Source organism: Sciurus carolinensis, chromosome 1 (genome assembly GCF_902686445.1).
Source record: "Sciurus carolinensis chromosome 1, mSciCar1.2, whole genome shotgun sequence".
Classification (NCBI taxonomy): Eukaryota; Metazoa; Chordata; class Mammalia; order Rodentia; family Sciuridae; genus Sciurus; species Sciurus carolinensis.
The window spans coordinates 38,327,134-38,388,081 of record NC_062213.1 but is presented as its reverse complement, the minus strand read 5'-3'; the positions used below and the strand labels follow the sequence as shown (position 1 = coordinate 38,388,081).

Genomic DNA, 60,948 nt, shown 5'->3' with positions numbered 1-60,948 from the left:
TTTAGCCTTTTACAGAAATGTCAAGATAGTCAACATATTCACACAGATTATTTTCATGAAGTATTAACTATGTTCCAGGAAAAAACAAACCATCTGTGCATTTTACAGAGGCTACAAGAATAGAAAGTACTTGATAAACTACTAGCTTGAATTTAAATGGCTCCAGTTTCATAATCTAATGGTTCTCTTAAAATAGTCAAGATCTTTTTACTTAAGATGCATATTTATATAATGATCTTTCTCCACAACTTAATCATAGATCTACTTATCAAACTCAGTGAATTCACTTTAAAAAAATGAAATTATGTTAAGAAATCATCTTCTTTTAGGAGGCAATTCCAGGAAATGAAATGAAGAAAGGAGAGTTTCCAAATATTGTTTTTTGAAAAGTTCAGCAAACTGAAATTGAGCTAAGGTGAGATGGCATATCATCTCAATGGCTTGCAATATTTGTAAATATCATCATATAACGTGAATACTGCTGTTATAGAAACACGTGCATACAATAAAAGGCAGTAACATTAGTATTTACATTTATTTCACATATGCAGTTTACACACTCATTGAACAAAACTGGAATGCAAACAAATATACAAATACCATTAATAAGCATTATCAAATAAAATAAATGGCACTAGTGTTATAAGCATATTAATGGACCTGGTGAGGAAAAGTGATGGAAGAAGACTGCAGCCCATGACATTTTTCCTTTTTATCAAAAGAAAATGCTCAGTAGCACCATAATGGTAATACTTAAAAGAACACATAAGATGGAACTTTGTAACTGCTATCATTGAGGTTAACCTGCTTTATTTAAGTGAATTATACAAGAAGTTAACAGTACAGGCAGTATTCTGGCCAACTTCTGCTTATGTCAGTTGAACATCTTCCATAAACAAAAGGAAATAAAGCTAACCATACACAGACCTTTTGTACTTGGTACAAGCTCTGCACCAGTGCTTTGTTGTCATCATTGGAAAAGATACATGTGTTAAAAACTGAGGTTATGTGAAGTTATTCACTAAAGCCTGAGTGTGTCTTTGGTAGGCTAATACTTATTCAGCATTGTTATTAATCACATTCATGTTTATCTATTTCCTGTATTTTTCTATATAATCCAAGGTGACTAAAGAGGACAGTATGGAAAACAACACAGTAAAATCCTCAAATAACTAGGTCCTTAAAACCCAGTCTATCCCAAAGGCACCAAGAATCAATGGGGTGCAAGTTGCCCCTTAGTAAAAGGGGACATTTTTGTGATACTTATAACCTAATGGGATTTTATTTTGCAGTCGTGTATTTGTTGTCAGTACACTTAATTACCTACCTTTACATTTTTCTTCTAAAATGGCATCAACAATAAGAGATATAGAGTACCAGGTGTTTCTATTTCAAAGTTGTGCAAAAACTGCCACAATCTTGCTCAAAGTGTCTAAGTATCCAAATGGTTGCAAATGGGCTGCATTAAGCTTTATATATTCACATTGCATATGAAGAAAAAAATGAAATTCAAGCCCAGTTATGAACAGAAATGTTACAAAGAGTATCATATATCCAGAATAACCTGCCAAGTTCTTTTGAACAGTATCCCTTAGTGGTTTCAATAAAATATCACTAACCACTGATCCCTAAGCCTCAAGTTTACTTCATAAGAAAGCTGTAGAACTGCATTAGTATTTTATATTGATTATAAATTAAGCCAAATTTCTATCTAAATACACAGGTATGTGCATCAAGCGATGTTTTGTGACAAGCACACAAAACATGCTTTGCTCTTAAGATTTATTATTCTTATAGTAATGCACTTTTAAAGCCTTCATTTCATAGTTTGGTAATTAAAATTCACATGAAACACAATGCTTTGCTGAACACAGAAAATATTATCTGCATTATGATTATGAAACCTAGATTTTGCTAGTAACTTGCAACTTAAAAGTAGTCACATATAGTTCAACCAGCTCCCAACAAGGTTGTTCAGTGGTAACAGTTTTGCAGCATTTATGGGCCTAAATTTCAGTCTGAATTGCAACTTTTAATTCCATTGTCTGATGTGAGTGGTTGTTATTTGTTTCTTTTAGTGCATCACCAAAATATAAATCAACATTAGGTTTTATTCCATTGTTACCATGTTCTTCAGCAGTCTGATTCAGTTGTGGAACTTCTGAACATGAAGCAGTTTTGGTAAGCAGAGAAATGCTACACTGATGTGGAGAATTCTCCAAGCGGTCATTTTCTACCTCAGGAAGAATGTTAACAGTAGCAAATCGGGCATGATAATCACTGGAACCATGACTACAGGAAGTTTTCATGCTTTCTAGATCAGAACAACTAAATTCAGAAAAATGACTAGAGTGCGAATCTGCTACAGATGGCATACTGTCACTGAGGGATGGAGCCTCAAATTCACTTGAGTTCGTGCTCTGTTGTTCTAACAACTGTGCGTCCATGTCCTCTCTGGTCTCATTTATCTTCATGTTACCCTTTTTTCTCAATTTCCCACTTTTTGATTTTTTTCCTGCAGTTGCTTCTTTGGACCACTTGGTGGCACAGGATTTACCTTCAGGCAAGCCACTGGATGAACCACCTGCATGGCTTCGGGTGCCGCTGCCATCATCCACACTACTGCTTCCACTGTTGTGCCTGAATTTGGATGGTTTTGATTCAATATCTACTTGTACCTCCATACTGTTGCCTTCCCTGAAGCATAAAAGTATCAAATATAAACAATTTTTAGTTTCCTTTTTATATTTACTCAGATAGCAAAGGGGAGGGGTTTTGTATGAAAAATCCAAAGACTATATATAAAAGCTGTCAGAATATATTAATAAAAGACATATTCTACTAAAATAGAACTAGCTGAAATAAGAGGTCTATCTTTATAATGCTTCAATTTTTAAAATAGTAGATATATTGTGCTGTTCTAGGTATTATGCTACTGCCCCCCTTTTAAGAATAACTTTCCTGAAATACAATTTACACATCACAAAATTCACCCACTCACCACCACTGAACTTATCATCCCAAAAAGAAGCCCTGTGCCCATTAGCAGTCAGTTCCCATTCTTCCCTCCTTCTAGCTCCTGGCAGCCTCAAATCTACTTTCTCTCTGTGTGAATTTGCCTTCTCTGGACATCTCACCACTTTCTTTTTCCAGAGAATATAATAGTTTGTCCTTGTTCTTTACTGACTTTTTTGCCCAATGATAAGGATAAATAAATTAATTTTAAATACTTCTGATTTTATAACAAGTTTTTCCTTACTTGTCCAATGGGATGTAGGAATTCAGAATGGATCCTGCCATTGCTTTGGTGCTGGCATTATCACTAACTGTTCCCAAGCTGACTGTACCAGATTCTCCACTTAGACTGTACCGTTCTTTCTGCACATCTGCTTGTACTTCCAACCTTAAAGAGGAGAGTATCGGATAAAAAACAAAAATTGTAATTCAGGACTACTATAATATGTATCATTAAATAATTCAATTGAGAACCATCATGAAAATGTGTGCTGTGGCACACGCCTATAATTCCAGTTACTCCAAAGGCTGTGGCAGGAGGATCGCAAGTTCAAGTCCAGCCTGGGCAACTTAGTGAGACCCTGTCTTAAAATACAAAAAGTAAAAAAGGTTGGGGATGTAGCTCAGTGCCCTGGGGTTCAATCCTTGGTCCAAAAATAACAACAACAAAAAACCTTCATAATGAGAAGCTATTGTATAAACCATTATTTTTTTAGTTTCTTCTTATTTGATTATCCACCTTCTATTGCAGCAGCACACTAAACAGTACCAGATCTCCAAACGGAAAATGAAAAATTAGCTGTATGCCAAGTAAGGTTGTAAGAGAAAAACACAGAAAGGATACAATAGATTTTAACTTAAGTATGCTCCATTATTTTCACTCAGATTGTGGCACTTCTGACATGTTTCAGTATGAAAGTTAGAATACATTATTAACCATTAATCATGACAGATCAGTGGATTAAAAATATCCTATAATGAAGATGATTCTACACATAATACCTGAAATCATTTATCTATTTACTTATTTTTGCAGTGCTGGGGATTGAACCCAGGGTTTCATGCATGCTAGCCTGAGCTTCATCCCCAGCCTGTATCTGACTTTTAAAGTAACAGATAATAACACATACTGCTACATCTTGAGTTTTTGTTCAAATGCAAACTTCCTAAAAAAAAGATAAATATGACTGATTTATTTTTTAATTCATATATTTTATTCTATATTTAAAAAAAAAAAAGCCAGGTGCAGTGACACATGCCTGTAATCCCAGTGGTTCAGGAGGCTGAGGCAGGAGGACTGCAAGTTCAAAGCCAGCCTCAGCAAAAGTTAGGCCCTAAGCAATGCAGAGAGACCCTGTTTCTAAATAAAATATTAAAATAGGATTGGGGATGTGGCTCAATGGTCAAGTGCCCCTGAATTCAATCCCTGGTATCATCAAACAAACAAATAAAAAACTCACAAACAAACAAAGCTAATAAAAAGAAGTAAAGAATACTGAATAGGGTTGGGGATATAGCTCAGTTGGTAGAGTGCTTGCACAAGGCCCTGGGTTCAATCCCCAGCACTGCAAAAAAAAAAAAAAAAAAAGAAGAAGAATACTGAATATGGTTGTTGGTGAGAGGTGACTATTAACACCTTGGGACCCAGGCAGACCACCTGGCCCCAGTTCATGTATCCCTGGATATCCTGACTCCACCTGTTTGTTCCCCAAACCTCAGGCAAAGTCTCATTTCTGAACATCCAGTTGTTGTTACCCCCAGAAGAAAGGTGTAAGCTAAGCCTACACCTTTTCTCCAGTGTATAATTCAGCAATTCCAGACTTAATTTGTAATATAACATCTGACCAGTGCACTGAAAAATTGGCTGAATGCTATTTCTTATATTTAATTTTATACTCACATCATGGTTATATTGTGATAGAAAATTCAAATACAGCAAAAATCCCTTTTCTGTGTACAACTTATATTTAACGTCACTCTTAGGAGAATCACTATGCTGTGTTCAAATTTCTCCTCATATACTTAATGGCTCGTACTTAACAAAAGGCAGAAACAAATCAAAACAGTTATTTCTTACCGGTTAAAACAGTTGACCATGGCACTTCCTGACAGACTTCCGGTTATACTAGCTCCAGCTAGTGCCATGGTGCTAGCTGTTTCACTCAGGTTGTCTCGAATGGCTCCAATTCGATCCATGTGGCTTCCACTTGCACTCAAACTGCCAGTCAGACCACCGACACTTCCCTCCCCTATGCTAGGGTTGTGTCTTGCTTCTGCCACTGATGTTGTGTCTAAATGCAAATAATTTAAATAAATATGATTATTAATTTTCCCCTTCTTGACTTTCTCCATGATTTCAAATTACATGAAGTTTAAAACAATACACAGGAATAGAAAAGATGTCTCCAGTCATGGACATGTAATCATGGGGTAAGAATAAAGGGAAACATCACAGAAAGTATAGCTGGCTCAGGGACTAGCCCTCATTTTTAAATGGTCACTAATTTTTTCAAGAAATGCAAAAGATTTAGAAATTCTACAATGAACTAATTATTAACAAAATTAGCTGACTTTGGAGTAAAATGATGGGAAATTTTTCATTAAGGCCGACATCTGGAGAGTTTAAAGAATGGGTCAAAAGTTGATTTCTATTTATAGGTCACAGTTCTAATTGCAAGCTACTATCAGATCTGATAACAAAATATTCTAATCTCACAGCACTTTTACAAGTTTTTTATCCAAGAGTTCACTTATTCAGAGGATCTGAGTTCTTATAACACATCTAATCGTATGGAGATGAAAGTTATGAGAAAAAGAGGTAAAGGAAGTGAGAGTGATTGAGAAGTGCCTGTCTATACAAGCCTGGGCACCATTTTATATAATGTGATGAGAAGATCTCTTTGATATGGGAACACTCATAGAGACTCAAAATAAGTGAAGTGACTCATGAAATTATCTACAGGAGGAGTAACACAGGCAGAGGGAACTATAAGTTTAAAGGCCAGAAGCAGGAGCACGCCTGGAACCCTCGAAAGTCAAGGATAGATTAAATGAAACAGGAGAGTGACAAGAGATGAGTTCAGAAACAAAGTCAGGGCAGATCATATGGGGTCGTATGGGCCAAGATAAGGGCTCCCTCACCCCAACAGAGTTAGAAGTTAGTGGGCAAGTTTTGAGCATAACAAAGGAATGATATGAGTCATGACCATGGCTGCACTGTGGGATAGTGAGGGGAAGCTGAGAAGCTGACCACAGAGAAAGACAGGTTAACAGCTTGAACTAATGCAACAGCAGAGTAACAAGTGGTTAGATTATTGCTAAACACTGAAAGAAACATCCTAATTTGCTGATAAATCAGATGTAAAGTAGGAAGGGGTTAAGAGGGAATCATCATAAGTAAATGTTTTTGAACCAAGCAACAGGAAGAATAGAGAAGCTACTTAATGTGATGAGGATGACAGAAGGAAGAACTGGTTTTCAAAGCAAAGAGTTTGGTTATAGACGAATGGAGCTTGAAATTCTTGCTTAACATCCAAGTGCAGAGTAAAGAAGAGAGTTAGATAAACAAGTCTGAAGTTCAGGGGAGAGTTCTAGCCTAGGATTTTTCCAATAATTTAATAGATGACATTACCTAGGGAGTGAGCATAGATAAATAAGCTAAGTCTTAGAACTGGGCCCTAAGAAACTCAAACATTTAGAGGTTAGGAGAGGAAAATGAACCACCAGAGATGATGGATAAGGAGGCACTGGACATTATTTTTCACCTATTTGCCTAATTATTTCCCTAAGACAAATTTATATAACAAAAATAGCTGGAATATAGAACATATGCTTTAAAAAATTCATTAATTTATATTCCTATTGATAGTCTACAGGCCTTTTTATTCATCTTGCCACTAACTATAATTCATATTTCTTTGAATAACACTGGGCTAAAGATATTTTTGACATACTGACATCTTTTAACTGCATTTCTCTTCATATCCTTTTCTTAATGATTAGTAGTGTATTAGGCAAAACATAAGATGAAAAGTTAAGATTTTTAAGGCATTATATTCCTGCTAGAAGTTAGGCATCCAGAACTATGCCACCTTCTTCCATCCATACCCATTTCACAAATGTACTTCTGGATGAACCCTATTAGGCTTCATACAAGGAAGACAAATCTGACTTGCATGTTATCTATGGCTCCCCCTACTTAAAACTATTAATAAGCACATTTTCTTCCTTTGTTTCAAGGACTTACCTACAGCTGTGTTAGTTCCACCAACATTTATATCATTTTCATCATCAAATTCAATCCTGACTCCTTTTCCATTGCCTGTTGAGACTCCACAACCTCCACTTCGGCAGAGAGAAATTGGAACAACGCCATAGACATAAGCTAACATAATGGGAACACCAATACCTAAAGAAGAATTAAATTAGACATCAGAAACCAAAAAGAAATCATGTAAGCATGAGGTTTAGAGAAAATCTTTTCAAGAGAAAGTTCACAGGAGAAAAATGCTAGGATTCTGAAGGTTTGGGTGGAACACTTGCCAAACATGGATTTAACCAGCTCTTAAAGGATACAAGCAAATTCAAAGCTACCATTCTTTCAGGTGACACATAAGAACCAAGTCTCTGATCTGTATTGTGTGAAAGGGGCTACCAGTCACTAATACTTCATCAACTACCCTGAGTCTATAATACTTTTATAACTAGTACAGTTACTGAATGAGAGACTTTCTGTTGGCTCAACTTAAATAGTCTTTAAAGATGAATTTAAAAAGTACCCCTCCTATCTTTAACTATAATACTTTGTTTTAAAATCCCTTTCATAAAACTACACAAAGTATTAGGTAGATAGTATTTTAAAGGATTTTCTTACCTACAGTCACAGCAGCTACTACTGGAGATACGATTACAGACAATGTTACACCACCTGCTATGGCTAGATTCCGTTTGTGCTTTGAAACATCCTTGCCTTCGTAACGATTGTGAATCTTGAATTAAAAATAAAAATGGGGTTGGAGAATTAAAGAGAAAAACACATTATGTGTGTGTGTGTGTGTGTGTGTGTATGTATATATGTATATATATAACACACACATATTTATATATACATATACATATTTATGTATATGTATACACATATATTTATGTTTATATACATATCTATACATATATACATATACATATATATCCTAATTCAAGGTAAAGCTATTGTTCTTAAGCCATATGCTCACAAATAATTTACTCTGTATTAATAATGTGCTAAAATAAGAAGAAAGTGATTTGATAGATTTTGTGTTTATTTTTAAAAGTCTTGAGTAAAAAGTAGCCTTTACAGTTTTATTCAAGAGTGGCAAAATAATATATTAAGGAAAGAAAAAATTAAGAATATTATTTCCATCATGGTTGAGTTGGATTTAACTAAAAAATATTTCTAGGAAATTTAGTATTCCAAATATTTCTTTCTAAATAAGATTCCCTAAGTGGTAAAAATCAGTCCCTAGGGGAGAATTTCTACTCTTTTTTAAAAAGTTGACCTTAAAATATAGTTCATTATTAAATATCACTAAGAATTATGTTATTCTCAGATCCCTTTTTAAAAGAAGAAAAGTATCAACAGATGACTAAAAATCGCGCACTCATTCACAAAGTAGGAGTAGAGTCAGGTGTGATGGTGCAGGCCTGTAATCCCAGCAGCTTGGGAGACTGAAGCAGGAGGATCGCAAGTTCAAAATCAGTCCTCAACAACAGCAAGACCCTAAGCAACTCAGTGAGACCCAGTCTCTAAATAAAATACAAAAAAGGGCTGGAGATATGGCTCAGTGGTCTGAATTCAATCCCTGGTACCCCCCTACCCCAAGACAAGTAGGAGTTGTGTTAAAGGAGAATAAATAATGGCAACCAGCAGACGGGAGTTGGATCTACTTATTAGCATCTTTGTATGGTATCAGTGTTAATAAACAGAACTTAATAATTACCAGGAAAAGTGGTTTGTGAGGTATTATATAAACTTAGGGCAATAGCTCAATATCTTTGTTCTTAGGGTTTGTAAGAGCTAAAGATAAAGCACATTTCCCTACACTGTTTCAAGACATGTTCAAAACAGTCTCAAAAGTAAACAGGTGGTCTCTAACATGAAATACTTAGCCTATAAACAATATTATAGATAAGGTGTAACAACTTGTGGTTATCTGGAAGACTATGAAGCATAATGAATCTTGTGAGACAGATTTAACACTGAAAAGACTAGGAAGGAGAGGTCAGGGAAACATGTGTGAGACCAGGATCATTTCTACTTCCTAGGGAGAATCCCATTTCCCAGAACTGATGCTATGTTCCTGGGGAATGAACCTCAGCACCTCTCTATAGAGGCCACAAGATGGCAGACCTTCCTAAGGTCCTTTTCATTATCCTTCAGTATGGCAGTTAATTTTTGCTCCTCTCTACTCTGATTCCTGGGAAACTTAGCACTGAAGTAGAGCAAAGTCAAAGCTACAAAAGGATAGAGTAGAGTTGCAAAGGCAGATTGCAAAGAGAAAAGAGTCTTCAAGAAAATTCTGTATCCTGAAGCAATAATGTTCAATTACAGTACTCATATCATCCCACTATTTCTGAATCAAATTCATTTTTTCTGGTTGCAAATTTTTTGCCACACATTCTATTTATATATATATATATATATATATATATATATATATATATATATATATATATATGTATGTATAAAATGAAGGCCCAGCTTTTGGGCACTTTATCAACTTAACAGGTTTTCAGGTTTTCTTGGGCTGGTTTGGATCTCTAAACACCACAGAACATTACTATCATGAAAAACTAATTCATTAAGTTGCAACCCTTTCAGTACATGTTTGAGAACAAGAATCTTATAACAGCACCCAAGACTTGAAAAATACAGTAAATATTCCCCCCTCTATAAACTATTTGTAGGTATGTGCAGTGTTAGCAGTCTCTCTTTCCATTCTTCTAAATATCTAAAAAAAGTTTTATTTTCAGAAAAATCTTGCTTTGAATACCACATGAAGAATTATTATACTCAGGTTCTATTCTGGGGAAATTTTTAAGTTTAGGTTTATCTACTTGAGCCCTTCTGGAATAAACATCTGGCTTGTAAACATCTGTCATCAGTCCCAAAACTAAAATTTTGTTTTGTTTTTGGGGTGGTGGTCATCTAACCCAGGTCCTTCTGCATGCTAGGCAAAGCACTCTACCACTGAGCATATATATACCCTCAGTCCCCAAAACTAACTTGGTCCCAGAAATGAGAAGCATAATGAAGGAGATAGTTTTTGACTCAACATAAGAATTCTCTAACAATTAATAGCCATTTGACAACAGAATGGGCTGGTGGTTTCCTTATCACTGAAGAGCCTAAATGGCTATAGTGAAACTTCCCAGAAATCTTACATAAAGAATTAATCTGGATTCAAATCCCAGGTCTATTTCTTTCTGTGCAACTAATGATAAACTACATGAACTCTTAAAAATCTCAATATTCTATCACATAAGAGACTAAAATATTAAGGTTATTACAGAGTTAGAATGAGTTAAAGTACATAAAACATCTTTCACACAGACTCAACAACTGTTTGTTTCCTTTTTTAAAATTACTATCCTTACCCTATGTACATGTATGATTACTCGAATAGTATGAATCTACATTGTGTACAACCATAGAAACGAAATGATGTACCCCATTTGTGTACAATAAATCAAAATGCAGTCTGCAAAAAATTAAAAGCTAAATAAAAAAATTACTATCCTTTTAAAGGAAATGTGTACATATATATATATACAATGGAATATTAGACATAAAAAAGAATAAAATTATGGCATTTTCTGGTAAATGGATGGAACTGGAGACTATCAAACTAAGTGAAAAAACCTAGACTAAAAAAGTCAAAGGGTGAATGTTTCTTCTGATATGAGAAGCTAAAATAAAGAAAGATCAGTGGACTAGATCAGTGGACTAAATGAAGGGGACTGAAGGGAAGGTAGGAAGGATAGGATAAGGAAAGAACAATGGAATGAATCTGACCTAAATTTCCTATGTACATATATGAATATACCACAGTGAATATCACCATCATGTATATCCACAAAACACTAATTTTTAAAAATCTATAACAGCAAAAAGATCAGTAAAGTATAGAGAAAGGAACAAGGGGAGGGATGAAGGGAAAAGGGGAAGTACTGGGGACTAAATTAGAGCAACTAATAATCCATGTTTTCATAATTATGTCAAAATGAATCCTAAAGTTATGTATAACTAAAAAGAACCAATAAAAAGAAAAAATGTACATTGCTATCTTTTGTTTTGCCTGGGAACAGGGTTGAGATTAGATAATTTCTATAGTTATTTTTCAAGTCTGAGGTTCTATTAATTAAAGACAGCAGCAGACTTCTTAGCATTTCATAAATTATCCCATTAATTCTTCAAAAAAGAATTATTTGCTTAACTAATGAGGCATAACTCAATAATCACAGGCCAGTGGTAGTAATTAATAGTGTGTTTAGACTTCCACAAGATCATTATAATCTACAGAACAATGTATTTATTAATAGCAGTAATACACGGGGAGAAACTTTGAACTGAAATAGAAAAGAGTAAACAACTGGCTAATTATCCTTTGCCTGACAGCATTCATTATTTAGCTATTACTTTTATTAAAAAATCTCATAGACTTGATTTTATAAGGACACACTCATAAGAAAAATATCAGCTATGTACCCTTAAATACTTTATACTCAAAGTTAGTTTTACAATGTAAATGTATTAGTTTTCAGAATCAGAGAATTTTAAAGCAAGACTGCTTTTTATGCATATGTATTATCTTGACAAACACTGAAACTATTATTTTTTGAAAAACAGTAACTGTTTTACAAAGAAGAAACTAAAAACAACCTTTATCTTAAAAAAAAAAAAAAAAAAAAAAAAAGCAAAACAAATTTGTCAATACTAAAGATCCACCTAAAGATTTAGAATAACCTAACACAGTAAGGAGGAAGGGTGCATTTACCTTACGGCCCACATATACAGGAATTCCAATAATCATTGCTGGGATAGCAATACCAGCTATTAAAGCAATTCCTACAGGAGCACCAACAAGGGTTCCCAGCTGCCACAAGATTTTCTTCTTTCTACTCCAGGGTTTTTTCCCCCAAAAAGTACATCCTGATGGACTAGTGGGAAAAATTACAATGTAAATAACTACCGCAAAATATCACAACAAATTACTATTAACACATAAAAGCAATGACTACATCAGAAAACTTCTCATACTTATTTTCCCCCTTTCTTTTTCTTATCTCAGTTCATTTAAAAGCAAAAAAAAAAAAAAAAAAAATTTAAGGTAAGATTCACTATAAAATATATTAGTAGGATATTGAAAACAAAAAAATAAAAGAAAGTTCCACTTCCTATTTTGGACTACTTATTAATTCCAAACAGCTATCATAAACTGGGCATGGTGGCACATGCTCATAATTCACACTATTCAGGGAGCTGAGATAGGAGGGTCGCTTGAGCTCAGGAATTCTTGACTAGCCTGGACAAAATAGTGAGATTCCCCACCAGCCTGTTTCAAAACAAACAAACAAACCCATAAATAACTAGCATAATATTTGGTACCTTTTAAATTTATGGACCTAGAAGAAACCCACCCCTTAAATATCTTAAAAATTTCATGTTTAAAAATGTTTAGGATGTTTTCCAAAACATTTTTGTCTTATAATGTAAATCATATATACAAACAGATTCCTCTAAAAGCTTACCTTAGATAATGTAAATCAGAGATTTCTTTCATACACAACCAACAAAACTCACAACCACAGACAGCACACGTCATATGATTGCAGCTCCCATCATTCATCTTTATTATATAAGCAGCACAACGTGGACATGGCTTTATATCATCAGCTATTAGGAACACAGAGATACCTGTTAAGTATATAAAACTGGTCTAAAAATAATTTCTAGTACATTATCAATTGTAGGTCTGCCAAACAAAAACAAAAACAAAAACAAAAAACTCAGCATGTACAGTTTGTTAACTGATGGCTTAATGCTATCTGCAAAGCATTCTTTTTTCCCTTTTGAGAGGGAATAAAACTTTCATTAAAATTTCAAGTTGTAAACATTTTTCAAACATAGTAGTAAAACAATAAGAACAAAAAAAAACTGAGAATAAAAAGAGAAAGGAGAATCAAGGACAGCAATAGACAAACTGCAAACTACACTATGTAGTTTGTCTTGTCTAGATACCATAGCTGTCTTCTGAGTGGCACTTCTTGTTCTAGAACTTTTTAAAACATCTCCATTTAATTCAAATGTAGAGAGTCTGCATGCTATGCCTGTAGTGAATAAATGCTAATAGGAAGTGACAACTGGGTATTAATTTGAAGGCACTATATCCAAAGTTCACTTATAATAACATCAACTTCAAATACTATAAAAATAAAAATATGGATATCTTTAGAAAAGCAGGGTTTTCCCTTGTACTACATATAACAGAGAGATGGATCATGCAAAGAATCAGTAACCAAAATAAAAGGGAAGAGGTAAGAGATAAAGTTTATATGGTTATAAACACTATAAACATGGGAAAGTATCAGTACAAAAGAAACCAATGCTAATCATGCTCATAACTTTTTTAAGTTGTCTCTGTCCTTTTTACTCATTTATTCCTTCACTTATTCAAATGTTGATGTATGCTCCTTGTATAGGAATATGATTACAATTTATAATGGTAGCAAGTTAAAATCAAGTGGTATACAACTTCAGGAACCAATGACAGAATAAGAGTAATCTTAAATGATACTACTATTTTGACCTCTTGCAGCTATTAAATAGCAACCTAAGATTATTTTACTGTTACTATTAGCCAACTACATTTTCTAAATATGTATAACATATATACATATTAAATATATGTAAATGTGCACAGTTTAGAAAAAATATTTACTTATAGGGATAACCACTGAATTTAAGTATTTGTTCCAATTTCTTACATTTTAAATATTAAGCTATATTCAATTTTCCTTTCTACAAATTTTATGGTCAAATTTTACCTGTGCGTTATCAGAGAATTCAAGGTTCCTTAGGGCTTCTTGTAGGGCAAAACTGTTTTTTAACTTAAGAACTGGTCAATGTTCATAATTAGTGTTTTAATGATTCAAGCAATTTTGAGCAAACTGATAACTCTATGCAGCCAGACCAAGGCAACTGATAATTACTAGAATATAAAAATTAAAAATATCCATAAGTCATGATTTAAATGATCCAAAGAACAAAAAGCCTACATTAAGAATTTATAAACACTGGGCCATAAAAGAAAAAAGTTGGCTTTTATACCTGATTCAACATTTAGTATATCAAAGAAAAGAAAGGCTAATCTTATCTCCTTAAGCAGTATATTAATTTATAGGCTTCCTCATACCACAGAATACTCAATAGTAGATATCTCAATTAGAGGTGGGAATAAAGAGACTCAAATTTTGGCTGCAATTCATGCAATCTTTGGAACAAACTGAAAGATATCAAAGGTAACAGCCCTTTATTCTTACAGTTCCAAAACAACAAAAAACAGGCTTTTAATATGCTAAAGTTAGAGAATTAACATCATAAAGTTATGTGTTCTTATTATATCTGTACCAACATTTTCATTTTCTATGTATGTATTTATTAAAAGCTGTTTTGTCTGCTTTCTTTCCTCAAACCAAAAAATTAGAAAAAGAATTTACTGTTTACATTAAATAATGATATATGTCTTTCAAAACAGTCTCACAACACAAAAATCCTAAATGAAATTGTTTTACTGATTAGATGGGTCAAGTGAGTTTCCATTCCTCAAGCATTAAGCTACAGTTGAATATTAGAAAACGTTTCCCATATCTTTTTGTTTTATATTTTCTATTGTAGATGGAAAAAATACCTTGTATTATTTATTTATTTATTTTTATATGGTGCTGAGGATCAAACCCAGGGCCTCACACATATTAGGCAAGTGCTCTACCACTGAGCCACAACCCCAGCCCCTCCCATACCTTTTTAAAGAGTTTGGCAAGACTTTCATTTTTTTGACCACTATATTTATATTTACTATTATAATATAGGTCACTGTCCTATTAAGAAAAAACATTACAGAACACTGTGTTCTCAAATATTATCAGAAATTCTCTCTAGAATGGTAGTAGTATGTGATAGAGGTGGGAGTGGGAGCTAATTAAATATTATATTTTTATAAAGAGGAAAGTAAAATAGCAAAAATAAAAATTTAGTAGTTCATTGAAAATACAACTCCAAGCATATAAACCCCCAATAGCTATAAGGAAAAGTCTCAGACTTTTCATGACCAACTTCATCTCTCACAGTTTAAGGACAAATATAAACATTATAAATTATTGAACGAACCTTATGATTAAGTACATATTTATCTTCAGTGATTGATTGGAAATAACCAACTCATTATTATAACAATCGCAAATTTTTCACTGTATCATGATAGTGAAACAAAGAATACCATGATATCTAGGATAACAGTAATTAATAAAACTAGCTTAGATAGTAATTCCCTTTCCTTTTTCTCTTTCCACAGGTCGATGAGAAGCCAAGTTGGGTTTTTTTTTTTTTTTAATAGATTACATCAAAAGAAATAATCACAAACCCATTTTTTGAGAGCTCTGATTTTTAAAGTATTGTAGGATATGAAAAAATGCATGTATTTAATTTTTCAGAACTATGAGATAATTTTAAATGAACGTGGAATAAATTTCCAATGAAGTTTATTTTTTTAAATGATCATATCGAGAGGCAATATTTACTCCAACAATGCTACTATTGGCTCAAATCATTTGGGAAGTTTTTCTTTTAGAACTGCCTTCACAGCTATTTTATATACTTCACATATATTAAAAAAATCTTTCTCATTATCAGAATCACATTTTTCTTTGGACAAACCTAAACCAGCATATATGATTCAACTCTGTATGATATCATTATATTAGTCTTAGCTCTGAAGGAACTTTTGATTATTCCTAGATATCATATTGTCAAATCAAACTGATATTAAATTGGCAAAATCTAAAAAGTTTATGCCAGTAAGACATTCTGAGATAGCACTGCTGAAATAACCTCTCTTCTGATTACTCTGAGGAAGACCAATACTTGTTTGTATAACTAATTCATAATTTTTAAAAAATATAATGAAAGTCATCTGCACACTATTTTTTATGTAATGATGGCCCAAATCTTTAGAAGGTGACTATGGTTTCTGTTTCCCTATCTCATATACTCAAAGTCAGGGAATGTTTCAACACTGTAAACTTTAACAGATGAGGTAACTTGCTCAAGGTCAAAGAGAAAGGAGAATATGAGATTTGAATCCAGGTAGTCTGATTCTAGACTCCATTCACTCTTTTTCTACAATGTTAGTTGTCTTGTGACAAATAAATAAATATTCAATCCTGCTTAGAGGAGAGGGATATTATTTCCAAGTGAACAGGACAATGGCAACTACTTTCTCTTTAGGGGAGAGTTTAAGGTATATTCAGGCCCCAATTGTTTCTGGACCCAATTTGTAGGTATCTATAAATTATTACTAATGACTTTGAGTCCCACCCTAAATCTTTAGGAAACAAGTCAGTAAGAAAATAAGAATGAAAATCCATGTATGTTAAATAAAGTGTTAAATGTTCAATGTTCCATTTTAAAGTTTAAATGAAACCTTTTTTTCTAGTAGCAAAAGTACACAGCAATCTTGATAGACTACTGGTAGGAATATACCTTGTTTTCTTAATAAATTTCTGTATTTTCCATGTTTTTCCTCTATTACAACTAATTAGAAAAATATTTTTCTAAAAAGGATTGAAATTCCAATAAGCAATGAAAGTTTTGTCAATATGAAATATTAAAATTTTTGAATATTTACTCCAAGAACATTAAGATCATCAGGGTTTTTTCGTTGTTGTTAATGTTGTTTAAATTTCTGAGATTTATGAGACATACATTGCTCACGTGAAGATCCTCAGGTAGCTTTAAAATTCCTGGCCAAAGACACCTTAATATTCTTAATATCCTCACTAGGAATGATTTTTGTATCTTTATTCCTGAGACTGGAAGAGACATCTGTTAACTTAAAATGCATTTCAAAAAATATTTAAACAGAACGGATTCTAAGAAAAAACACTTTTAAATCTTTAATCTTGTGATATTTACACAATTAAAAACAATCTAAAGGTGACATGTTCAAAACTGTTATTTTTTTGGAAATACAAAATAATCATGAGACTTGCTTTTTTTTTTTTTAACAATAAAATCTTTTTTATCTCAGAATCATTTTCTTCCATTGGAAAGAAGGAGTGCTTTTGGGACAGAAATGAACTTAAAACCTAAAACACTTAAAAAGTGAAGGGAGAATAAGTTTAACAGTTAAATAATTATTTTTCATTAAAATAAGTGTTCTGTATGTGTCAAATATCTTATTAAATCAAACATAAATACCTGCTGCTCCAGACTCTTGACTGTAACTAATGGATGAAGAACGAATAGTTCTCAGACGTAAACTCTGGGCTCTCTCCTGTCTAGCAGCATCACAGGTCTGGTTGGGATGCCAAATCTGTTTACAGTGGTAGCAAAATTCTGTTCCACAGCCTTCTCGTCCACAAGTTAATTTTGGACAGCTGGCACATCCAAATGCTATCACAGCATAACTTGAAAAAATAAGAAAGACAATTTAAAATATGACACAAAACAAAAACTATCCAACTAAAATGTTATTCCTGAAAAACATTTCCTATTTAAGCATTAACAAACAGCCATAACTCTAACATTATCTCACCAATATAAAAATGAAAGAAAAAGGTTGAATAGGTCACAAATGAAGATATACAGTTTAAAAACATTTTAAAGTTTAATTTTTAAATTTTAAACTTTTAACTGTTATGTAGAATATCAAGCTATATTTAGCCTAAATCCCAATTCTATAAAATTTGTATTAAATCAGTATTGTACATTCACAAAACAGACTTAGAAATTCATCAAAATATTTGACAGTGGTTCCTGGTATTGAGGTTTTAATTTTCTTATTTATATATTTCTGATTTTCTACAATTACTTGTTACTTTTAAAATCAGAAAAGTTAAAAGAAAATGATTATTTTAAAATGTAGTGAGTATGAAAGAACTATACCTGTTAGTGGTATTCTGTGCCAATTTATAAATTGTTATCTTGTAATTTACGCATAAAGTCTCACATTTTTCTTTCTACACTATGGTAAAAAATCAGTTGTTGGTACCAATCCCCTTCCAAAAAGTACACACACCAGAATTTCTCAATGAAGTAGTTTGTGTTTTGCTTCAGAGAAAAGGAAAAACTGAGAACAGTAAGTAGATTTGTGTATAGCACTAACACCTATTCCCTGAGTAAATATGTTTGGCACTTTAAAATCTTTTGACTTAAATTCTGGGCATTTATCCCAGAATAATGATTTTGTATGTGAATTATCCATAGTAGCTGTATTCATAGTAGTTAAAAACTAGAGAGTTCAGATGTCCTTCAACAAGTAAATGGTGCATACATGTACACCATGGACCACTACTTAATAATAGAGAAATTGACAGATATAGATAACAACTTAGATGATCTTTGGGGAACTATGCTGACTGAAAAGAGTCAATTTTTAAAGTTACAAACCATATGCTTCTATTTATACATTTTTGAAATGACAAAATTTTAGAAATGGAAAATTGATTACTGACTGCCAGGGAAAACGGAGAAAGTGGGAGGGAGGTGGATGTTATTATGAAAGAGCAATGAGGGATCCTTGTGGTGGAACTGCAGTACACTTTGTGGTGACAGATGCACAAATCTACACGTGTATATAATTAAATACACATACACACAAATAAATCTAAGTAAAATTGGGGAAACTGAGTAAAATGAGATAAATCTTCCAATAAAATCTTCCAATAAAAAGACTGTACACTTAATTTTCTATTAATTATGAATCTATAGTATCTATGATGTAAAGTAAAACTTTTATATAAAAATAATAAATTGAATGGAAAAAAAATGGCATTTTTTTTTTTTCTAACCCTCTTGTCTAACCTACTTTTTAAGAAAGGAAGAAGGGAGGGAAGAGAGACAGAATGGGGAGATCTATGTTAATGCAGGGGACAAAGCCAAAATCAACTATTTTTTTTAAGTCAGTCACAAGTTACAAAGCCAGAAGAGAGAAGTAGGCTAGCTGGTACAAATTTAACTTCTAGTACTTATTACCTGTGTAATTTTAATGTCTTATGTTAGGAATATATAATCAAATTGGTTCACTCAACAATTTTTTGTAGAGTACAAGGTTAACCTGTAGTTACAAAGAAAAAATACTTTTTTTCTCCCTTGAGAGGCTGGTTCACAGACATTTAAATTAATTCCATTCTAACATAGTAAATGTTTTGTATATTCAAAGCTCTCCAGCAAAGAAAGAAGTACTCACATAAGATGACAAAGATAACATAGCTGCTAGCAGAGTTTTAGTCAACTGAAACAGGTAATGATAGAAACTACAAAACACATTTTTTTTTTTTTTGCTATCTGCCTAGACAACATACCAATGAGGCCTCCTAAAACAGAAGGTAATTGGGTATTTTTATCCAACACAGCTTCTATGCTTCCTCCCCTCTTACATTTCCCTCATCCTAGCCATTGGCCACATTTTTTTCTTTGAATCTGTGAGAACTGGTATGTTCTACAAGCAAGCCAGAAAGCTTCGCTCTAGTTAAATCACAGCACTCAGCTCTGGCCTTCTAAGCCCCTTCTCAAGAGGGGTTGTTAGAAATACTGTCCTTTAAACAAGTTTAACCTTCGCTGGCCCTCAAAAAAGTAGAAATATTAGGCCAGAAACCTCAAGAGATATTAAATAGAATCCAGGTCAGTGCTCTTTCAACTCTGAGGCAAAGACAGTATTTCCTGAAGTGTGTTAAACAACATGTTTAAATAAAATTAATGTCAGATACAGAAAATAGCCATACTGATAAATATCAAATGCAAAAAGGGAAAATTCATAATTTCACATCTGCCATTTCTAAAAACCAAAAAATAAAAAAAAAAACCTTTTGAAATGTGTTTTATAATGAAGGGTTAAATGCCACATTATATACCTGTGGTCCTGGTACTTTGGTTAAGCATTTCTATAAATGACTGCCAAATATTCAGATATTTACCTGTATTCCTTACACTAGATTTAAATAATAAATGGAGTTATAATTTTAAAAAGCCCCTCTGTGGATTCCAAAGGTTTTAATATGCTCCAAGAGGGCAGAGATTTTTGTCTTTTGCTCATTAATAAATCTTCAGTACCTGGCATGCTGGTCCAGTAAAAATTTGACTGACCCATTTTAAAAAATAAGAACCGAGTCCTGAATGTGTAGCTCAGTGGTAGAGTCCTTGCCTAGCAAGCGCAAGGATCTGAGTTCAATCCCTGGCACTGCAAAACAAAAACAAAACAAAACAAACAAACAAAAAAAACCCCCAAACACTTAGGAAATAAAGGTAAGGAATAATAAATAAAAGCTATGAAAATCTTAGTGTGTGCTAGGAATTTTACTACTAATAGCTTTAAAGATAACCTCATTCCTTATAACATGACAGGATAGGGATTCAAAATCAGGTTTGTATATGCTCAGGATAAATAAAACTAATTTTTAATCAGGGTTCGTGTACATTTTATATTTTCAAAGTACACATTCAAGTTTATGTTACTGGGTAAGGTTTTCCATATAACACCAACATAAAACCTGTAACACATAATTGTGTGCTAGAGAACCAGCATAAACCAAAATATATATAAAAGTTAATCTCTGTGACATGTATTCTTTGTTCTTTGTGGATAAAGTTACTGACAACCAACAACCCAAAATTATTGTATAGTCAAATTAATGAAGGATAATTATTCATTAAATGTACAGTGGTTGTTTTCATAACTTGTTTCTATTATTTATATTTTATACTCAACATTTAAGTTACCTTCTCCAAATATTTACAATACTAAGCCATTTTACTTTTTAATAATGTCTCAATGAGAAAAAATGTTTAAAAACATCCAAAAGTATGGATTTCTGAAAAAATTTTAAATGTTGCTAAAAAATTATCATATGAAATAGTTATGGTTTTTGTCATTTAAAATTATGAAATGTAGGCATATGGGTTAGACACAATTTGAAAACTGACTATCCAAAAAGCTGTTTAAAAGGGGTTTGATTCAGATAAGAGTCTTCAAATTATAAGGCTCACATTTCAGCCTTATAAATAACCTGGAAATTTCAAATAACCTGGAAATTCCAGGTTTTCATAAACTCTTATTATAATGTACTATGGTAAGCAAATGATATGCTAAACCTCACTGTTGATGGCTTTTACTATTCTTGAAGAGCATATGGCTATTTTCTTCTAGTTCTGACAACTAAACATAATAAACACATTATATAAGTAGGGGCTATTTTCAACAATAATCAAATACATAAACAAACTTTTATTTTAAACGTTGGGAAAATGGATTTGTAATTCAAAAACTTGAGGCAAATGAAGCATTAAATAAAGCCTTTAAGTAGCAGATCTTGAGACTAGGAAATATTTACATATATCAACATGAATGCATCATTCTGTGGCACAAAGTACTTTTCAAAAGGGTTATTTATTGATGATCACAAGCAACCCTAGTCCTTTCGTCTGTTATTCTAAATAGTGGGAAAATTTTCAGTTTTGCATACTACTAGATCCTGTTCTCTACCATCTTACCCTTTTCTTCCAAAATGCTCTTATATGAAAATAAAACACAGAGAGAACATAATAAGATAGGATTCCTGCCTTTAGTACCTACCATTGTGCCTACTGTGGTATATGTTGAAAATATTTGTTGAATGAATGAATTCTCTGACACGTAAAGACTGTTCTTTTGAGTAACAGTCAGCAAATTCTTTTATCCCCACAGAAAAAAATGAAGTAACTCAAGAAAAGTCAAACAATATCTTCTTACCCACAGTCTGGAGCTGGACACCACCTACAATCAGGATCTGCAACAAGCCACCGTCTAAGCATAAATTCTTCATATTTTTCCATCAAGACATCATCACTTAATATCAAACGAATGTCATGGGGATTAAACCGTTCAGTACATTCTGGGCAACTGATATTAACTCTACTTTCAGAGATTTCTATCCTTAGGTATTGTCGTAAGCAATCCACACAAGATCTATGATGACAAGTCATTATATCAGGAAATCTGTCTTTAGAATGCCGCAAAAGGCACAAAGGGCACTCTATAAAGTCTCCAATTTGTTTGCTGATAGAAGTTAATCCATTGTCAGAAGAGGTATTTGTAGAGAAAATGGAGTTCTTATCAGTACACATTTCAGAATGTATACTTTCAATACTTGCAATTCCATCCACCCCGCCATTTAGCTCCCTTGATTTACGTTTGTTATCCTTTTTCCTTCGAAACAGAGAGCCAATTGAAATTCTTCTTTTTTTGGGTGCCTTTTTGACAGAAGGCAAGCTCACAGATGAAGCAGAAGACTGAAGATCTCGATCTGAACCCATTTGCCGGTGTAAACTCATGTCTAAAATGCTCATTAGAATTGTGTCAGGGTCAGTGTTTATACACAGCCCTTCATTATATTTACAGATAAAACCTACTTCTTGTTCTTGCATTCAGACTAAGTCATGATGTAAGAAAATCCTACTTGGTTCCTTCACAGAATTCTTGAAGAAGTTTGATTTACTGAAGACTGTTATCATAGATGTCCTGAAAAGCAAACAAAAACCAAGATCACTTTATTGTATTTTTAGTCTGCATGCTTTTGTAAACACAAATTCAAAGAAATTTCACACAAGTATGTTCTTTAACCGTTAGTTTGAAACATAAGGCCAACTTATTAAAATAGTCTACAGGAGAATATAAAATTAATGCTGAAATAGCTAGGAGGACATTCTTTAATTTTAAAAGATTCTCTACAAGTTGAACTGATGTGATCATTCTTAAAATCTTACATAAACTTCTGATCCTTGTCACACTGAATTTAATGACTCTTCACTGCCTTTTTGAGTTTTTGCTTTTAATTGACGATAAATGTATGCAAATACAAATGGCCAATAACAGCTTACACAGTTCTGAAGAAAAATACTATGGGGGGAGGGGCTCTTACAGTGCCAGAAAAAAAATGACTTATTATAAAGTTACAGTAATTACCACAGTGTGCTATGTCACAAAGATAGATACAAACCAATAAAACAGAACACAGTCTTAAAAGTCCCATATATCTGACACTTGATTTATGACAAAGGTGACTGATACTGCTGAGCACTAAAAATGGTCTTTAAACAAAAAAAAGGTACTATATCTATACATTATTCAACTGAGAAAGAAAAAAAAAAAAAACGACCTATGGTTTACCCCATGTGTAAACATCAATTCCAGATGGTTCACAGATCTAAATGTGAAAAGTAAAACTAAGAAGCTTCTAGAAGACAAGAGAATATTTCAATGAAAGATTTCTTTAAAAGTATAGAAGTGCTAACCATAAAAGAAAAGACTGACAAACTGGATGACAATAAAATCAAGAGACATTATTAAGGGTGTGAGAAGACATATGTTACATATAACTAATAAACAAACAGTAAAGAACATATACAAATCAATAAAAGACAATCCAACAGAAAAGGGAGCAGAGGACTTAACAGGCACTTCACAAAAGAATATGAAAAAATGCTCAATACCATTAATTATCAAGGAATAAAACATTAAAGCTACATTGAGAGCCCACTACACACCCAGACTAGTATTTCCAAGTATGGACAAGGATCTGGAAGAATAGGAACTTTCTTCCAGGAGGTGTAAATGGTACACCTACTTTGGAAAACTGTTTGGCTATATCCACCAAATCTGAATACATAATGTATTACCCAGCAATCAAAAGGTATACATAACAAGGTTCACAGCAGTATTAATTATCATAGTCAAAATACTAGAAATAATCCACATTCCATCAACAGAATAGATAAATAAGTTGTGATATATTCACACTCTACCATAAAGCAATGAAAATTCTGCTACACATAAAACAAGAAAGACTCCCACCCAAAAGAATATGTGCTATACCTTCATACACTGCTGTTGGAAATGCAAATTGGTGCAACCATTATGGAAAGCAGTATGAAGATTCCTCAGAAAACTTGGAATGGAACCACCATTTGATCCAGCTATTCCAGTCTACCCAAAGGACTTAATATCAGCATATTATAGTAATGTAGCCACATCAATGTTTATAGTAGCTCAACTCACAATAGCTAAACTATGGAACCAGCCCAGGTGCCCTTCAACAGATGAATGTATTAAAAAAAATGTGGTATATATACACAGTGGAATATTACTCAGTCTTACAAAAGAATGAAATTATGGCATTTGCCAGTAAATGGATGGAGCTGGAGAATATCATGCTAAGTGAAATAAGCCAATCCCAAAAACCCAAAGGCCAAATGTTTTCTCTAATATGCGGATGCCAATTCACAATAAGGGGGGGGGGGGTAGGGAAGAACAGTTACTTTAGGTGGAGGGGAGTGAAGGGAGGGGAGGACATATGGGGGTAGAATGAATCAGACTTTATTACCCTATGTACATATATAACTATATAACCAGTGAGATTCCATATCATGTACAACCAGAAGAATGAGAAATTGTACTCCATCTATGAATGATGTATCAAAGTGCATTCCACTGTCATGTATAACTAATTAAAACAAAAGAGAAGAATATGTGCTGTAAAATTCTATTTATATCAAGTTCAAAACAATTAATCTATATAAGGATACTTTTTTTGGAGGGCAAGTCCACAGGATTTTGTTTTTATGGGAAAGAGTAAGTAATAATGTCTCTTTAGTATTAATGGTACTTCATCAGAGTGTATAGCCAAATTACTGAGGAACATTTTCAAAATACAAAAGCTCTGGACCTCATTTACGGAAATTCTGATTGTATAGCTTTAGAGAAGAACTTTTTGTTGTTGTTTGCAAGACTCATTTATTTTTTAGTTATAGGTAATTTATATCATTTTAAACTATGCAGAAGACAGTGAGTAAATGTTTAAAATTGTACTCCCCATGGTAATCACTGTTAAGAGTTTCCAAACTTCTCCAGAAATTGTATATGTGTATATAACCCTGTATAGTTTTATTTTTTCTACAAATGGACTCATACTATTCATAGTATTTTGCAATTATCATCATTAGTTCAGCATTCTATGTAAGTCTTTTCATATTACATTTAAACTGTGGTTAACTCATTTAAATCTTGCTGAACACTTGAAAGTTATAGGTTTTTTGTTGTTGTTTTAATTTGGTTTGACTTTTTACTTCTATCAACTAGGCTGCAGTGGATTTCTTTGCACAATATACATCCTTATATCATCTGAAAGATGTTTTTTATACATAGGACTGCTAGGTTAAAGATATTTCAATTTTAAAATTTAATAAATAACGTCTAACTGGTTCCTCCAAGCAGAATATGAGATGCTTCTCTCCTTGTTTTACATTACTTCAGGCACTAATAAGGTATCCTTGGCCTACTGATATGGAGACACAGGAGACTTTAATGACTACCCTCTGTAGAAATAACCCAAGGAAGTATCTGTAAGTATATAACTGAAGAGAACTGGGAATACCTCAATTGCAAGAACTTTTGGCCAAATTTCACAATTGAAATCTAACCTAGCATGTGCTCAACACTGAAGTTATCACAATTAACAAAATACACATACTTTCTATCCTCATTTTTAAGATCTAGAGAAGGAACATGACCTGGAATCCACATTATAAGTTTCTCTCTATATATAATTAAATTTGTCTCTATTACTGTATCCCTCAAAAAAGGTGAACTTTCACCAAATTTAGAGGGAGGCTGTCGGACATTATGACAAATAATAGGTTAATTCAGAATGTTCCTCAAAAGAAAAGAAGCCATCTTGCAAGCCATCTGAATAAGATAACAAGAGGCCTACATAACAGCATTCTGAAGATATAGTCAATATTTTATCCTATCGCCCCAGAAATGGAGGCATAACCATTGCTCCTCCTTCTCCTCCTCAAATTTACAATTTGCAAGTGTTAAAAATATATCTTTTTTCATTATTCTCAATTTACAGATGGAAAAACAGACTTAGAAAACATTGGTAGTCTTACTTTACTGCCATACTTCTTAGGCATATACAGATACATTTTTAAGTCCAATTAATTTAATAGACACATATGAGGTCTATTGTATTAAATATGGAATAAATTGTATATAAAACCCTATATGTAAACATAACAGAATAGTTCACACATTTCAGAATAGGAACAAATGATGAGAGGCATTAAATATACCTAATAATATCACAGGATATATCCTCAACTCCTAATAATTCCCAATTCAGCAAATCTTTATATGAATTTACTATTACTATCACAAGGATCTGTCAAGCTAAAATGCACTGAAAACATGAAGAAAAGCAGTGAAGAGGGAAAGGTAAATTTAGGTTGGCCTCTGCAGTAGGTAATTTTATGTATCAACATGACTGAGCAAAGAGATACCCAAAGAGAGCTGATAAAACATTATTTCTGCATATGTCTGAGGGTGTTTCTAGAACAGATCGGCAGATGAACAATTTTAATGAGTAAAGTAAATCACACTTACTAATGTGGGTACTGTTCAATCCACTATAGGCCCAAACAGGAAAAAAAAAAAGAGAGAGAGAGGTTGCTCTCTACTTAGGCCAGGACAACCATCTCTCTCCAACCCTTGCACTTGGTTACTTCTGCTTCTTAGGCCTATGAACTCAGACCAGGACTTCTACCATTGGGTCCTCTGGTTTACAAGTCTTTGGGTTTGGACTGGGTTTACACAGGCTTTCCTGGGCCTCCAGGTTGAAGACAGCAGATCATGTGAAACAACCCTTCATAAAATATATATGAATATATATTCATATATATATATCTAATATATATATAAATATATATATATAAAATATATATATAAAAAATATATTATATATATATATAAATATATATATATAAATCTCTAGTTGATTTATTTCTCTGGAGAATCCTGACTAATGTAGCCTCCATGATGTTATTATTACAGCTATTTAGTGGGAACCCTCTTCCACAGAACAAAAGTATGGCTCTCTAATTAAAGATGTTAGAAGAGTTTGGTTATTAAAATAGAATAGTAAAAACACAAGTAGATCTCATATTATGTATTTTTCAGTCTAGTATCTAAAATCATAAAACAGGTACCTCTCTAACACCAACATCACAACTCCAGTCACCTAATTTAAGACATCAGGAATGTTTCTCCTTTCCTGTTTTTCCCAGTTTAGAACAATGCCAACAAGAAACCCACTACTCCCTTCTATTGCTGCTAACACTTGTACTCCCCTAAGAAATCTGGCTGGTGAATTAATTTTACCACTAGCAAAGGAACCCTATACCTGACTTTTTAAAATGTACTTTACGACTAAGGAGAGGCACTTGAGATTGGTACTGAAAAGGTCAAAGACCAGAATCCCCCTAAATAACCTCCTCTAGGCCCCAGTGTCCAGTGTCCATATCCTTGTAAAGTCAAGATCTTGATCAATCGATCTCTCTCTCTCTTTTTTTTTAGGTACCGGGGAGTGAACTCATGGGACTCTTCAACTAAGTTACATCCCCATTCCCAGACAGTTTTATTTTTTATTTTGAGACAGGGTCTCATTAAGTTGCTGAGGCTAGTTTCGAACTTGTCACTCTCTTGCCTCAGCCTCCTAGGTAAGGGTGATTATAAGTGTGTACCACCACTACCATGCCTGGCTAAGATCTCTTGATTCTTAATTTTTCCATCTCTTGAGGAATGTGTGAGAAATTAAGAAACTGGAATGGCCCAAAACAAAGGTGTTTCAATCATGTGTAAAAGTGGTGTGGCTTGAAGATCTAGTAAAAGTGCTGAAAGTTTTTATTGACTCATCTTAAAATATATTCTACACCAGGCTATGTTTTTATACTCTGTAAAAATTACAAAAGTTGAATACTCCAGATAAAGCAGCTAACCAATTTTAATACTATTTTAAACGAAAATAAGTCCCAGGTTTTAAATACTCAACTTACAAACACAGGATAGATAAGAACAGTCAGAGGTTCAATCTATACCTACTTTAAGAAAAGTTTATGTACCAGTCAGGGTCCTAGCAAAAATCAAAACTTTCAAAGAGGTAACAAGGATGTACTTACAAGTGCCAGGGAGGGAGCAATTATTGGAGAGGGGCTGGCTGATCAGCATCACCTGAAGAAATAAGTACCCAGAGTTTCTTTCTCCTCTGGGTCCAATATTTGGGCAATATCTCACATTTGCTAAAGCCAACCAGAATCCAAAAGGAAGGATAAATGAAGCAGTTCTTAGAGGTCAACTTCCTGGAGCACAAAGGAGGGCAGAGAAGGGTAAATGAAAAGTACATCTGGGGTAGGGAACAAAAAAAATCTAGTATTGAACACAGAAAGAGAACTTGGGAATCAAGAGACCTGATAGAGCCACTTTAAATGATAATACCCTAGAGAAGGTACATTACCAAGTCTATGATCTCTCCATTACAAAATCACTTCAAATAGATGTTATAAGAATAATGTGAAACTGAAATATGTTAACAGTATCTAACAAAACCTAACACCATACTAAATGTTAGCTGAAGTGAAATGTAAGATAACCTTTGAATTCCTGGTACCTTACACAATGTATAGCTTATAAAGACTAATAAATAATGGCTAAATAAATGATGCCTTTTGGTTGTGATTCTTGCATGATTCTTATTAAACCACACAGCTTTTGACATCCAGATTTTTAAACTGTGAAAATAATCTTTTACCCCAGTGCTACAGGATACACAAAACACATTAAGCATCCTGAATATGCCATTGATAAACACCCCCAACCATAAACACTTTAGTAGCACCTACTAGCCACCTATTTGCCTAAATGACGTATGATTCATTAGAGGGTATTCTGGAAATAAAGAAGGCTGGGTAAAAAGTTAGCAGACAAAAAAAATTAAAATTTCAAGAGAAAATTCTATTATAAGTTCAAATATGTTTTTGTTTCTATTATTCAGCTAAAACTAGCTTTTTTCCTGACACTTCTCAAAAAGGTTAAAATATTGAGAAAATCCAATAATTCTGTACTGATGACCTAAATACTAAATCTAAGAGCAAAGAATACCTATAAATTCTAATTTTCCATTCTTTTTCAGATGTCTGATATCCAGGTATATAGTACCTCTGAAACATGCAAGTGATAAAAGTAGCATGTAACAATATTTACTAGCACTAGTGACGAGAACATTAAGAGGGTTGCTTTATTTTATTTTAGTGAGAAGGGAATAGATGCAGAAAATTTCCAGCATAGTTTCTAAAGAGCACTAATTTGGTCACTTCTGAAGCCTGAAGCTTCAAGTAAAAGAATCAAGAAAGAATAAGACTTTCTATTTAAGATGTCACATTCTATATTATAAAAGCATAACAGTATATACTTATTTTGAGAAGATGGAGAAAATGAGGAATAAAGAAAAATCTTAATTTCAATGGCTATTTATTTGAATGTGAGAATGGGAAATGAAGAGGAAGTTTTTTTGATGGATGAGAAAAATATTTAGTATTTTTCTCTCTACAAGTCACTTAAATTTCATTTTTGGTGAACTGTGTGTTCATATCCTTCCTGTTGGTGGACTTTTCTTATTGGTATATAAGACCCAGTTCTATGCAAATAAACCCTGCTATCATGTATCACATACATCTTTTTTGTTGTTTTTAGTTGCAGATGGACATAATACCTTTATTTTACTTATACCTTTTTTAAATTTATTTATGTGGTACTGAGGATAGAACTCATACAAGGCAAGTGCTCTACCACTGAGCTACAACCCCGGCCTTCACATACATCTTTTTAAAAAATTTAAAATATTTGATCAGCAACTCTTCAATGCAGAAATTTCAAGACATTTTTGCATGCTCGAATTCACATTATCTTTGTCTTTGACTTTTGGTTTCTACGGCTATCTTAGAAAAGCCTTGCTTACTCCAAGATTACATTTTTTTAATCCTCTAAAATCTTCTGGCACTTCTATACAGTTTATATTTTTGCTTAATCTTTAATCAGCTTCAGTTTATTTTAATGTCAGGAATAAATAGAGATCGAGTTTTGATTTCTAAAATGGCTAGTCATTAATGTCAATACCAGTTAATAAATAACAATCCCCCCAAATTATTTGATTATTCATATACCTCTTTGTGTATGAATCTTCTAAGTGATATGAACTTCTAAAATAAGCTTTTGAGACTATCAAACTGTTGTGTTCCAAATTATACTTCAGCCAGTCAGAAAGGTGCTCATTTCCCTGAATTCTCAAAAACATCCTTTATTTTTTAAAATATTTTTAGTTGTAGATGGACACAATACTTTTATTTTATTTATTTATTTTTATGTGGTGCTGAGGATCAAACCCAGTGCCTCACATGTGATAGGTAAGTGCTCTACCACTGAGCTACCCCAGCCCCCAACAACCTTTATTATGTCAATAGTTTTTCCACTGTAGCAAAAAAGAAAGAGAGGTATTTGAATTTATTTGATCACTAAATAAACATCTGTTAACATATACCATCCTCTACTTCTTTTTCTTTAATGGGTTTTTAGTTATATATGATAGTAGAATCCATTTTGACATAATTATAAAAGCATGGAATATAACTTGTTTTAATTCAGTCCCTAGTACATTTCCTTCCCCTTCCTTTCCTTTCCCCAACCCCTGCTCCCTTCCCTCTACTGATCTTTCAGCCATTTACATAGTGATTTTTTACTTCTATGTTTTACCTGTTCATCTTTTTTTTTTTTTTTTTTTACCATTTTTACATTGGAACATTGATGGTTTTAAACCTTCAATATTTACTTTATCCAAAGCCTATCCTTCAATTTTCATACTTTGAAGAGGTATAAATTTTTAATTCATATCTATGAAACTCTTCTGTAAATTATTCTGTTGCTTTATATGCTTATGAAATCCTTTCAGAGGATGAAACCTATTTTTTGAAATATTTCTGTTCTCTTCATTTCTTCTTGTGAATCCATGTTTCTTTTCATTTGTGTCATCTTCCTATAAACTCAAGAACTTCCTTTAGCATTTCTCAGTGTGCAGGTCTCCTAGCAATGAATTCTCTTTACTTTTTAATATGAAATATGAAATATGTCCTTATTTCACTTTTTTTTTTTTAACCAGACACATTTGCTGAATATAGAATTCCATGTAATAGTTTTATCTTTTCGGGACTTTAAATAGGTCATTATACAGTCTTCTGGCTTCTTATTATTTCTGACAAGTCATCTTTCATTGACATTTTGATTACCCTGTAACTCTTCCCTTTGGTTACACTCAGTAATTTCTACCTTTGACTTTGAGCAGTCTGATTAAGATGTACCTACATGTAGTATTTTTTGTATTAATCCTGCTTGGGGTTCACCAAAATTCTTGGATTTGAAGTTCACTCAAATGAATAAGGAAATATAAGGGAGATTACTTCCTTTAATATTTTTTAATCCTATTGTCTTCTCTCTCTCCTCTCCTGGAATTCCAATTATCTATATGTTAGACAATTTAATTTTGTCCCAGTGACCCACTAGGGCTCTGTTCATTTTTTGAAATCTTTTTTTTTCTTCATTCTTTAGTTTAGCAAATTTTTACTGATGTACCTTCAATTTCACCAGCTTTTTCCTCTGCCATTTTCAATGTGCTGTTAAATCAATCCATCCAATGAAATTTTCATTTTAAAAATGTACTTTTCAGTTCTAGACTAATTTTTATATGATTTCTATTTCTCCTTTGAGATTGTCCATATACTCAATCATTATGATCACACTTTCCCCTTTAACTCCTTAAAAATATTAGAGCTACTTTAAAAGTCTGCTAATTCTGCTATTAATGGGGGTGGGGGGGGTGGGGGGCGTCTGTACAGCAAGCTATATGTTCCTCCTATTTCACATGTCTAGTAATTGCTTATTATAAACTGCATATTGTGGATGATATGTTTTAAAGGCTCTACAATCTCTTATCTTCTGAAGAAAGAATTCTACTACACCTGGCAGTTAAGTGACTGGCTCATCAACTTTAAATTATGGAGGTACAGCTTATGCTTTTTCAGAGTGGGTGGGAGAAAGCACAAATGTTTACTAAGCTCCTCTATCTTGGTGGGAATCAAACACCAAATTCTGTCTTCTGTGTAAAGGATAGTAGCTATAATTTCTATTCAGCTTTTTCTGTATCTCAGCTATTATTTTCTTCTGAGATCCTTGAAATCTGCCATGCACAGTTCAGGAGATAACCAGGAATTAAAAGAATGTTTACTCACAACTTTCAGGGCCACTTTACAAAAATTTCCTCCTTTCTAGGATTTATTCACTCAATTCCAGTCACTCCGAAACTCCAGCCCGATATCAAGTCAATAGAACTCTGACTTTCTGCTTGAGTTTCAGGTCCCTTGGGCTACATGGACTTAGACATCTGGCAGTTTACCAAAGATGCAAAATTCTTGAATCTGTATATGATCCTGCCATAGAAAATTTTAGTCTAAGTTTACATTTGTAATCTTCACAATATGACCATTTATCAGACTGCTTCTTAAAAACAATCTTTAAAAAGTTTTCTTGCATTATCCAACATCTGCAATTGTAAGGTGTTCTAAGAATAACTAAATGTGTTTAAAATGTTTTTGTCTTTTTGCTCCAAGTAACCTACCTATATTTCATTCATTTTCTTCTTTCAACAAATGTCTTCAGTGCCTATTATGTACCAGATATTCTTCTAAGAGCTGTGCATACAATATACAATGCTGAACAAAACAGACGAGTCCCCTGTTTTGTGGAACTTTCATTCTAGTTCATTTAAACACTGAGCAGATATTTTAGACTAATCCTCCTTTAAGAGTATAGTAAATGAAAGACTCTGCAAGGATCTAATTTTTTTTTCATTTCCCCTCAACATCTAAATTTTAATAGTGTTTCTTTCTGAAGCATAATTTTTCAACAATAAAAACCTTATTTATATTTGGGCATATGATAGTCCCATAATCTAAACAAATATTTATTAAAACCCATTTTAAAGCTTTCTTCTAATAGACTATAAATACTTTGAACAGCACTGTATCTTTAAGTGATAATGGTTTTCTAACACCCTGACACTCAATTCCATAAAAAGGAATCACTATTTAATTGAACAAAATGATCTAGTATAGAAAATACTTATTTATCTCACTGCCCTAACATCAGGAACCAATATAAGTACATAAAACAGTGGGGAAAGTCTCAAAACTTGATTTACATTTATTAAAGATAAAAGGCATACAAATAAAGGTTAATCAATATTGTGTGTTCAACAGGCAGTTGATTATAAATATGTAAATAATAATATTACAGATTATGTCACTTTCTCTTAAAATAGCAATTATCACTGGGAAAATTTTTAAGTTTATTATGCCTTATAAACAAAATCTCTAAATTAAATGTAACAAAGAGGTAGAACACTTACATGCCCAATGTGAAAGGCAGCGATGGTGCTAGAGATACAATCTAAATGCCTTTCAATTATTGCAATATCTCTTCAGAAACACGAACGTATTATATGCTGATATAAGGAAACCTAGGTACTATGGATCTCTAACCAAGTGTTTTGTGGCTTTAGGTCAGTAACAATCTCTCTGAACCATCTGAAATAGGGAAAACGCTACTGGCAGAGATGATGCTAATATGCTCATGTTTCAGTTTCCTTCTGAGCACAAAAGAGGAGGCCATTTTCCATTCCACTTGTAGCCAAATGTGGCCACATGACTAGTCCTAGCCAAATGCAATTTAAGTGCAATGATCCTTTTCAAGGATGGGGCTGGGAAGTCATTCCTTCAACCATTCTTAAGCTCTATTTTTTCACTCAATGGTGGTTAAAGATAGTAACTCCAGAGGATGACTCCAAGTTGACCTTAACAGATAGCAAAAACATGAGACTTAAGGATATGTGAGTCATCCATATGGTTCTCTGTATGAGAAACAAACTTAACTTTGTTCTGTAAGATTCTGGAGTTGTCTGTTTTGACACAATTACCTACCTTATCACCTTAAAGTTGGAGATAAAATGAGGTTAAAAAAATTTTAGAGTATCTTGGGGAGAGGGTTTAATTTTTATATTTTTTTTTTTATTTTTTGAAGTACTGAGTGTTGAACTCAGGAACTAGGAACATGTTAGGCAAGCTCTATCACCAAGGCTAGTTTTAATACAGAGAATACTCCAGGGTTCACAGTGGATAAGTTTTCTAGATAAAGAAATAATTCTTCTCTTTTTTAAAAAATATCTTCAAATTTTCTCAAGTGTTAACCTTTTTATTTTATTTTGATATAGGATCTCACTAAGTTGCCCAGGCTGGCCTCAACTTGGGATTATCCTTCCTCATTTTCTGCCTCAGCCTCCTGAGTAGCTGGGTTTATAGGCGTGTATCATCATGCCTAATGGGAAAAGTTTTTAAAATGTTATACAAAAACATTGGAGCACATATTCAGAGTAAAGCATGGACTTTGGAGTTAGTATATCTTGGGTTGAATTCATAGTAGCTAGCTGTGTGACACTGGGTTACTAAAACTCATTTGTTTTACCTGTAAAATAGGAATAACAATAATACCTATAGTCCATAATTACTATGAAGATTAAACAACATATAAAGAATTCAGCAAAGGGTATGGTGCATATTAATCACTTAAGTATTAGCTATAACTATTATATATATTATATATTATCTTATTATATATATCTGAAAAGATGGCACAAATCTAAACTATTTACTGGATAAAACTGTTGGAGGATTACTACACAAAATATTAGAAATAAAATTAAAAAATGGTTGGCTCTGAAATGGTTTTTCTAATGTAATCAGTACAGTTATACATTGTAAGTTTGAAATACAGTATTACAGGGAATTGATTTCTTGTAAATAAAGTTTTCAGTTTTCTTACATTTATATAGCTACAAACCTAACTCTAGTTGTCTTTCTAATATTAAAAATTGAATAAATATTTTCCACTTAACTACTTATAAATAGGATATAGAATAAACAGAAAATTAGTGTTAAGAAAGTATCATTTTCCAGCAATCAGTTTCCACTTTTGAAAAGTGCATGCTTCCCAAGACCCAGATATACTGCCTTGAATTCTATCCTTCATATAGTTTCTATGATCTCCCAGAAACAGAAATTTAAAGTTGAGAATAAACTATTACCATATGCCACAAAACCTCTCAAAAGAGATATTTCTAAAAGAGTTTCACAGGGGGCGATCCAAGATGGCGGCCTAGAGGGAGACTGCACCTCCGGTCGCTCCACAACCCAGGAGTTAAGAAGGGGAGGCATTGAGAGACTCGGACTGAAGTGGAGCCACGGGTGAGTCTGCCCACTGGGTAAAGCTCGGCCCGGGTGGCAGGCCCAGATAGAGGTGGCTTATCGGAGCCGGGCAGGGCAGCTAGAATCATCCACAGGCAGTCCTGCGCACTCCGGCGGTGGGCCCCGCCCACACAGCCAGCTTCTCCAGGTTCTCGGAACGGAACTGGCCCCCTAGTGAGAGCCTGTCTGAACAGAGCACGCTCCGAGTCCCGGAGCCCCTGCAGTGCAGTGTACTCCTGCAAAGAACCAGCGGAGAGCCTCGATCTGCAGTCAGCCTCAGGGATAAGAGCAGAGCAGCCGGAGACCTCTTCAGGCGGCTCTGCCCACTCCGGCTGCGGGCTCTCTTCACGGGGCGATCCAAGATGGCGGCCTAGAGGGAGACTGCACCTCCGGTCGCTCCACAACCCAGGAGTTAAGAAGGGGAGGCATTGAGAGACTCGGACTGAAGTGGAGCCACGGGTGAGTCTGCCCACTGGGTAAAGCTCGGCCCGGGTGGCAGGCCCAGATAGAGGTGGCTTATCGGAGCCGGGCAGGGCAGCTAGAGTCATCCACAGGCAGTCCTGCGCACTCCGGCGGTGGGCCCCGCCCACACAGCCAGCTTCTCCAGGTTCTCGGAATGGAACTGGCCCCCTAGTGAGAGCCTGTCTGAACAGAGCACGCTCCGAGTCCCGGAGCCCCTGCAGTGCAGTGTACTCCTGCAAAGAACCAGCGGAGAGCCTCGATCTGCAGTCAGCCTCAGGGATAAGGGCAGAGCAGCCGGAGACCTCTTCAGGCGGCTCTGCCCACTCCGGCTGCGGGCTCTCTTCACGGGGCGATCCAAGATGGCGGCCTAGAGGGAGACTGCACCTCCGGTCGCTCCACAACCCAGGAGTTAAGAAGGGGAGGCATTGAGAGACTCGGACTGAAGTGGAGCCACGGGTGAGTCTGCCCACTGGGTAAAGCTCGGCCCGGGTGGCAGGCCCAGATAGAGGTGGCTTATCGGAGCCGGGCAGGGCAGCTAGAGTCATCCACAGGCAGTCCTGCGCACTCCGGCGGTGGGCCCCGCCCACACAGCCAGCTTCTCCAGGTTCTCGGAACGGAACTGGCCCCCTAGTGAGAGCCTGTCTGAACAGAGCACGCTCCGAGTCCCGGAGCCCCTGCAGTGCAGTGTACTCCTGCAAAGAACCAGCGGAGAGCCTCGATCTGCAGTCAGCCTCAGGGATAAGGGCAGGGCAGCCGGAGACCTCTTCAGGCGGCTCTGCCCACTCCGGCTGCGGGCTCTCTTCACGGGGCGATCCAAGATGGCGGCCTAGAGGGAGACTGCACCTCCGGTCGCTCCACAACCCAGGAGTTAAGAAGGGGAGGCATTGAGAGACTCGGACTGAAGTGGAGCCACGGGTGAGTCTGCCCACTGGGTAAAGCTCAGCCCGGGTGGCAGGCCCAGATAGAGGTGGCTTAGCAGAGCCGGGCAGGGCAGCTTGAGTCTTCCCAAGGTAGTCTTCCACACTCCGGCAGTGGGCTCTTCCCACACGGCCAGCTACACGGTGCAGGCCCACAGTGAGAGCATTTCCGCACAGAGCCAGTTCCAAAACGTGGAACCAGTAGGGGGCTAGGGGCAGTATTCTTCGAATGAGCTGCTTTATCAGATTCCTCCAAGACATCAGGCTACTGAAGGCTGGGAGGTGATACACTGGAAATCTACTGGGACACTATAAGCCAATAGTGGAAAACTGCAACATCTCAGGGTCCCACTGACAACTGACCATTATGAGAAAACAAGGGAAGAAAATGTCCCAAACAAACCTAGATACTACATCAATAAAACCCAATGACAGCACAGCAGAAGAAATGTCAGAAAGGGAGTTCAGAATGTACGTAATTAAAACGATCAGGGAAGCTAATGAGGAGATGAAAGAGCAAATGCAGGCATTGAAGGAGGAGATGAAAGAGCAAATGCAGGCATTAAATGATCGCACCAATCAACAGTTAAAAGACCAAATACGGGAAGCAAGAGATCATTTCAATAAAGAGTTAGAGATACTGAAAAAAAACCAAACTGAAATCCTTGAAATGAAGGAAACAATAAACCAAGTTAAAAACTCCATAGAAAGCATAACCAATAGGATAGAACACCTGGAAGACAGAACCTCAGACATTGAAGACAAAATATTTAACCTTGAAAACAAAGTGGAACAAACAGAGAAGATGGTAAGAAATCATGAACAGAATCTCCAAGAACTATGGGATATCATGAAAAGGCCAAATTTGAGAATTATTGGGATTGAGGAAGGCTTAGAGAAACAAACCAAAGGAATGAACAATCTATTCAATGAAATAATAACAGAAAATTTCCCAAATCTGAAGAACGAAATGGAAAACCAAGTACAAGAGGCTTATAGAACTCCAAACATACAAAATTACAACAGACCCACACCAAGGCACATTATTATGAAAATACCTAACATACAAAATAAAGACAGAATTTTAAAGGCCGCGAGAGAAAAGAATCAAATTACATTCAGAGGGAAACCAATAAGAATATCAGCAGATTTTTCAATCCAGACCCTAAAAGCTAGAAGGGCCTGGAACAACATATACCAAGCCCTGAAAGAAAATGGATGCCAACCAAGAATCTTATACCCAGCAAAACTTACCTTCAAATTTGACGATGAAATAAGATCCTTCCATGATAAACAAAAGCTAAAGGAATTTACAAAAAGAAAGCCAGCATTACAGAACATTCTCAGCAAAATATTCCATGAGGAAGAGATGAAAAACAACGATGCAAATCAGCAACAGGAGGCGCTAGCCTAAAGGAATAGCCAAATAAAGGAGAAACCAAATCATGTCAAAAACAAATATGAGTCCATTGACTGGGAATACAAATCATATCACAATAATAACCCTGAATGTTAATGGCCTGAATTCATCAATCAAAAGACACAGACTGGCAGATTGGATTAAAAAGAAAAATCCAACAATATGCTGCCTGCAAGAGACACATCTCATAGAAAAAGACACCCATAGACTAAAGGTGAAAGGATGGGGAAAAACATACCATGCACACGGACACAGCAAAAAAGCTGGAGTATCCATCCTCATCTCAGATAATGTGGACTTCAAACCAAAACTAGTCAGAAGGGATAAAGAAGGACATTACATGCTGCTTAAGGGAAGCATAAATCAGCAAGACATAACAATCATAAATATCTATGCCCCGAACATTGGCTCATCCACGTACGTCAAACAAATCCTTCTCAATTCCAGAAATCAAATAGACCACAACACAATAATACTAGGCGATTTTAACACACCTCTCTCATCACTGGATAGATCGTCCAAACAAAAATTGAATAAAGAAACTATAGATCTCAACAACACAATCAGCAATTTAGACTTAACGGACATATATAGAATATACCATCCAACAAAGAATGAATACACTTTCTTCTCAGCAGCACATGGATCCTTCTCTAAAATAGACCATATTTTATGCCACAAAGCTACTGTTAGTAAATACAAGAAGATAGAGATACTACCTTGTACTCTATCAGATCATAATGGATTGAAATTAGAAATAAATGACAGAATAAAAAACAGAAACTTCTCCAATACCTGGAGACTAAATAATACACTATTATATGATGAATGGATAACAGAAGACATCAGGAGGGAAATAAAAAAATTCTTAGAAGTAAACGAGAACAAAGACACATCATATCAAAATCTCTGGGACACTATGAAAGCAGTACTTAGAGGAAGATTTATTTCATGGGGTGCATTCAAAAAAAGAAGTAGAAATCAACAAATAAACGAGTTAACACTACAGCTCAAAGCACTAGAAAAAGAAGAGCAGACCAATACCAAAAGTAGTAGAAGACAGGAAATAGTTAAAATCAGAGCCGAAATCAACGAAATCGAAACAAAAGAAACAATCGGAAAAATTAATAAAATAAATAGTTGGTTCTTTGAAAAAATAAATAAAATTGATAAACCCTTAGCCACACTAACAAAGAGAAAGAGGGAGAAAACTCAAATTACTAAAATTCGGAATGAACAAGGAAACATCACAACAGACACGAGTGAAATACAAAACATAATTAGAAGCTATTTCGAAAATCTATACTCCAACAAAACAGAAAACCTTGAAGACATCAACAAATTTCTAGAGACATATGAACTACCTAAACTGAACGAGGAGGACATACACAACTTAAATAAACCAATTTCAAGCAATGAAATAGAAGAGGTCATCAAAAGCCTACCAACAAAGAAAAGTCCAGGACCAGATGGGTTCTCAGCCGAGTTCTATAAAACCTTTAAAGAAGAGCTCATTCCAATACTCCTCAAACTATTCCATGAGATAGAAGAGGAGGGAACCCTACCAAACTCGTTCTATGAAGCCAATATCACCCTGATACCTAAACCAGACAGAGACACATCAAGGAAAGAAAATTTCAGACCAATATCCTTAATGAACATCGATGCAAAAATTCTCAACAAAATTTTAGCAAATCGCATACAAATATATATTAAAAAGATAGTGCACCACGATCAAGTGGGTTTTATCCCAGGGATGCAAGGTTGGTTCAACATTCGGAAATCAATAAATGTCATTCACCATATCAACAGACTTAAAGTTAAGAATCACATGATTATTTCAATAGATGCAGAAAAAGCATTTGATAAAATACAGCATCCCTTCATGCTCAAAACACTAGAAAAAATTGGGGTAATGGGAACATTCCTAAACATTATAAAGGCCATCTACGCTAAGCCCATGGCTAATATCATTCTAAATGGTGAAAAACTGAAAGCGTTCCCCCTAAAAACTGGAACAAGGCAGGGATGCCCTCTTTCACCGCTTCTATTCAACATCGTCCTTGAGACTCTAGCCAGAGCAATTAGACAAACCAAAGAAATTAAAGGGATACGAATAGGAAAAGAAGAACTCAAACTATCCCTGTTCGCTGATGACATGATTATATATTTAGAGGAACCTGGAAATTCCACCAGAAAACTTTTAGAACTCATAAGTGAATTCAGTAAAGTAGCAGGTTACAAGATCAATGCTCATAAATCCAACGCATTTTATACATAAGTGATGAATCTTCAGAAAGAGAAATTAGGAAAACTACTCCATTCACAATAGCATCGAAAAAAATAAAATACTTGGGAATCAATCTCACAAAAGAGGTGAAAGACCTCTACAATGAGAACTACAGAACACTAAAGAAAGAAATTCAAGAAAACCTTAGAAGATGGAAAGATCTCCCATGTTCCTGGATAGGCAGAATTAATATCGTCAAAATGGCTATACTACCTAAAGTGCTATACAGATTCAATGCAATTCCAATTAAAATCCCAATGATGTACCTCGCAGAAATAGAGCAAGCAATTATGAAATTCATCTGGAAGAATAAAAAACCTAGAATAGCTAAAGCAATCCTCAGTAGCAAGAGCGAAGCAGGGGGTATTGCAATACCAGATCTTCAACTCTACTACAAAGCAATAGTAACAAAAACGGCATGGTATTGGTACCAAAATAGACAGGTAGATCAATGGTACAGAATAGAGGACATGGACACAAACCCAAATAAATACAATTTTCTCATACTAGACAAAGGTTCCAACAATATGCAATGGAGAAAAGATAGCCTCTTCAACAAATGGTGCTGGGAAAACTGGAAAACTATATGCAATAGAATGAAACTAAACCCCTATCTCTCACCCTACACAAAACTCAACTCAAAATGGATCAAGGACCTCGGAATCAGACCAGAGACCCTGCATCTTATAGAAGAAAAAGTAGGTCCAAATCTTCAACTGGTTGGCTCAGGATCAGATTTCCTTAACAGGACTCCCATAGCACAAGAAATAAAAGCAAGAATAAACAACTGGGATAGATTCAAACTAAAAAGCTTTCTCTCAGCAAAGGAAACTATCAGAAATGTGAAGAGAGAGCCTACAGAGTGGGAGAGTATCTTTGCCAACCATACCTCAGATAGAGCGCTAATTTCCAGAATCTATAAAGAACTCAAAAAACTCTACACGAAGAATACAAATAATCCAATCAACAAATGGGCTAAGGAAATGAACAGACACTTCACAGAAGAAGATGTACAAGTAATCACCAGATATATGAAAAAATGTTCAACATCCCTAGTAATAAGGGAAATGCAAATCAAAACTACCCTAAGATTTCATCTCACCCCAATTAGAATGGCGATTATCAAGAATACAAGCAACAATAGGTGTTGGCGAGGATGTGGTGAAAAAGGAACACTCATACATTGCTGGTGGGGTTGCAAATTAGTGCAACCACTCTGGAAAGCAGTGTGGAGATTCCTCAGAAAGCTTGGAATGGAAACACCATTTGACCCAGCTATCCCACTCCTTGGCCTATACCCAAAGGACTTAAAATCAGCATACTACAGAGATACAGCCACATCAATGTTCATTGCTGCTCAATTCACCATAGCCAGATTGTGGAACCAACCTAGATGCCCTTCAGTTGATGAATGGATAAAGAAACTGTGGCATATTTATACAATGGAATATTACTCCGCGATGAAGAATGATAAAATTATGGCATTTGTAGGCAAATGGTCGAAATTGGAGAATATCATGCTAAGTGAGATAAGCCAATCTCAAAAAACTAAAGGACGAATGATCTCGCTGATAAGCGGATGAGGACATATAATGGGGGGTGGGAGGGGCTAGCATTAGGTTTAGGGTTAGGTTTAGAGTTAGGCTAAGGAGAGCAGTAAGAATGAAGGAAAGAAGGACTGTGTAGAGGGAAAAGAGGGGTGGGAGGGGTGGGAGGGGTGGGAGGGGTGGGGGGGGAGGGGAAAAATATAATAAACATCATTACCCTATGTAAACGTAAAAAAAATAAAAAAAAAAAAAAAAAAAAAAAAAAAAAAAAAAAAAAAAAAAAAGAGTTTCACAAACATGCTTCTGCTACATTTACCTATTTAAACCTATTTTTGACTGAGAGAAGAGAATGGTGGATTGTGGTTTTAGTAATACTCATCACTCTATCCATTACAAAACCAAGTTGCTGCAGAAAGGAAAAAGTATTATTCATTCCATTTTCCCAATTAAAAAAGATGAAAAACATTTTGGTTGGCTCATTCCACTTCCTCTTTTGATAAGAGCAGGTAATACACCAATAGGGAAATGATAAGCAAAGCAGAGTGCAAAATGCCAGGTACATTAAAATATCCAAAACCATGTAATTTTTCAAGGGGTTTTTTAAAAAGTTAACTAGCTGTTGAAAAAACTTCAATTAGTTAAAATACACAACTGCTGCAAAAACAGAAAGGAAATGTTAAACCTAGTATGAGATCTTAGTCAAGTCTATTTACTTTGATTTCTATTTCCTTATTTGAAAGGTGAGGATTAAACCAGATGATGTCTAGGTTGCTTAATTCTAAAAGACAACTCTAATATGCAAATATACAGATAATTTTAATACAGAGAATACTCCAGGGTTAACAGTGGATAAGTTTTCTAGATAAAGAAATAATTCTTCTCTTATTTTAAAAGACTTATTACTAATTATTATTATTAGTAGTAGTAGTGGTAATACCACTGGGGATTGAACCAAAGGGAGGTTAACTACTGAGCCAACATCCCCAGCCCTTTTTATTTTTTATTTTGAAACAGGGTCTCACTAAGTTGCTTAGGGCCTCACCAAATGGCTGAGGCTGGTTTTGAACTTGCAATCGTCCTGTCTGAGCTTCCTGAGTTGCTGGGATTACAGGCATGCACCACCACGTATGACTTCACTTCTCAACTTTAGAAGCACTTTCCTCTTTTTCCTAAAGGAAGACCTCCAGTTAGCTAAATGACTGTATGTGTAAAATTTTGTGATATGTGTACATTGGAATTGTTTGGTAGATGTCCTAGAAGGTATTTTTCAAATTTTCTTCAAAGTATAAAGTAATTCTCAGAAGGAATGACATCTCTTGGGAAATAAGAGGCACAATTAAGCAAAATCTGTTTTCCTTTGGATATGCAACATTGATATTAGCCTCTCTAAAAATGTTCTCTGAAATGAGATTAAAAACTCAAAACACAAAGGAAATATTAAATATACAAGAAAAGAAAACAAGTAGGGGAATATTTTCTAAAGAAAACGAAAGTATGTAGGTAAGAATTATACAGTCAACAATCATAAAATCTGTAAGGGTTTTCTTTTAATGAAAATTTGAAAGAAACAAAATCAGTTTAATTATAATTGTAAAACACACCTTTAAATCAGATGTATAAGATACTTAACCACTGACTTCAGGGAGGGAGCAATCTAAAGACCAATTTGATAAAACAACCATCGAAAACTGAGTGGGTTTCTTAAGACTTGGAAATAAGAAGAATGAAAAGGTACAAACCATGGAACTATTTCACATATACTAGTCATGCACAGGTGCATCTTCTCAAACACCCACTCTTCTAAGAAGACAGCACCAACTCTATTTGGCTACAGAACCCATCCTCCTGGTAACACTAGTATTCTAATCTCTACAGCTTATAAGTAAGAAAACTGAAGTCTAGAGCTACTCAGTTCAATATAACACAACCAGCCACATAAGGCTATTTCAATTAAAATTTAATTCTAGTCCCTCAGTTGCACCAGTAACATTTCAAATGCTCTATAGCCATACGTAGCTACTTACTATCATTATGAGCAGCACAATCTAGAACATTTCCTTCATCGCACAAAGTGTCTAGACCAAAAAGGAGCTAGTATGGCAGTCAGTCTCCCTGCTCTTTATCATCTTAGACAAGGTCTTCATTAATCACCGGATATCTGAACTATCCCCACTACCCTGTGTCAAGGCCTGCTTACAAATTTCCATTGATTTCCACAGATAATAAAAATTTCAAACTTCACATGGTATTCAAAGCCCTTCCAACAGAAAAATCTTAGTCTCTCAGTTCTTCCACATAAAACCCTGCACTCTAGCTAACTGACCTATTTATTAAATATCTCAAAAAAAACATACATAGTATCAACTCCATGGCTTTTACTATGCCTTTGCCTCTGCCTCCTTCTCTTCCATCTTTTCTGCTATTTAAAGTCTGACTCCTCTTTCAAGCCCCAACTCCTATCTTATCTCTACAAATCACTGTAGGTCAGTACTTATAAACATTACTAAAAAAAAAAAAAATTCATGTTTTTTTACATAGAATTTATAATTTTATAAACACTTCACCTCAATATTTTAATTTGATTCTTTGCTAGGAGGTGGGAAAAAGGAGAGTGTATGTGTGGTGTTGACTACCATTTTAAACAGGGAAATCAGAGTCTCATTTAGAAAGTGCTATTTAGGGCTGGGATTGTGGCTCAGTGGTAGAGTGCTTGCCTAGCATGTGTGAGGCACTGGGTTTGATTCTCAGCATCCCACACAAATAAGTTCATTGACAACTAAAAAAATATTAAAAAATAAATAAAATAAAATAAAAAGTGATATTTAAGCAAAGGTCCAAAGGAGGTAGAGGAGTTAGCCACATGGAAATTTGGGGAAAGAATGGTCAAGGCAGACGGAATAGATACTGCAAAGGCCCTAAAAGAACAATATGCCTGGTATGCTCAAGGAACAGTCAACAGGTTAGAATGTGACTGAGAGGGAATGAAGAAGGCAAAGAATATATGGGATAGACTGAAAAGTAATAGGGTCGTGTTGTTTGGGTTATAGACCAATGTAAAAACTTTGACTTTTTTCTAAGATAGAGAAACTTAAAATCTAAACTGTTTAAAATCTGAATAGTGTAAAAGGATTATTCTGATGTTAATATTAGGTGGAAGAACAAGGATGACAACATGGAGAACAAACTACAGCAAAAATCTAGAAGAGATGATGGCTCATCAGTAGAGGTGATGAAGATGTTTTGATGCATGTTGTGAAGAAAGTACTGTTAGGATTTCCTGACTGTGGAATGTGAGAGGATCTGAGCCCTATTAAATGAGACTGAAACTGCTATTAACTGAAACGGGGGAGGATGTGAAAAGAACAAGTGTAAGGAAGGAGCCCAGACTAGTTCATTTTCAGGCATTTGAAACTGAGATACCTTTTACACCTAGGTGGAGATGTACACACAAATACCTGTTTGACAAGCCTGGAGCTCAGGAAAAAAATCTAGTCTAGAAATGTATAGATGGTATGTAAGATCATAAGCACGGATGAGATCACCAAGGAAGTAAGTATAGAGAGGGAGGGAATGAGAGCTGTTGGAGTCCAACTGTAAGTTATAAGGGAGAAGAGGAGGACCCAGTAAGAGATGGAAAAGGCAAGAGAGGGATCATTTAGGAATTACACTTTAAAAAGATAAGATCTGTTAGTCTGTCCCTATTAGTGTTTTACTCATTCCCCTCACCTAAATGTCAATTGTATCTTAAAAAGTAAGGAGCAAAGAATGGACAAGCTAGGAAAGTGAGAAAAGAAATGATATAGTGAAAGTCACAATACATCTTATTAAAGGATATGATCTATTTCTTAAACCTGTTGAGACTGGAGAGTATTAACACACTTCCTCTGGTAGTTCTAAGAAAGGATTAGAATTCTAAAGAAAGAACTGTTTAGTCTCTGGTATTCTCTATACATGATTTACTGCAAAGTTTTGACTATATATTAGTTTCCTGTAGCTACTATAACAAACTGCCACAAATTGGGTAGCTGAAAACAACAAGGATTTATTCTCTTGCAGCTCTGGAGGTTAGAGATACAAAATCCAACAGGGTCATATGCCTTTCTGGGGCTAGAGGTGAATCTATTCTTTGCCTCCTTCAGCTTCTGGTGACCATGAACATGGCCACATCACTACAATCTCTCTGTCTCCACAGCCATATTGCCTCCTTTTCTTCTGTATGTTTTTCTCCAAATGATTTCCCCTGCTTTTCACTTATAAGGACATTTATCACTGGATTTTGGGGCTACCTGGATATCTCAGGATGATCTCATCTCAAAATCCTTAATTACAACTGCAAATACCCTTTTCCAAATAAGGTAACATCCACAGGTTCTGGGGATTAGGTCATGAACATATCTTATGGGAAGCTACCTTTCAACTCACCATACTGTGAATCCAGAAATTTTTGCTAGGGACATTGGTAAAGTGTGCTATATTTATGCAATAAGCCAAAAGATATTTCATGTTTCTCCAAAATAAAAACAATGTATATGCTTATCTTCAAATTAAATGATACGACTATAAAGAGACATCTATTTAATCTGGCTCTATAAAAGCAGAAGTCTGTCAACTGCTTGCTGGGGAACAACTACCATCCCTGGTTTGGATAAAAGAATTACTGTCACTGCGTTACACATCATACATTCTGAAATGACAGGCTTTTCTAAATGGTTGCTTTACTTTCTCTAACTATCTAGTTACATTACTTACTAGTCACAATGCCCCCTTTCCAGGACCTTAATTCATGACTTTAAGGATGACTAATCTATGTAAGATTCCCAGTTATTCATATAAACACAAAGTTTAGGCCAGATCAGTTTAGGCCATATTTAAATAGATGAGAGATTAAATTTTGGTGTTCAAACAAACCACTCATCTCTCCTGATTCTATGATTTACAGGAACACCTTTATTGATTTATTCATTGTAACTGAGTCCAAAATGGAGGTAACAGTACACTCCATATGCAGTAGTCTCATAGGGACTTCTTCCTTTTGTTTTTATATCGAGCCTTGCTGAGACAAGTTACTACTAATAAAAAGATCTTTTTTATAGTATTGTTTGAGCAGTTCAGTGTTGCAAATGCAAGATTAATTTATACTAATCCAATGAAATAGATGTGTACAAAGTCATTTTGGGGGAGTTGTAAAACTGAGAACAGAAGACAGGTACCCTGACTTGCAATTCAACTCAATAATTTCAGTATCATGGCATACACAGCTCTGTATTTGTCCTCAAACATCAATAGGTTACAAACAGACTAACAAAAAGACTACCAAAAAGATGAAGAATCTCGTGTGGAAAGGAAGATGTTATATAAAATACTCTTGGAGCTTCACTGTCCAAGACTGTAAAGTCACTCATTAATACAAGTTGAAATGATACTTTGGATGTGTTGGGTTAAATTATGAAAATTAATTTCACCTGTGCTTGTTTATTTCTTTTTAACATGGCCCTGGAAAATCTTAAAATTACACTTGTGGCTCACTTTATATTTCTACTGGACAGCACTGCTACAGAGAAAGCTATGAAATAGATACCTTACATTGTAGATAGTTTATTTAGTCAGCAAATACTTATTCAACACCTATTACATCAGGTTTATGCCAAATGCTGAGACCTTAAGAGTGAACAGAGAATGGTCTCATTATGTCTCCTACATTATCTCATTTGTGATTTTGCGTAAGAGTAATTTATAACACCATTTTGGGGGTGAATGCAAATACTTGATTTAGAAATTACAAATATAAATCCATAGAGTTAAGACTATTAACCACCTATTTTTGTGATACAAGATTTATAGTATTATGCTGCAACATATTTTTCTAGGAGCCTAATACTATCATACTCCCAATAGCCTGTCCTGGTTTCCTTCTCCTTCCCTCTAACTAGTTTGCTCCTTTCTTACACTCATTTTTAGAAAAGTTCCTCTTCAACTAGCTATCCACATTACAACAAGGCTATTTTTACTCTCAGGTGTCTCCAAGAGTGGAACAGAGGCTGAGAATGTTAAGTGTACATAAATGTTAAGCCAACTGCAGTTTTGTGGACCAAAGATTCAGTTCTGAGGGGGTTTATTGTACTTTTATTTATTTATTTTAGGACTTAAACTACAATGCCTTATGAGGAAAATTTGGTTTCAAGATTCAGTGCACAAACTTATTTGTAGGCTACAACAATTCATCAGTTTTATCCTATTGAGACTTTCACATAACAAAACTTTGCCAAACAGGACTTCTAAAATCAACAACTAGTAATTTTCTAGCAAATGATTTTTAAAATAAAATAGTAGGACAAGATTTTAAAGGTAATGGCACAGCTTTCAAAATAATATGAATAATAAAAATAATTCTTCAAGTGTTATTAAACAAAGACCAATACAGCAAAAACTAAGAAAACTACTTTAATGAAATGTGCTTCTCTTTTTCATTCTAATATAGAAAGTATCACTGACATATGATAGTTATTGAGAAATGAATGAAGTACCCAAGTTTTAAACACCCAAAATGATTTCATTGCCTTTTGAAGTCTACCACCATCTGAAATACAGATGTTTAGCAAATATTATCTTTCAGTCTTTAGCTATGCAGGTATGCTTATGCATGTATGCTGTTTTGATGTTATGCATCTCTGTCAGCTAACAAAGAACTGACATCTTGTAACAAAACACACACACACACACACACACACACACACCAAAGAAAAATAATTACTCCTTCTTGGAGAGGATAAGAAAGCCTAAGTAAGGAAAATTTGGCTAGTCTCCATAGTAATCAGATTAACATTTTGCTAAATTGGAGTCAAACCAAAGACTTATAACTAAAGTACTCCATATATGATACTGGGTCATCTCAGACAATCATTAAAGTATTACTTTGCTCCGATGTACTATGATGCACTAGCCAAACACAATATAATATGCAATCAAATATAAATTTAGAAATTCAACTCCACTTTGGCCTTTAGCCCAAGATGGCCTAATTTTTATATGGGCCTCAAGAATAAAAAATATATATAAAAGAGCATAAGCTGAGACAATAAGAACCAGCCTGCATCTGACAATGACCACCTATTAGTAGCATCAGAAGAACAATAACAATTATCTAGGATTTTCTAGTCTACCTAAGTAGAGAAGATACAAGTGAGCAATTTTGATGTGAACTTAACAAAATGTATCATCAACTTACTCTGTGCCAAGCACTTGACTAGGGACTTTCACAGGGTATCATAAATATTTTGCCTTTTTCCACCTCTTGGAAATTTCAGAAAACTACATTTCTCAATTCTCAGTGCCTGCAGATTAAACAAAAATAATTTTAAGCATATGTATATGGGAGGGATGATCAGAAACTAAAGAATTTCTGTGATAATCTAAATAAATAAATGTTTAAAATAAAATCAGAACCTGCCATAATAGACAAGTCTTTCAAATGTTAAAAAAATTTTGTTTAAATTACCCATATTTGGGCTGGGGAGATAGCTCAACTGGTAGAGTGCTTGCCTTGCAAGCACAAGGCCCTGAGTTCAATCCCCAGTACCGCCAAAAAAAAAAAAAAAAAAAAAAAAAAAAATACCCATATTTAATTTCATCTAATGACTCTTAACAAGTATACTCCTCTACTCCTTTCCAGTATACTTCATTCTGATTCCATTAAAGAGAGATTAAACCCCAAGTACTTGACATTCACAAATGCAGAAATGTTTTATGACTTCACCTATGTTCAAATACTTTTCACTAAGATGTTTAAGTGTTTTTTAAAAAGATACTAATCTTGGTGCCTTTTCTGTAGGCAGAAAATAATACGGATTCATTTAGTTAAGTAAAAAGACTCCAAAAATCCAACAAATCACCACTAATAGGAAAAAATAAAACAAATTCTAACATGGGTTTGATGACAATAAAGTGGACAATTCTTTATATTAACTCCAATGACTAACTGAGGATACATTTCAAGTAGCTACTATTTGGACAGTAAGAATTGGATTGTGTTTCAACTCCTAAAACAATCTTTCAGTTTTAAAAAAATTAATCCTACTGAATCCTATAATAATAAAACTGAGATACTGAAAAAAAAAAACACACCAAGATTAGTTGCCAAATGCAATTTTTCCTCAGAAAGACACCTTATAATGACGTTAAAATATTTTCCATGGAATATAAAATTTAAACTTCAGTTATACTTTACATAGTAATTTTTAAAAGAATATTAAGAAGCACAATGTTAACAACAGATTTTTTTTGCATAATTTGGTTTAAGACCCAACACTAAATTCTAAATCCTTACCTTCTAACTGCATATATACAGAAAGGAAAGGAAATTTGAAAATAAGGTCATAGCCATTTTCTAAACAGAGAAAAGTATTTACATTCTAATTCAATCCAGACTGCTCAGGGTTAAAGAAGCATAAGCAGGCAAATATGGCAATGGCTTGAATTATAAAAAGAAGTGGTAAGATGTTTAATGGGAAAAATGAAAATAAACTTAGGCACACCATCAGGCTTCATACACCAAGGGTAAATGAATCTAGGTTAAAATAAGAAACAAAACCCAATTTTAAAAAAGCCCTGTTCTTACCAAAACACACAAACAACCACCACAACAAAACAAGCAAAATAACTCTGCAGAATGGAAAGGAAACATCACAAACATTTTGAGGCAACCGATCAAGGGAAAGAATTGCTTTATGTCTCCACCGTTTACTATATTTAAAATTAGCTTTTCCAGCCAACACCTCGGTCTGAAAATTGCAGCGACACTTAAATGCTGTCCTTTCCAACATCAATCTAATAGAGCATTCTGCAACATTTTAAACAGTAACTATTAAGCAGTGCAAAAGCATTATTCATATATTCCTTCCTCCAAGGGACCAATGAACAAAAATGAAACCTTGCTCTTTCCCACGTATACAGCCTTACCCACTCTTCCCTGTTTTATTTACTGTCCTTGCCTCGGGGTTAATGAACCCTAAACTTCCTTTTCTTCTTCCCATTAATGGAAATGGGGGGCGGGGAAGAGCAACTGCAGAATGAAAACCTAATTACGGGAAAATCTGTAAATTAAAAGTAGTGGCATTACTTGCTGGGTGAGGGTTGGGAACATCTTGAGGGTTTAGACCCCCCCCCCCATTAATACAGACGTTCTCCAAGGCTACACCATTTTTCCTGCGTGTGTGATTTTCGGTTTTGAAGAGGTACTAATTCTCCCGAATGAACATTCCGCCGCTACAAGGCTCTCCTACCCTATGGTCCCCAAGCAGCAGGGATTCGGGGGCGAAGTCCCGGCTCCAAATGTGCAGCGAGGCCCGGAAACGGTCCCGTTAAAGCCGATATCACCCGTCAGGAATGCGCTCCGCCCCCGCCGCCGCCCCGCGGCAGCCGCCCTCAGGTCTCGCCCGCTTCGGGGGCTGGGGGAGTGCTCGGGGAGCGCCTCCTCGGCCCGTCACAACACTGCGGAGCCGCCGCCCGCCCCACAGACAGCCCAGCCAGGTCAAGGCTCGAGGCGGAGCCCACGCCCGGTCTCGGCCCGCTCCCAGTAGAAGCCCGCGCTGGGCCCCACGGGGGACCCGGACCCAGCCCGAGGCCTGAACCCCGAGGCCTGACCGCCGGGCCGCCCCGAGTGGACACAGAGGGGGCGCCTTTTCTGCTGGACTTCCGAATCCATATCCGTCCCGGGAGGGGTGTGAGGGCAGCGCCCTGGCCGGAGCTCTTTGGGTTTCGGAAACGAGAACCGCCCGAGCCCTCTCTACACCCCCATTCCCGGAGCAGCCTCCTCGGGTGCCCGCTGTACCTTCAAGTCCTCAGAGCGGCAGCGACGCAAGGCTGCGGGAGAGCAGGCCCATCTCCCGGGGACGGCGGCAAAAGCCGGAGGAAGCGCGGAGGAGGGTCCTCGGACCCGCCGCGGTGCCTCTCAGCTGGGGCGGGGGTAACGGAGGGAAGGGGTCCGGACGGCCGCTTTCCCGAACGCCTCCTCCGCAGTTCTGGCTGGACCGCAGCTCCCGGGAACCAGCGCCGCAACTGCCATTCTCCCCCACCCTCAGCCCCGCTTTCCCCGCCTCCTCCTCCCACTCCTTCCTCCCGCCCCTCGCCTCCCCGCCCGGCCCCACCCCGTCCCGGCGCACCGCTCCGCCCGCGTGCCGTGCGTCATGGCGTCGCGCCCACCCGGACCGCCGCGGGCGACGCTGGGACGCGACTGTTCGTCGTGCGAGTTCGTGGAGTGCTGGAGAACCGTGGCTGCACCCGGGCGGCGGGGAGCCTGGGGCTGTCACTGTCGCTCCCGCCCGCAATACTTCGCCTAGAGTAGGCCGGCCTATGGGACGAGTGTCTGCTGCTCTCCTCTCCGCAGCCCCGAGAGTCCTCCTTCGGGAGCAGGTGGGGGTGGCTGGAGCGGTGCCCGTGGTGGAAGGAGGTGCGGGACAGGGGGACCCTGGCCGCTGGTGTTGGGCACGACATGATTTATTCCCTTGTGCTTTCACGGTTCACCTGCTTGATTGGCAGCCCTAGGGAGAGCAGAGCTTGCTGCAGCGCGTCCTTGCTGCTCCCACAGTAAACATATAAGTCCTTACCCATTTCAATACACTGAGAATTCCTTTAATCCAGCTTTGTCTGTTCCACCTCGTATCTTTTAAACCAGCCATACCTTACCCCCTTTGAATTTTTTAACCTACACAAGACTTGGTATAAATTATTCTTGGTTTGAATAAACATTCATTCCAGTCCTGGTCCATTCCTTCCCAGTTACTTCTTTTCAAGATTTAGATAACTTTTTCTTGAAATGCTGAAAAACGAATGTAATAGATGCTGGACAAAATGTCCATCTGCCATCTGCTACTTAACTAGATATATTACTCTTTCCTTATTTTAGTGCATCTAATTTAAATTAGAAACAAACCAAGGAGCCATGGTCTTTTCAGGCTATACTTGGTTTCTTTGGCAACCCAGTAAATATTTACCAATTAGAAAACTGAACAAGCTAGGCAGTTTAGGTCTAAGTGTCTGTGATCACAAATCTTGAAGGAAGTGATTATAGATATATTTGTTTTCATTTATTGGAAGTTTTAGAGCTGCTTTATATGTATATTTTTAATTGCCACTTGGAGGCTATCAGCAATTTAATCTATGGGAAACTCTAAGCCTACAGATAGTATAAGAATAGTTAATTAAATGGATTTATGGAATAGTACTCATACATAATCCTTCTTGAAAATGTATCAGCATGTTAAACATTTTAGCACAGATGGAGATTTGGCTTGGAGGGAGTTTTTGAATAAAGAAGTTGTGCAGAAAGATGGTCTTGTATTCTGTACCATTGTCATGCTTTCCAGAGATGCCTTTTCTGACTTGTCATTCTGGAAATTAGAGGGGTTTCCTACTCTTTAGAACTAGGCCAACATGAATCTATAAGGAGAAACATACCTATTGAACATCTCTGCTAGAGTTTCTACAGGCATCTCAAACTCAGCCAGCCCACTGTGGGATTTTGTTACCTTTTCCTTAAAGCTTGTCTCTCTCATTCATCCAGCCCAAGCAAGAAATCTAGGATTCTTCCCAGGCACTCTCCTTTCTGTTACCTCGACTAAGACCTCTAAACCCTCTAAATATTTATTAAACCCTCTAAATATCCCCCTGCTATTCTATATTCCCTTCTGCCTTTGGGGTGACGCTTTATAGAGTTTGACTGCCCTTTTAGAATCCACTGGGGAGCCTTCAAAAATTCTTATGCCAAGGCTGCACTCATCAATTAAGGCAGAATCTCTGACTAGTGTTAGTATTTTTTAAAATTCCTCCAAGTGATTCCAGTGCCCAGCCAAGACTTAGGACCTCATCATTCTCAATGGATTAATGCAAAATAATAATAATTGGCCCCTAGGATCTTAATTTTTAGCCATTTTATCCTACTTCTTTCTCTTTTCTAATTCATTCAGCATTAATAAATATTTGCCTACTATGCTGAGGGGTGAACACTTACTGTTATATGCACTGAGAATACAGCAATGAAAAACAGCCCATGTGTCTGCTCTCATTTGTATGTGAGGCATGAAGGAAAACAAAAAGAATAAATCAACCAAAGGAAATAAATTTCCCTTAGTAACAAGAGAAAATAAGGAGGCTATTACTTTATTTTGGTCTCTCAAACTAAAGTTCTGACAATTGAGCTGGGTTCTAGAAGGCAAAAAGGAGGCAAACAAGTTAAAAGGAAAGACAGAACAACAGGTGGAAAGATGCTAGCAAGAAAAAACCTGTCATGTTCAAGGTAACTAGAGGTTGAAGCATATTAAGAGGGAATGGCGTATGGAGATGGAGGTTAGAGAGGTAGACAGGAGCCAGATTAAGACATTTTGGGTCATGGTAAGGAGAATTCTAAATGATTGTTAACAATGATGTGGGATGAAGCAATAGATTTTTAAGTAAAGTAATATCTGATTTACCTGTGATGGCTTTATCTTTGATCACTCTGGCTATTCTGTGGATCAGATTATAGCAACAAAGAGCGGAAGCAGGAAGACCAGTAAGGAGGTTATTTTAATAATTCAGTAAAGAAGTCATAGTTATTTAAAACAAAATGGAAACTGGAGACAAACAGATGATTTGGCTGTTTGACTTAGAGGTATAATTGGTAAGACCTGCAAGGAAAAGAATAAAAGTGGGAAATGAGAGAGAACCATGGGGTTACTATAATAACTACTCCTTATTGAGTACATACTACACGACAGGCCTTGTTCTGATTGTTTTATGAGTATTAAGCCACTTAATTATCATGAGCTCCCAAAGGTAGGTACTGTTGTTATCCCATTAACAAATTAGGCCTGAGAGCTTGAGTCATTTGCACAGTTACATAGCTAGTAAGTGGTAGATCTGGGATTTGGGCCATGTAGGCAGTCTGGCTCCAGAACTTGTACCCTCTCTCCCATCTACCCCAGACCCTCCACTGGTCTCACAGTCCAAATGAAAATTTCTTCGGTCACACTTAAATTCCCTTCAGAGACACAGATTTCTCTCTATTCTCCTTTCCTTTCTTCCTTTTTTCCCTCTCTTCCTCAATTTTTTTTTTTTTTTTTTTTTTTTTTTTTTTTTTTTTTTTTTTTTTTTTTGTAGATGCCACCTAACTTTGTAGGTGCCACTTTGCCTAGAATGCCTGGCTTGTTTTACCAGTCCTCACTGATCCTCACCTAAGTCAAGCCTGTCTGGCTCCACAGCAACCTTGTGCTCACCTGTTTAATTTTGTATGTAAAGCACTATATTTTATTTATAGGTTCTTCCCATCAAACTTTGAAGGCAAAGAACTTAATGCCTGATACATAAGAAGAAAAGAAGAAAGCAACCAAAGAAATCTAGCTATGCACACATGACATGCCTTCCCTAGGTACCAGGAGACACATGTTTAGTAAATAATGTCTCTATCCTCAAGCACCTCATAAACTTGGCAGGGAAACTGACATATAGAAAATCACTCTGATACAAGGGCCAAAAGTGTGATATAAATGACTAACATTAATTTAGAATGTGGTAATCAGAGGCAAGAAACTTGACCTTAGGGCTATTTCACTGGAGGAAAAAAAACAATCAGGAATGGCAGTTTGGGTCTTTAGTCTTTGTTGTCGTTCACATGGTTTAGAGAAGCAGTCTTGGGTGTCTTCCTTGCCCAGGAAGACTTGGGAGATTGTCATAACTTATAACTTAAATATGCTACTTTCTCCTTCCCCTTCTCCTCCCCCTCTCCCTCTCCTTCCTCCTCCTTCTTCTTTTGGACCAGGGATTGACCCCAGGGGTACTTAGCTACATTTCCAAATTTGTATTTTTTATTTTCAGACAGGGTCTTGCTAAGTAAGACCTCACTAAGACCTAAGTGAGACCTCACTAAGTTGCTGAGACTGGCTTTGAACTTGTGGTCCTCCTGCTTCAGCCTCCCAATCTATTGGGATTATAGGCATGCACCACCATGCCAGGTGGAATGTACTACTTTTGGACCCCTCACCTTTATGTATCCTTTTTTGACTACATACACTGATTTCTAGGTTGGTTCAATTCCCTTCTCAGTAGGGTCATAGGAATTTCTTCTTATACAGTTACCTCCTTTTTCTCATCTATGAGGTTTCAGAGTTTCAGTTCTAGTTGTGGTACCCTAGGAAAGTTACAGAATTTCTATAACCCAGAATGCCAGGAACAGTGTGTGAGACTGTGAATATCGTGTCCTGTGTTACTTGAAGGTGTGCCATGGAGATACATCGCACTGTGCCAGTGCACCATGGATGTGAATCACAATGGTCCAGCTCAATGTTCTCTGTCATAAAATGGGGGTAAAAATAGGACTTAGCCCATTGGGTTGTACTCAGAACTAAATGAATAAAAATACAATCCTAAAGGCTTGGCATGTTGTGAATTGTCAATAACTAGAATTTTAAAAATAGAGTCGCCTGTATTGTGTGTGCGCTAGGACCATACTTTGAACCTAGGGAGGAGAGGCCTTTTTTCCTTCCAAATTGAGAACCTAGTCGCTTGATGGAAAAGCAGAGCTTCTCTGATCATTTACCCATCCCTTTTACTTTCCCCCACTGTCCACCTTCCACAGAGAAAACAGGTACTGTACTCTTTGCTAAATCTGGCCTAAGGTGCTCTTTCTTGGGGGAGGGTTAGACTCCATGAAGGGCCACTGAAGCAGTCTTGAAGGTAGTATTTTTCAAATCATAAGCTAGAAGCATGGAGTACCTGTTAAAATAGATTCTTGAGTTCCATCTCAGACTAACAGAATCATTATCCATGGACTGGGAGCCTGGAATCTAATTTTTAACAAGTTCTCTAGGTAATTCATGTTACATATTTAAGAATCACAGCTTAAGAGGTCAGCCATTGTGATAATACCCAACTTCAAGAAGGTTTCTTCCAGTAGATCTCCCACTGGGCCTTTCACAGAGTACTAGGGGAAAGAAAGGTGTCCTTTCCTCTTCATGGGACCCAGGCTATCACCTGATTTATCTCCCCCTTACCCATTCTCTGAACATTTCCCCTAAATCTTTGCTTGATGGAGTCCGAATCCTCAGGCCACTGTTCCCAATTTCTTACTTCAGTACTTCTCAATTACCTTCCCTGTGCAGGTGACCTGGACTGGAAATTCCCAGAATTCCCTATAACTAGAGCAGGTTAGGCTCACTCTGTGCTGGACAGGCTGAGTTGGCTCACTAGGTCCACGGTGGCAGGTTGCACTGGAGCAGGATGTCAGTGGGTATTAAGCAGTGACTTAGAGTGACTGTATGTCTCAGTTTGCTCAGGACAGTCATGGCTTTTGCCTGATGTGGGGGCTTAATTATAAATAGTATTCCCTTTCACTCTCCTGGGGTCCTAGATTAGACAACAAATTTCACAATCTTCATGGTAACATGTGTCATGTCATGGCCAACTGTCGCAATGTTTTAGTCCATGGTTTGTGCCTAGATCACCCTCCTTCCTCCCTCTCCAGCTCCCTGTTCACTGCCATGGCTACATTGTCCTCTGAGATTTCCTTAATGAATTCATTTTGATATAATACCTTGGGCCTAAGTTAAGAGATTTATAAGAAAGAGTCATGAAACTTGTCTGACAGTATCTTTTTTTTTAAGCACCTGGTTATAGTGTTTCCCTTGTTTATTATTCCATTTGTTTTTGTCTTCTGGATACTAATTGTGGAACTTGCAGTATTTCCCTTGACTGTGAGAAAGGTTGGTGCCAAATACATGGTCTCCTGTTGGCCTGTGTGTAAGATTTACCAGGATGTACTTTATAGACTTAACTCACTCCTAAGAGTCATCCATTTCCATTTCCTCAGAAATTTCAGATTAAATTTTTCAGGTGCTATATTATATGTATTTGTAATTCATCTTTTATCATTTTGAAACAAGAGAGATATTTTAAAATTATTTATACATACCTACAAACTGGTACTGATAGCCAGTTGTATCATTGAATGGGATTACATTTAAATGCAAACAAAGAACACTTTCCTCACTTAGAAAATATGAATAGCATTTTAGGTAATGCTGGCTTTAGCATTCTTCAACCACGTTATTAACTAGAGAATGAAGAGATTTCCAAACAAAAGCAAATAAGGGATTAGATTAGCTTTCAAGCTGGAACATTTTTAGATGTGACCCAGAACCCTAATACCAAATAATGCAATAAAGAACACTCACTACCAGAATTGCATTAGTCTAATTAGATAGTATCCAGGGGTGTCACTGACAGCGAAATTCTGTACTGTTGGAGAAGAAAAGGAGAGGAAGAGAAATGGTTAGGAGGGTCAGATTTGGGAATGCACAGTCCAAGTAAATGGTGATGATGATCCATGAGGAGTCTTTGTCAGAAGCACATGTCCTGTGACAGTCTAGGGTGGACAGGGGGCAACTGTTCTTCCTGTTGCCCTTGATAATGTTGTGGAAGCCTGGAGGACTGGCACCCTGTAGTTTGCAGCTAGTATAAAGCTGAATAAAGAAATTCACCATAATCAAATCACCAAGGAATACATTTACAATTGATTTATTTTGGAGGACACACTGAGTTTATAAGGCTCAAAGATGGATAGTCTGTGAATCATTTATTGAGTTATTTTACAGTTGAATTGGGCATCTAGCTACATACGCTTCAAAAAAATTTTAATCAAAAAATTATCATGCTAAATGTGGTGATTCTTATTCTTTACCAGAATGAATATACATGTTTTATTTTTCTTGGGATTGAAGTCTTTTGGGGGGTGGTTGTGGGGGATGGAAATCTTATTTAAAATCCAAAAAAATTATTTTAAATACTCTAGAGGAAGTATTAAATAAAAACAGCACAATGCCTGACACTTAGTAATAGCTCAGGAAATATTAACTATTACCAATAGTGCTATTTTAAGATAAGTGAATATTAGATTGAATGACTTTTATTTGAAGACAATACATCATAGAAACTTTTTATGACAGGGAAAAACATCATTCCCTCATAATATCATTTTTAGGAGTTCTAGTTTACATTTTTATATTCCTTTCAAATTGTGTTTAATATTTTTGACAGAACCTCAGCACTGAATTAGTAAGAAGATTCAGGCATTTGAAGAGGGAGAAAGCATCAGAGAAAGGCAATTAAATAGAAAATAAGCTCTGCTGGAGCTGGACAACCTATTTTTGCAGAGTGACAATCTTTCACTCTTTTTTTCTGCCATTCATTCTGCTCAATGAAACTGTCACTTTAGTTCCATATATGCTAGCCAGGAAACCCATCAGCAATTACCAAAAACAATTCTGTTTCTAGTATGGCTCAAAAAAAAAAAAATTCCCATCTACCTTTGCCAGGGGAATCCCATTAAAAATGTGTTAGAGGAAAACATATCTAAACAGTTATTTCTTAGCAAATGTGGTCAGAACCCAAAATGGCTAACTGAAATTCTGTGTGATATTAAAAATAGGCAAGATAGGACATATAATACCTTGAATACATCAGCTGATAGCTATTTAGGACCTCAGGGGAGAATTTAGGACCCTTTGTTAAGTTGCTGAAGTTCATACTTGGGTGTTTTCAAAAAGCATCACAAGTTTGGAGCTAAAATGACTATGTCAAGCCAACATTCCTATCAACGATCAAAGAGAATGAGATTTTAAAATAGTTGGATATCTAAGCAAGGGAGAAAAATATCTAAAGTCTCAGGGCCAGAGATCTGTATTCAATTTCAAATTATTTCTGGGGTTTTAATATCCTGTGATAAAAGCAAAACTTGGTACAATAGATCCCAAGGACATGAAGGGAAAACTGAACTTTAGAGCTGTAACTTTGAAATGGCTTTGTTCAAATAAAAATTCCCCTACATGAAAGTTGCTACTATAATTTATTTTTATCAGGAGGAAGAGGATGCCTAATCTAGATTTTATATAATATTAGTTCCATACATGCACGAGTTCTACTAAATTATCTTCTCTGTGTTCCGTGTTGAATAGAAGAATAGACTAATAGCAAACGTTTTGGGGATTCAGAAACCATACTTAAAGATAATCTGCTTTCAAAAGTACAACTTTGCAACACAAATTCAAGAATTTAATGATTAAAGTAGATGATTGATCACAAAGAGGTATTTCTTTTGTTTCCACCTTAATACTTCACTGATTTATAGACCCAATACCAAAACAAGTGAGGAATTTTTGTTTTCCTTTAAATGAACAGTAGACTCCTCTGAAATCTTACATATTGAAGACTTAAGAAATCTGGAGGAAAGTAGAAGTTCCTTTCATTCCCTTTTGTGGTATTGGGGATTGAACCCTGGAGTGCTTCACCGCTGAGCTATGTCTCCAATCCTTTTACTGTTGTTGTTGTTATTATTAATACTATTATTAATTTTAAGACAGTCTTGCTAAGTTACCCAGGCTGGCCTCAAACTTAAAATCCTCCTGCCTCAGCCTAGTGAGGTCACAGGTGTGCACCACAGTGCCCAGCTCATGCTTTTCTTCCTCTAGTCCCTACTCCTACCTCGTGCCCACCTAACAATGAGTTACTATCTACTCTTACTTAGAGGTCTATTGTAACTTCGTATTGATTTTTCAGAAGCAATTTCCAACCTGAGAAACCTAAATATATGAGTCTATGTGTTTACATGAAAAAAACATAAAAAAATAAACAAAACTACATAAGAAGATATTTTAACAGGAGGTAATAGTAACATTGATTTAAAGGATTCATTTTTTAAAAAGAATATCCTAGAAGGGGAACCATGTTTAATACTAAAGGCAGAGAGAACTTAA

At 35.8% G+C, this 60,948-nt stretch overlaps 1 protein-coding gene across 4 annotated transcripts; it reads right to left on the bottom strand.

Moving 5' to 3' along the window:
• Positions 1 to 511: 511 nt before the first annotated feature.
• Rnf19a (ring finger protein 19A, RBR E3 ubiquitin protein ligase) lies at positions 512 to 52,256 on the bottom strand. Of its 4 annotated transcripts, XM_047548542.1 has the most exons (11): positions 51,999 to 52,256; positions 49,398 to 49,503; positions 22,056 to 22,823; positions 17,528 to 17,736; positions 12,802 to 12,967; positions 12,048 to 12,210; positions 7,889 to 8,003; positions 7,262 to 7,423; positions 5,093 to 5,306; positions 3,260 to 3,403; positions 512 to 2,697 (listed from the first exon to the last, which is right to left on the bottom strand). In XM_047548542.1, the coding sequence occupies exons 3-11, from the start codon at positions 22,727 to 22,729 to the stop codon at positions 2,007 to 2,009; spliced, it is 2,538 nt and encodes an 845-aa protein (XP_047404498.1). In that variant the 5' UTR covers positions 22,730 to 22,823; positions 49,398 to 49,503; positions 51,999 to 52,256; the 3' UTR covers positions 512 to 2,006. The 4 variants fall into 4 exon arrangements, with proteins under 4 accessions (XP_047404498.1, XP_047404481.1, XP_047404503.1 ...); XM_047548525.1 differs by lacking the exon at positions 49,398 to 49,503; XM_047548547.1 differs by lacking the exon at positions 49,398 to 49,503 and having other exon boundaries at positions 12,802 to 12,946.
• Positions 52,257 to 60,948: the final 8,692 nt, after the last annotated feature.

Coding starts and splice junctions, on each gene's coding strand:
- Rnf19a (XM_047548542.1), bottom strand. CDS start 22,729: ATGCAAGAACAAGAAGTAGGTTTTATCTGTAAATATAATGAAGGGCTG. Junction 12,968..17,527: donor TCAAGAGTCTGGAGCAGCAG/GTATTTATGTTT, acceptor TATACTTAACAG/GTATCTCTGTGTTCCTAATA. Junction 7,424..7,888: donor AGTAGCTGCTGTGACTGTAG/GTAAGAAAATCC, acceptor ATTCTTCTTTAG/GTATTGGTGTTCCCATTATG.